The sequence below is a fragment of the Eleutherodactylus coqui genome, chromosome 1 (genome assembly GCF_035609145.1).
Source record: "Eleutherodactylus coqui strain aEleCoq1 chromosome 1, aEleCoq1.hap1, whole genome shotgun sequence".
In the NCBI taxonomy this organism is placed as follows: Eukaryota; Metazoa; Chordata; class Amphibia; order Anura; family Eleutherodactylidae; genus Eleutherodactylus; species Eleutherodactylus coqui.
In genome coordinates this window covers 197,039,234-197,111,322 of record NC_089837.1, presented here as the reverse complement: position 1 = coordinate 197,111,322, position 72,089 = coordinate 197,039,234, and positions in this window count along the sequence as shown.

The window sequence follows — 72,089 nt, the reverse complement described above, 5'->3', positions numbered from 1 at the left end:
CCTTTACCCCCCATATCCAATCTGTGGCCCAAACATGCCACATGCACCTCAGAAATATTGCTAAAATACGTCCGTTCCTAACCACGGACACGCTAAAGACACTTGTGGTCGCCTTCATCCACTCCCGGCTTGACTACTGCAACTCGCTACTCATCGGCCTCCCCGCACCAGACTCGCTCCACTCCAATCCATACTAAATGCAGCAGCTAGGAAATTTTTCTATCCAGTCGTTACTCAGATGCCTCTGCATTATGCCAGTTGCTGCATTGGCTGCCCATCCACTGCAGAACTAAATTTAAACTCCTCTACCTCACTCACAAAGCTCTGCATGGCTCTGCGCCAGCATACATCGCCTCCCCCCTGTCAGTATACCACCCAGCCCGCTCACTCCGATCGGCTAACACACTCAGACTAAACACCCCTGTAATACGAACCTCACATGCTCGCCTACAGGACTTCACCAGAGCAGCACCCATCCTCTGGAATGCTCTACCCCAAGGCATCCGGACAATTCCCGATGCACGCAATTTCAGACGTGCCTTAAAAATGCACCTCATCAGGGAAGAATACCAAATCTCCTGACCTAGTCCCCCGCACCTGCCTATGGCGCCCCACCCCGTTTGCCTTCTAACAATTGATCTCCACATGAAATCCCTTATTGCTTGTGTTCCCCGTGCCTTGCTCCTCCCCCCACCCCTTGCACCTCCTGTACCACCTCCAACCCATTTGTGTCAAACCAAATTGTACCTCATATTGTAATTGTTGTATTGTTTTGCCTTTATCCATGCCTGAAAGCGCTGCGGAATAAGTTGGCGCTATACAAATAAAGATTATTGTATTATTATTACATTTACTACAGCAGCGTGTTGTGTTAAAAAAGCGCAGCTGCTCCAGGAGGAGAGAGAGAAGAAGCCCCACAGGGCTATGAGATTTCCTCATAGCAGGGAGAGAGAGAGCAGAAATTCCTTCGGGAACCCCATGCTGGGGAGAGAGGTGGAGGGAGTCGCCTTCTGCACCTCGCTGGAGGAATGCCTGTTGCTTACAGTGGGACATTTAAAACTTGGTGCCCAGAAGCAGATTTTAAATGTTCCACTGTAAACTCCTGTTAGTCCCGACCATTGAACACAGCTACACTTTCATAGGAAAAGGATGTGAAAAGAACTGGTATGGAGGCGCAACTCTCTAAGCTACTAGAAGATGTAGATCAAAGTCCAATGTGTGATGGTGAAAGCACTTCTTTTTTATTATTTTTTCAGAAATTAAAAACCAGCTGGTTTTTAATTTCTGAAAAAATAATAAAAAAGAAGTGCTTTCACCATCACACATTGGACTTTGATCTACATCTTCTAGTAGCTTAGAGTGTTGCGCCTCCATACCAGTTCTTTTCACATCCTTTTCGCTACACTCACGCCCACACTGGTGGAGCGTCATATGGTTGGCAGCAACTCCACCATTCAAAATACTCAATCATTGAAAACTCTTTGTACTCCATAAATATTCCACCACCCTCACTGGGTTTTGCTCCACCCTCCTTTTTCATTTCTTTTACTCACACTTTCATAGGAGTCTATGGGAACTCCCGTGCAGCAGGCAGCAAATATAGGTCAGGTCCTATCTTTTTTAGCTGCATGAACCTTAGATGCAGGCATTGTAGTCACGCCTGTCCTATCTTTGGAAGATGTGAATTTTTTGCATGTCTAAAATTCCTTCATCTGAATGTTTCTATAGGAAACCATTGGTTCTATTACAAGCAATTTTTTCACGTGCCTATTATGCGCAAAAAACAAACTCATGTGAACGAGGCCAAAATGACACATATTAGTGTTTCTCTCCTTTAATCATAATTTAATATTTACTGTCTTTTAACTAATATATTAAGCGGTTCATTCCCACTATAATGCTCAAACTCTGCTTCACAAAATAAGTTTACTTATTTCAACCACTATCATCATAGTTGCTCCTATGCAGTCTAAGTGCTTAGCTACTTCCCAAATCTTCTGAATTATTAGATTCTCAACATAGTATCTATATGAATGAATCTGAGTTGCTTGAACAAATACATTGTAAACTGTTAAATATTTATTTGAAGATTATCTTGAAATAGATTTCCCAACAAATATTTTAAGTCAAAAAAATCTTCAAGGGAAGTACTTAAAAATGCTGTCCAATCAAAAAGTTAAACAGCCTTTGAAAAACATTGCCTTTAATTTAATACAACTTCAGGGCACATCTTAGGAATGAATATTATTCAAGCAGCAGGTTAGTAGATGGCCTTACGGGAATTTATTTATCTACCTGTTTGCATAATATATATGTTTTTTCACAGGTGACTCCTCCCTGCCATATTTTTTAGGCTGCATATGATCAATTGAGCACAAAATTAACACCACTGTTTTTGTGTATTTGCTAAATATATCTACTATTTACCAAAGACTATGTCAAAGGTTTCTAAGGTTTTATATAAAAAAAAGTAGTATTTATTTAAAAAACACAAGTTTACATGAAAAATACAATTTATATATAACTGAAATATAAAAAAATATATATAATTAAATCATATTTCCTGTTGTTTGGTTAAACTTTCTAAAAATCTAGAAATATATTTTTACAATTGTTAAGCTTAAGGTTCTTTACATGTGGAGATAAATTTGTAAAAATGTGCTCAGATCGATGTAGTTTTAATGTGCAAAAAACATGCATTTGTATGTAACAATAATCTTGTTTTTTTCATAATCTCAATCACATTTGAGATTATTTCTCTTTCTTCCTTTCCTCCTGTTTCCTCCACTAATGATTAGCAGATGCCTGTTTATACATAGGAATATAGTGCCAATAAAAAATAGTTTTAGGTCATCATAAAAGATTTGAACAATGATAAAGCAGAAAATTGTTGCTGGTTGTTCAGTTGCTGCACATATTTATGCTGTAGAACAATTGGAACATTTGCTCCATATAGCATTTTTTTAAACATAATAATCGCTCTTTAGTTTCTGAACTCTTGAGGGCATACATAGCACCTGAATTTGACTAGAGGTGGACCACTATATTCACAACCCATGCATCTGCACAGGGGCTATACAGTCAAAAAAAGCCCACTGTTACCTTTAAAAATTATTCTGTTCTCTACTTTTTGTAATACAAGAGGCATTCATTAAAGATTTTCCCTGACCCACTTCTATTTATCGCTAATATGTGCTATGATATAAGTCTCCATAGGCTACGTGCCAATTTGCAGCTCTACACTGATATCGGTCTTTCTTTTACAGGTGCTGAAGTGGTACGAGGTCTGAATGGACCCAGTGGAATATAGAGCAGTCATCAAGTTCCTTTACTTGAGAGGCCGCATACCAAGGGAGATGTACGATGAGATGAAAGAGGTTTATGGGGAGGATTTCCCATCATATGACGTAGTCAGGAACTGGCATCATCAATTCAAACTTGGTCAGACTTCAGTGGAAACAGCTCCAATTCCAGGGCAACCCCACTACACTGATGAGCAAATCATCCAGCAAGAGGATGTTGCCATTTTGGAAAATTGCTGCGTAACCATTCACGACCTAACCCAAAATGTCAAGATTAGTGTGGGGTCCATGGAAAAAATCATTCAAGAACATCTTCATATGTATAAGGTATCCGCTTGCTGGGTTCCCCGGCTGCTCATACTTTTCCAGAAGCAGGAATGAGTTGAATGCCCCCAGGCTCTTTTGATGATGTCCCATGGAAACTAGAGGGACTTTTTCAACAGACTGTGCACACAGGATGAAAGCTGGGTTCATCACTATAATACACAGACTAAAGTCCAGTCGATGAAATGGAAGCATCTGGACTCACTGCCTCCAAAGAAGGCACGTGCCCAACCCTTGGCGGGCAAGGTCATGCTCACTGTCTTTTAGAACCAGCACGGAATAGTCTTGATGGATTTCCTAGCAAAGGGAACCATGATTATTGGGGCATACTATGCTTCACAGCTGTGGAAATTGCGGGAGGCCATCAAAACCAGGAGACATGATATGATTTGATATGAAATTCTACCACATCCCCCTTATTCACCCGACCTCGCACCATCGGACTTCCACCTTTTTCCAACAATTAAGTAATTTTTGAAGAGCAAGCATTTTCCTGAAGATGAAACTCTGATTTCCAAAGTCACAACGTGGCTTTTGGAGCAACCTGTTAACTTCTACAAGCGAGGTGTTTACAGTTGCATAAAGAGATGGAAGGAGTGTGTGTCCCTAGGTGGCACCTATGTAGATAAGGAGTAATAACTGTGCCAAGTTTCGTTGCTTTCAGTCCACAGGAAGTAGCTCATGGGAAATCTTTAATAAATGCCCCTCGTGACTCACACACATATTTATATCAATGTCTCACAATTACTGGTGGATTGGTACAATGGTGAGGAATTTTCTGGAGAGCCATGATAGAGATGGTCTGTGGCTAGCTCACATTTATCATCAAGTTAACGGTTGAAAATCAAAGAGTCGATATGGTACACTGTTCTTGCACATGTGTGCTCTGGTGTTGGTGTTCTCCTGGCTGTGACTATTGCCATAGCACATACAAGATTGATAGATACTGAGAAAATGGAGGTACAGAAGGGGTGAATGAGCAGAGAAAAGCCAGTGCTTAGCAATGTGAGCAGGTGGCCTGAGACAGCTCGTTATGGATTCTAAAATGTGCTGAGAACACATAAAATTAGATAGCTAGATATCTAAATATAGATATAGACACAGTTTCTGAAGGAACTCAGCAGAAAGTTTGTTCCAAACATCTTGGAGAATGAGCCACAGATTTTCTGTGGATGTAGGCTTACTTAGATCTCTCTGTCTCTTCCTGTAATCTTGAGACAGACTCACTAATGTTGAGATCAGGGCTCTGTGGGACTCATGATATTACTTGCAGGACCCCTTGATCTTCTTTATGCTGAAGATGGTTCTTAATGACATCATCTGTATGTTTCTGGTTGTTGCCCAGCTGCAGATAAAATTTGGAGACAACCAGATGCCTTCCTGATGATATTGCATGATGGAAAAGTGCCTGCAGACACTCATTATTGTACCGCTCTCCAGCCTACAACAAACAAACTGCCTTCTGTTACAGCCACATTTTAACAATTTTGACTCACTAGTCGAGACTTGAGAGCACCTGCTGACATCTTTCGGCACTCCACTTCTATGTTTTCATGAATAGTTAAGTTCTTTGTCCTTTTGTCTAAGTCAAATGTATGGCTTTCTGGCCATAATTCCTCCACGAAGACCACTTCTGGACAGACTACTCTTACCATGACCTGTGACATGAAACTATCTTCCACAACCTCACCATTGTAGCAAAGTTTGGTTATACCTAGACCCAGTCGTATGCCTCCTACACAGCTGTAACTGTTTCAGTTAATGACTGTGTTTCAACCTACACATGAATCAGATTATCATTATCACCTAAATGGTTTAATTGGCCAATCATATACTTTACTTTGTCCAAGTATACTAAAAGAATTAATGTTGTTTTGAAGGCAATGCTTGGTAACTAGAGATGAGCGAGCACCAAAATGCTCGGGTGCTCGTTATTCGGGACAAAATTATCGCGATGCTCGAGGGTTCGTTTCGAGTAACGAACCCCATTGAAATCAATGGGCGACCCGAGCATTTTTGTATATCGCCGATGCTCGCTAAGGTTTTCATTTGTGAAAATCTGGGCAATTCAAGAAAGTGATGGGAACGACACAGCAACGGATAGGGCAGGCGAGGGGCTACATGTTGGGCTGCATCTCAAGTTCCCAGGTCGCACTATTAAGCCACAATAGCGGCAAGAGTGGGCCCCCCCCCTCCTAACAACTTTTACTTCTGAAAAGCCCTCATTAGCAATGCATACCTTAGCTAAGCACCACACTAACTCCAACAAAGCACAATCACTGCCTGCATGACACTCCTGGGTTTGGGTTACATGCTGCCCAACCCCCCCCCCCCGCACGACGCACTGTCCACAGCGCACACCAAAGTGTCCCTGCGCAGCCTTCAGCTGCACTCATGCCACACCACCCTCATGTCTATTTATAAGTGCGTCTGCCATGAGGAGGAACCGCAGGCACACACTGCAGAGGGTTGGCACTGCTAGGCAGCGACCCTCTTTAAAAGGGGCGGGGCGATAGCCCACAATGCTGTACAGAAGCAATGAGAAATCCAATCCTGTGCCTCCTCCATCTGGAGCTGCACACGTGGGCATAGCAATGGGGAACCTATGTGCCACACACTATTCATTCTGTCAAGGTGTCTGCATGCCCCAGTCAGACCGCGTTTTTTTATAAATAGTCACAGGCAGGTACAACTCCACAATGGGAATTCTGTGTGCACCCACAGCATGGGTGGCTCCCTGGAACCCACCGGCTGTAAATAAATGTATCCCATTGCAGTGCCCATCACAGCTGAGGTATCGTCCGATTAAATGCAGGTGGGCTTCAGCCCACACTGCATGCCCCAGTCAGACTGGGGTTCTTTAGAAGTAGACACATGCAGTTACAACTCCCTGTGGACCGACAGCATGGGTGGGTGCCAGGAAGCCACCGGCGGTACATAAATATATCCCATTGCATTGCCCAGCACAGCTGAGGTAATGTCATGTTTAATGCAGGTGGGCTTCGGCCCACACTGCATGCCCCAGTCAGACTGGGGTTCTTTAGAAGTAGACACATGCAGTTACAACTCCCTGTGGACCCACAGCATGGGTGGCTCCCTGGAACCCACCGGTGATACATAAATATATCCCATTGCAGTGCCCAACACAGCTGATGTAACGTCAGCTTTAATGCAGGTGGGCAAAAAATTAATTGGATTACACTGTAGGCGAGGGCCTCAAAAAATTGGTGTACCAACAGTACTAATGTACGTCAGAAAAATTGCCCATGCCCAACCAAGAGGGCAGGTGAAACCCATTGATCGCTTTGGTTAATGTGGCTTAATTTGTAACTAGGCCTGGAGGCAGCCCAGTTAAAATAAAAATTGGTTCAGGTGAAAGTTTCAACGCTTTAATGAGCATTGAAACGTATAAAAATTGTTTACAAAAATTATATGACTGAGCCTTGTGGGCCTAAGAAAAATTGCCCTTTCGGCGTGATTACGTCAGGTTTCAGGAGGAGGAGCAGGAGGAGGAGGATGAATATTATACACAGATTGATGAAGCTAAAAGGTCCACGTTTTTGATGGTGATAGAGAACAATGCTTCCATCCGCGGGTGCAGCCTATGTATTGTTTTGGAATTGCTGCTGTCCGCTGGTGGAGAAGAGAAGTCTGGGGAAATCCAGGCTTTGTTCATCTTGATGAGTGTAAGCCTGTCAGCACTGTCGGTTGACAGGCGGGTACGCTTATCCGTGATGATTCCCCCAGCCGCACTAAACACCCTCTCTGACAAGACGCTAGCCGCAGGACAAGCAAGCACCTCCAGGGCATACAGCGCGAGTTCAGGCCACGTGTCCAGCTTCGACACCCAGTAGTTGTAGGGGGCAGAGGCGTCACGGAGGACGGTCGTGTGATCGGCTACGTACTCCCTCACCATCCTTTTACAGTGCTCCCGCCGACTCAGCCTTGACTGAGGAGCAGTGACACAGTCTTGCTGGGGAGCCAGAAAGCTGTCAAAGGCCTTAGAGAATGTTCCCCTGCCTGTGCTGTACATGCTGCCTGATCTCTGCGCCTCCCCTGCTACCTGGCCCTCGGAACTGCGCCTTCGGCCACTAGCGCTGTCGGATGGGAATTTTACCATCAGTTTGTCCACCAGGGTCCTGTGGTATAGCATCACTCTCGAACCCCTTTCCTCTTCGGGTATGAGAGTGGAAAGGTTCTCCTTATACCGTGGGTCGAGCAGTGTGTACACCCAGTAATCCGTAGTGGCCAGAATGCGTGTAACGCGAGGGTCACGAGAAAGGCATCCTAACATGAAGTCAGCCATGTGTGCCAGGGTACCTGTACGCAACACATGGCTGTCCTCACTAGGAAGATCACTTTCAGGATCCTCCTCCTCCTCAGGCCATACACGCTGAAAGGATGACAGGCAAGCAGCATGGGTACCACCTCAGCAGTGGGCCAAGCTGTCTCTTCCCCCTCCTCCTCATCCTCCTCATGCTCCTCCTCCTCAACGCGCTGAGATATAGACAGGAGGGTGCTCTGACTATCCAGCGACATACTGTCTTCCCCCGCCTCTGTTTCTGAACGCAAAGCGTCTGCCTTTATGCTTTGCAGGGAACTTCTCAAGAGGCATAGCAGAGGAATGGTGACGCTAATGATTGCAGCATCGCCGCTCACCATCTGGGTAGACTCCTCAAAGTTTCCCAGGACCTGGCAGGTGTCTGCCAACCAGGCCCACTCTTCTGTAAACAATTGAGGAGGCTGACTCCCACTGCGCCGCCCATGTTGGAGTTGGTATTCCACTATAGCTCTACGCTGCTCATAGAGCCTGGCCAACATGTGGAGCGTAGAGTTCCACCGTGTGGGCACGTCGCACAGCAGTCGGTGCAGTGGCAGATGAAACCGATGTTGCAGGGTGCGCAGGGCGGCAGCGTCCGTGTGGGACTTGCGGAAATGTGTGCAGAGCCGGTGCACCTTTCCGAGCAGGTCTGACAAATGTGGGTAGCCTTTCAGAAAGCGCTGCACCACCAAATTAAAGACGTGGGCCAGGCATGGCACGTGCGTAAGGCTGCCGAGCTGCAGAGCCGCCACCAGGTTACGGTCGTTGTCACACACAACCATGCCCGGTTGGAGGCTCAGCGGCGCAAGCCAGCGGTCGGTCTGCTCTGTCAGACCCTCCAGCAGTTCGTGGGCCATGTGCCTCTTCTCTCCTAAGCTGAGTAGTTTCAGCACGGCCTGCTGACGCTTGCCCACCGCTGTGCTGCCACGCCGCGCGACACCGACTGCTGGCGACGTGCTGCTGACACATCTTGATTGCGAGACAGAGGTTGCGTAGGAGGAGGAGGGTGGTTTAGTGGAGGAAGCATACACCGCCGCAGATACCACCACCGAGCTGGGGCCCGCAATTCTGGGGGTGGGTAGGACGTGAGCGGTCCCAGGCTCTGACTCTGTCCCAGCCTCCACTAAATTCACCCAATGTGCCGTCAGGGAGATATAGTGGCCCTGCCCGCCTGTGCTTGTCCACGTGTCCGTTGTTAAGTGGACCTTGGCAGTAACCGCGTTGGTGAGGGCGTGTACAATGTTGCGGGAGACGTGGTCGTGCAGGGCTGGGACGGCACATCGGGAAAAGTAGTGGCGACTGGGAACTGAGTAGCGCGGGGCCGCCGCCGCCATCATACCTTTGAAAGCCTCCATTTTCACAACCCTATACGGCAGCATCTCCAGGCTGATAAATTTGGCTATGTGCACGTTTAACGCTTGAGCGTGCGGGTGCGTGGCGGCGTACTTGCGCTTGCGCTCCAACACTTGCGCTAGCAACGGCTGGACAGTGCGCTGAGAGACATTGGTGGATGGGGCCGAGGACAGCGGAGGTGAGGGTGTGGGTGCAGTGCCTGTGTCCAGAGAGGGGGGTTGGATCTCAGTGGCAGGTTGGGGCACAGGGGAAGAGGCAGCGGTCCAAACCGGAGGTGGTGAACGGCCTTCGTCCCACCTTGTGGGGTGCTTGGCCATCATATGTCTGCGCATGCTGGTGGTGGTGAGGCTGGTGGTGGTGGCTCCCCGGCTGATCTTGACGCGACAAAGGTTGCACACCACTGTTCGTCGGTCGTCTGCACTCTCAGTGAAAAACTGCCAGACCTTTAAGCACCTCGGCCTCTGCAGGGTGGCATGGCGCGAGGGGGCGCTTTGGGAAACAATTGGTGGATTATTCGGTCTGGCCCTGCCTCTACCCCTGGCCACCGCACTGCCTCTTCCAACCTGCCCTGCTGCTGCACTTGCCTCCCCCTCTGAACACCTGTCCTCAGTAGGCGTAGCAAACCAGGTGGGGTCAGTCACCTCATCGTCCTGCTGCTCTTCCTCCGAATCCTCTGTGCGCTCCTCCCTCGGACTTACTCCAATTACTACTACCTGAGTGATAGACAACTGTGTCTCATCGTCATCGTCCTCCTCACCCACTGAAAGCTCTTGAGACAGTTGCCGGAAGTCCCCAGCCTCATCCCCCGGACCCCGGGAACTTTCCAAAGGTTGGGCATCGGTCACGACAAACTCCTCCAGTGGGAGAGGAACCATTGCTGGCCATTCTGGGCAGGGGCCCGGGAACAGTTCCTGGGAGTCTGCCTGCTCCTCAGAATGTGTCATTGTAATGGAGTGAGGAGGCTGGGAGGAAGTAGGAGCAGCAGCCAGAGGATTCAGAGTTGCAGCAGTGGACGGCGCAGAACTCTGGGTGGTCGATAGATTGCTGGATGCACTTTCTGCCATCCACGACAGGACCTGCTCACACTGCTCATTTTCTAATAAAGGTCTACCGCGTGGACCCATTAATTGTGAGATGAATGTGGGGACGCCAGAAACGTGCCTCTCTCCTAATCCCGCAGCAGTCGGCTGCGATACACCTGGATCAGGAGCTCGACCTGTGCCCACACCCTGACATGGGCCTCCGCGTCCTCGGCCATTCCACGTCCTCTAGGCCTACCCCTACCCCTCAGCATGGTGTATTACCAGTAGTGCAGAAACAGAACGTTGTAATTAAATGTGCCGCTTATTGGCCTGTGGTTGGAGGCTGACTTCGCTTACGGAACGCACAGCAGAGGCAGGAAAGAATTTTGCGCAAGCCTGCTGTAACACTTAGCTGGCTGTGTATGAATTAGGACAACTACCCCCAGCAGAGACCCAGTACACTTGTGGACAGGAATACAGTGGTGATGTAAGAGGCAACACAGAGGCAGGAAAGAATTTTGCGCAAGCCTGCTGTAACACTTAGCTGGCTGCGTATGAATTAGGACAACTACCCCCAGCAGAGACCCAGTACACTTGTGGACAGGAATACAGCGGTGATGTAAGAGGCAACACAGAGGCAGGAAAGAATTTTGCGCAAGCCTGCTGTAACACTTAGCTGGCTGCGTATGAATTAGGACAACTACCCCCAGCAGAGACCCAGTACACTGAGGACGGTAACAGGCAGCCCAAATAGATTTTTTTTCCCAAATGTTTTTGGAAAGGCCCACTGCCCATATACACTAAATATGTCTTCTGTCCCTGCCTCACCTCTACTGGCCCTGGACAATGTAAAATTACTGCAGGACGCAATGCTCTGCACGGCCGATATAGAAAAAAAAAAAAAAGTGCAACACTGCAAAAAGCAGCCTCCACACTACTGCACACGGTTAGATGTGGCCCTAAGAAGGACCGTTGGGGTTCTTGAAGCCTAAAATAACTCCTAACGCTCTCCCTATAGCAGCTCCGGCACCAGCAGCACTGTCCCTGATCTCTGTCAGAATGCATCTGTGGCGAGCTGCGGGAGGGGCCGATTTATATACTCGGGTGACACCTGATCTCGCCAGCCACTCACTGCAGGGGGGTGGTATAGGGCTTGAACGTCGCAGGGGGAAGTTTTAATGCCTTCCCTGTCTTTCTATTGGCCAGAAAAGCGCGCTAACGTCTCAGAGATGAAAGTGAAAGTAACTTGAACATCGCGTAGTACCGGTCACGAGTAACGAGCATCTCGAACACGCTAATACTCGAACGAGTATCAAGCTCGGACGAGTACGTTCGCTCATCTCTATTGGTAACACCAAATATGGCTTTGATTTACATTTCTCTTTTGTTTATTCTCTGAGAATTGTGTAAATTACAAAAACAAACTATTAATACTTCTATTTTTGAAATGCATTCTTACTTTGCAACATTTGATCCGCTATAGGATGGAACATATGTCAACCCAAGGAAAGTTGGGTGTGATAGAAAAGCTGAGGGAACCCTAGGTATCTGGTAAATAATTCTAATCTTGGATTTTTAACCCTCCAGTCAATGTCTATTTTGGACCTCAGTGACTGAGCTAGTTTTTCTGTGCTTTCATCATCACATTCCAGTAGCCGTAGCTTGTTTCTTTTTATACTAAAAAAACCTTATGCAGGCTTGCTTTTTGCTGGAGAGGTTGTGCTTTTAATTGCATCTTTTAATATACATATAATGCACTGTATATCCTTTATTAACTTTGTTTTAGGGGGACAGGTAGGGAAACAAACAGCAAGTATGCCATTGCTTTTTCTTCTATTTTATAGTCTTCACTATGAATACAGCAATACCAACTGTACCTAGTTTTTTATGCTTTACTAATTTTAAGCTGCCCGTCTACGGCTATGACGGAATATCGCTAGTAATATTCCACCGAGGGGGAGGAGCGAAGAGCACTGACAAGTCTCTGCGATCTAAAAGGCTCACAGCGGAGAATCGCGGCAAATCGCAGCATGTCGCAATTTCAATCCCGTGAGCGGAGAATTGCTATGATTCTCCACTCATGGACATCGGGCTGCACTTTCCATAGTTAGCCTATTATAGCCATGGATAATGCAGTGATATATTGCTCATGGCAGGCAGCCTTATACAGTGAAAACACATTAAGAAACAAACAAAAAGAATTTTGTTTTCCAATTTCAGACATAATAATATTTTTATTTTTCATTGACAAAGCTGTATGAGGGCTTTTTTTGTAGGGCAAATCATACTTTTCATTTATAAAATCAGTTTTACTTAATTTTTTTAAAAGTCAAGATGATATTATGATGATTCTTTAATAGTGATGAGCGAGCATACTCGCTAAGGGCAATTGCTCGAGTGAGTACCAAAATGCTCGGGTGCTCATTATTCGAGTTGAGCTTTTCGTAATATTCGAGAGATCTATTCGAGTAACGAACCCCATTGAAGTCAATGGGGGACTCGAGCATTTTTGTATTTGACCTTTTTTTCTTTCTCTCTCTCTCTCTCTCATGTTCGCTCAACTCTACTATGTACATATTAAAAAGGGTATCCTGATTAGAACAAAAGGGAGGATGAGGGGATCAAAGCCCAATTCAGGTGTGAGCAGAAAGACAGTGAATATTAACAAACCTGGAGGGGATGGGTTCAAAGCCCCATTTAGGTATGAGCAGGAAGCTAATGCATATTATTGAACTTTGCTTGGATAGAAGGTGTTAATTTAATAATGGCATATTTCTAGAAGAGACAAGATGTGTCTGTATCCTACTCCTTAACATTCATGATGGGTATTTTTGAATATCAGGGCTTTTCACTAGACTAATCAAAAGGCCAAGTTTGCTTTAGTCAATCTTATCTAGGCTTAGTTTTTATGCTTTAGCTTACAAAAAAATGACTAAACGTTTTATTTTTCCTTAGGAGTTTTCCAGTAAATTGCAAAATTCATTGTCTTTTCATTAATCACAAGTTTTCAAGGTCCCGATGCTGCAAAGAATATCTCTCATAATGTAATTATTGTGTTATAATCTGATGTTACTGTGTAATAGTGTAGGTATCATTATTACAGTGCATACATATGTTAACGGGGTTGTCTAGGGTTAGAATAACATGGTTGTTTTTTTTCAAACACAGCGTCACCCTATCTATAGGCTTGTTTGCGGTATTGCAGCTTAGCGCCATTGAAATGAATGGAAGGTAAGCTGCAGTACCAGACAAACTGCATAGACAAGGGTGGTGCAAGAAGACATGTCTTTCTATCCCTGGACAACCCCTTTAACTTTAGACTCATTTGCCTGTAGACGTTTATCTGAAATGGCTTGAGCAGCATCTTGAGATCATTGTTTATCTTTATATGTGCATGAGGTTCAAATGAGGTGAGCATTAAATTTACACAATACGCTCGCTCCTGCACAATTGTTTTGCGCAGTGAATGAGTGTATTTTTGCGCTCATGCCTTTGCAAATACTGAGTGTATTTGCACAGACACCAGTTGTTCACACAGGCTGGGGAATCAGTCCGTCCTGATATAAATGGCTAATTAGCTGAACGTGGTGCCGATGATCGTGGGTATGCGCTGCGTTTAGCACATTACTGCATGGGCGGATGTGCGTGTGTGTATTTTTTTTTGTGCTTGCAAAAACAAGGCCTGCAAAAAAAAGAAGTGAGAATGAACCTATTGAAATCAATGGGTTCTATTCTCCGCATCAGATGTGCAGGATTTTCCCGCTCGCAAATCACAGCGTAACACGTTCATCTGTTTAAAACCTTTTAGTACTGATTTTCACCTTACTACTCTCCTATAAACTGAATATCTTAGCTATTCATGAATGAATAGCTAAGGGCTATCTGTCATTGGCTGAGCGCTCAGCCAATAGCTAAGCACTAGCTGCTATTGGCTGAGCCCTCAGCCAATCAGCACAGCCCTTTCAGGAGGCGGGATTTTTAAATCCCCGCCTGCTGAAAGAGCTTAACAGCAGTGCAGGGGAGCCAGCCGGAGGACGCGTCTGAGCGCCGGAGAGGTGAGTAATTTAAAAAAAATTTTTTTTATCACTTATTGATGATTATCGGGGAAGGGCTTATATTTTAAGCCCTTCCCCGATAATCATAATGCGGGCTTGGCAGAAAGCAGTGCTTTCAATGGGATCGGCAGCAGTGCCGATCCCATTGAAAGCAATGGGATAGCATGCTGCGGACTTCTGCCACAGCTGTGACAGCTGTGGCAGAAGTCCGCGGCATTCTCCATCTCTTCAATGGGGCTAGCGCTGCTGCCGCTGGCCCCATTGAAAAGCCTGGCGATATCCCGGCATGATGCCGTTTTTTTCCTCGCACTGCGCTGCGAGACTTTACCTTTACTCTCGCAGCGCAGTGGAGAAAAAAACGCCAGTGGGTGTTCATCCTTAATGTAGCAAATACTCTAGAATAGGGGACTGTTTACTAATGGTACAGATATTTACTCTGTGGCCCAGTTATCCAGTGAAATGCAATTTTTTAACATCAAACTTCTAGTACTAGTACAACATCTTGTTAGTAAAGCTTCCATGAACAGTGGGAAGAAATATATCTAGTTTTTAAGATATTGTTTATATTGTTTATGTTTACAAATATGTTCTGCCACTTCATTCTTCTTTGTAAAGGGATCCAGGATTAGAAGTAAGAGTCTGCTTTCAAGCAACAGTGCCATTTTTGGCCATGGGCTGTGTGAAGTATTGCAACTCATGTCTATTCAAGTGAATGGACTGAGCTACAATATGAAACACATTCTGTAGACAAGAGAATATTAGGGTTAAGTGTGGGTATATTGAGTTAACTCTGGGTATATGCACTTATCACAGTTATTCAGTGGGATATTTTGGAAACTCATTCCTCTGTTTTGAGAGCTATATTCACAGAGAATTGTGCAGCTGCACTGGGAAGAAGAAAAAAATGCTGGGTAATAGAGCTTAGAGAGGAAAAACAATACAAATCAAAGGAGATTGTATTTAATGACAAAAATGAACTTGACTAATCACTGTTTTTATTTGCTGCCAAAGGAATAGAGGAGACAAAATCAGCACTGTCTCAACAACATAATTAATACAATACAACTCATGTACTAAAGAGCTAGACTCCTCCCAAGTCTGGCAGCCTGTAAACCTCAACCAAAAGTTCACTTTTTGAGAAATAAATACGGCAAAAACAAAAAACATCTGCAGAACTTGTTTGGTAAACATTGTCAGTATCACTTGTGGCTCCATGTATTTCAAAGAAAAAAGTCTAAAAATTCTAATTTATATATGCTTGTTTTTTCATATTGCACAATTGTAATTTCTTGAATCAGAAGTTTATCTTATTTAATTAGTATTAAGCATCCATAAGTTTGCTAATAGTCTAACATTTGGGAAAACAGTTGCTGCTAGGGAAATATACATTTTACTCTACATATTTCCTGTTTCTGGATCATATGTTTCCTGTACTTGGAAAGACACCATTTCCCTCTGTGGGAAACGAACTTGCTGCATTTGAAATACGCTATTTCCTGCGTGTGTAAGCTCCCTTTTATACGGGACGACTGTTGTCTAAACAACTGCATGAATGCTAACATCACCACTAAGGTCGTCAGCACTCGTGCAGAGCATTTCCACTGACAGACTTCACTGCCGGATCGTGGGCTTTTGGCTCAGTGCTTCACCTTTTAGGTGTAGTGCTGAGCGGGGAGCGTTTATACCTAACGATAAGCAGGCGATCCAGCGATGTTTATATGCTGTCCGAAAGTCAGTTATAGGGACAAGTGAACGAATGATAATTGATTTTTTTGCTTTTACACTGAACGATTATCACTCAATTGTGTTTGTTTGAACGAATTTTGAACGATAATCGTCTTGTGTAAATGGTTCATTACTAGAGATGAGCGAGCACACTCATCCGAGCTTGATGCTCGTCCAAGTATTAGGGTACTCGAGATGCTCGTTACTCGAGACGAACACCACGTGGTACTCGAGTCAATTGCATTTCCTGGCCTGGCTTGAGGAAGGTGCCTTTGTGCACAGAAACATGTCGCCAACCACAATATCTGCTATTGTTTGGAATAAAGACCATTTGGAATCTATTAAGAAGACTGAAATGTGATTGCCATTTAAGAGATACAAGGAGTCGACACTTCAAGGAGTAGGCTTTTTGCTTACCATTCCCCCTCCTCCTAAGTAAGTGTCGTTCTTCTTTAAAGAAACCAACTACATCTTGGGTTTATGCCCTACAATTCTAAGAGCAATGACTTTTTTTCTATTTTATTACTTACTAGCGTACCCGTCGCGCGTTGCTGCGAAGACAGACATACATACATACATTCGTTTTTATATATCTAGATGACGGCAGCAGCGACCACTGAGGTTTTGTAGGCCGCTGCTTCCCCCTTGCAGGCTGAATAAAATAGCCGTTGTGTGAAACATCCAATTTATCCGGCTTCTGTGGCTTCTTGGGAAGATAGTCTAGTACATGTTTGCCCACTTCCAACTCCAATGGAGACTGACTGTAAATGGCTGGCGTGCTCTAGTATTTATGGTTCCAAGCTGTACGTGTCATTGCATACAGTCTATCTATCTATCTATCTATCTATCTATCTATCTATCTGGGTTATTGCATACAGTCTATCTATCTATCTATCAGGGTTATTGCATACAGTCTATCTATCTATCTATCTATCTATCTATCTATCAGGGTTATTGCATACAGTCTATCTATCTATCTATCTATCTATCTGGGTTATTGCATACAGTCTATCTATCTATCTATCTATCTATCTATCTATCTATCTATCTATCTATCTATCTATCTATCTATCTGGGTTATTGCGTACAGTCTATCTATCTATCTATCTATCTATCTATCTATTTATCTATCTATCTATGACATCAGGAAATGAGAGAATTAGATTCCGTACGTAAAATTTGAACGCTAATTCTTTGGCGCTTTGAATTGAATAATCGAGTTGGGACCCATTAACTTTTCCTATTTATGACATAATCAATGCTCGTGCAAATTTCAAGTTTCTATGACATTGGGAAGTGAGAGAATTAAATTCCGTACGTAAAATTTGGACGCTAATTCTTTTGCGCTTAGAATTGAATAATCGAGTTGGGATGAGACATAAGGCCTTGCCCATAAGCATTCCCCAACCTCCAAGAACTGAACCTACCTACCTGAATGAGATTTTGTAGGCCGCTGCTTCCCCCTTGCGGGCTAAATAAAATAGCCGTTGGGTGGAACATACAATTTATCCGGCTGCTGTGGCTTCTTAGGAAGATATCCTAGTACTTGTTTACCCACTTCCAACTCCAATGGTAATTGGCTGGCGTGCTCTAGTGGTTCCAAGCTGTACGTGTCATAATAGAGCCTTAATGACATCACAATGCAGCTTTATAGAACATGTTGGGGCATGTTCAAGGGCGTCCGATGTTGATGACATCAGTGATGACATCACAATAGCAGGTGGCTTACTTATTCGATCTACGTGGGGGAGGGGCGTAACTTTCGACGACGCTCGCGAGCCATTTATCGTAGGATATTTGTACTACGCCTATAATCTTCCCAGGAGTGTACTTAACAACTTCCCAAAGTTTCATGGCGATCGGATGAATGGTGTAGTAGCGCATAAAGGACAAACAGACACGCACGCAGACACGCACGCACGCAGACAGACATACATTCAATTTTATATATATAGATAGTTTGTTATATCTTTTATTGGGGGATATTCTCTTTTGAGGAAACCCCTCAACTGTCTTTGCAGCTCTCCCTGGTTTCAGAGGATGTGAATTGTACAGCTAACTGCCCCATCAACAATCCCTAAGGCGCTTTCTGAATTTTGTTCCATATTCTGAACAGACAGACTCCCAGGAACTGTTCTCGGGTCCCTGCCATGAGTGGGAAAAAATGGTTCTTCTCTCACCTGAGGAGTTTGTTGTGACCGATGCCCAACCTTTGGAAAGTTCCCGGAGTCCGGGTGGTGAGGCTGGGGACTTCCGGCAATTGTCTCAAGAGCTTTTTGTGGATGAGGATGAGGAGACACAGTTGTCTGTCAGTGAGGAAGTAGTAAGGGCAGTAAGTCCGAGGGAGGAACACACAGAGGATTCGGAGGAAGAGCAGCTGGATGATGAGCCAAAACCTGGCTCACAGATCCAATCCCCCTCCCAGGACACAGGCACAAGCGCCTCCCAGCTTGCACCCACACCCTCACCTCTACCATCCTCTACTCCATCCAGCAATGTATCTCAGCGCAGCGTTCAGCTGTCGCTAACACAAGCGTTGGAGTGAAAGTGGAAATACGCTGCCACCCACCTGCAGGCACAAGCTTTAAACGTGCACATTGCCAAATTAATCAGCCTGGAGATGCTGCCGTATAGGCTTGTGGAAACTGAAGCTTTCAAAAACATGATGGCGGTGGCAGTCCCGTGCTACTCGGTCCCCAGTCGCCACTATTTCTCCCGGTGTGCCATCCCCACCCTACACTACCATGTTTCCCGTAAAATAAATCGTGCCTTCACCAACGTGGTTATTGGGAAGGTCCACTTAACCACGGACACGTGGACAAGTACTGGCGGGCAGAGCCACTGTATCTCCCTGACGGCACATTGGGTGAACTTGGTAGAGGCTGGGACCGAGTCAGAGCCTGGGACCTCTCACGTCCTACCCACACCCAGAATAGCCGGTTCTACCTTGGGGGTGGTATCTGCGGCATTTTTTTCCACCTCCTCCAAACCCTCCTCCTCTGCCACCTCTACCTCTCAATTAAGAAGTGTGAGTACGTTGGTAGCGCGCGGCAGCAAGCCGTGCTGAAACTAATCAGCTTAGGTGACAAGAGGCACACTGCCCCCGAGCTGATGCACGGTCTGACAGAGCAGACTGAACTTTGGCTTTCGCCGCTGAGCCGCTAACCGGGTATGGTCGTGTGTGACAACGGCCGTAACCTGGTGGCGGCTCTGCAGCTCAGCAGCCTCACACATGTGCCATGCCTGGCCCACATCTTCAATCTGGTGGTTCAGCAGTTTCTGAAAAACTACCCCCAAGTGTCTAACCTGCTTGGCAAGGTACGCCGCGTCTGCGCACATTTCCGCAGGTCCACCACGGACGCTGCCACCCTGAGGACCCTGCAATGTCCGTTTCAGCTGCCAGAGCACCGACTGCTGTGCGACGTGCCCACACACTGGAATTCTATGCTGCACATGTTGGCCAGGCTGTACGAACAGCGTAGAGCAACAGTAAAATACCAGCTGCAACATGGGCGGCGGAGTGGTAGTCAGCCTCCGCAATTCTTTACTAAGAAGTGGTCATGGATGGCAGATATCTGCCAGGTCCTCGGAAAGTTTGAGGAGTCTACCCTGATGGTGAGCAAAGATGCGGCAATCATTAGTGTTACCATCCCGCTGCTTTGCCTGCTGAGACGTTCGCTGCTAAGCATAAAGGCAGATGCTTTGCAGTTGGAACAGGAGACGGGGAATAACAGTATGTCGCTTAATAGCCAGACCACCCTCATGTCTATATCTCAGCGTGTTTTGTAGGAGGAGGGGGAGGGGGAGGGGGAAGAGACAGCTGGGCACACCGCAGAGGGTACCCTTGCTGTTTGCCTCTCATCTAGTCAGCATGTATGGGCTGAAGAGGAGGAGGTTCCTGAAAGTCATCTTCCTAATGAGGACAGCGATGTGTTGCGTACTGGCACTCTGACACTCATAGCTGACTGCATGTTAGGCTGCCTTTCCCGTGACCCTCGCGTTAGACGCATTCTGGTCAACACAGATTACTGGGTGTACACCCTTCTCGACCCGCGGTATTTGGAGAACCTTTCTACTCTCATTCCCGAAGAGTAAAGGGGTATGAGAGTGATGCAATACCACAGGTCCCTGGTGGGAAAAGTGATGCTAGAGTTCCCATCTGACAGCGCTAGTGACAGAAGATTCAGTTCAGAGGGGAACACTCTCCAAGGCCTTTGCCAGCTTTGCCAGCTTTATGGCTCCCCAGCAAGGCTGTGTCACCACTCCCCAGTCAAGGCTGAGTCGGAGGGAGCACTGTAAAAAGATGGTGCGGGAATACGTAGCCGATCATACCACCGTCCTCCGTGATGCCTCTGCTCCATACAACTATTAGGTGTCAAAGCTGGACACGTGGCACGAACTTGCGCTGTACACCATGGAGGTGCTGGCCTGCACTGCCGCTAGCGTCTTGTCAGAGAGGGTGTTTAGTGCAGCTGGGGGAATCATCACGGATAAGCGTACCCACCTGTCAACTGACAGCGCCGACATGCTTACCCTCATAAAGATGAAGAAAGGCTGAATTTCTCCAGACTTCTCTTCTCCACCGGTGGAAAGCAGCGGATCCTAAAGAATCTTTTCGCTGCAACAGGAGATTGCATCCTCTATCACCCCCAAAAAGGGGAGAATTAGCTTTGTGTATCCCTCTCGGATATTATTTCTCCTCCTCCTCCTCCTCCTCCTAAAACAGCATGTCATCACGCTGAACTGCCAATTTCTATGCGGCCCAAAATGCTCTGTTTAAACCTTTTATCAGTTTTTAAAATTTTAGAAGTTAATCTTGAACCAATTTTTGCTGAGGGCTGCCTCCAGGCTCTGTTACAAATTAACCAATAACGAGCTGTATCTTCAAAAAATGTTTGTGGGTTTCACCTGCCCTCACGGTTGAGCAATTTTTCAGGGGTATACTTGTACTCTTGGTACACCAATTTTTCAGGCCATTGCCAATACTGTTAGCGAACTAATTTTTCCAGGCTTCGCCTATACTCTTGTTAAGCATATTTTTACAGGTGTTCGCCTATACTCTTGGTACACCAATGCTACTGAAATGTTACTGGGGTGTGTCTATACCTTTTCTACTGAATGGTTTGAGGGATTCACCCATAGTCTTGCTACAGAAATGTTACAGGGGTTCGCCTATACTTTTGCTACAGAAATGTTACTGGGGTCCACCTATACTTTGGCTACAGAAATGTTACTGAGGTCTGCCTATACCTTTTCTACTGAAAGGTTTGAGGGGTTCACCTATACTTTTGCTACAGAAATGTTACTGGGGTTCGCCTATACTTTTGCTACAAAAATGTTACTGGGTCCGCCTATACTCTTGCTAACAGAAATGTTACTGGGGTCTGCCTATACCTTTTCTACTGAATGGTTTGAGGGGTTCGCCTATACTTTTGCTACAGAAATGTTACTGGGGTCTGCCTATACCTTTTCTACTGAATGGTTTGAGGGGTTCGCCTATACTTTTGCTACAGGAATGTTACTGGGGTCTGCCTATACTTTTGCTACAGAAATGTTACTGGGGTCCACCTATACTTTGGCTACAGAAATGTTACCGGGGTCTGCCTATAACATTTCTACTGAATGGTTTGAGGGGTTCACCTATACTTTTGCTACAGAAATGTTACTGGGGTACGCCTATACTTCTGCTACAGAAATGTTACTGGGGTCTGCCTATACCTTTTCTACTGAATGGTTTGAGGGGTTCGCCTATACTTTTGCTACAGAAATGTTACTGGGGTTCGCCTATACTTTTGCTACAGAAATGTTACTGGGGTCTGCCTATACTTTTGCTACAGAAATGTTACTGGGTCCGCCTATACTCTTGCTACAGAAATGTTACTGGGGTCTGCCTATATCTTTTCTACTGAATGGTTTGAGGGGTTCGCCTATACTTTTGCTACAGAAATGTTACTGGGGTCTGCCTATACCTTTTCTACTGAATGGTTTGAGGGGTTCGCCTATACTTTTGCTACAGAAATGTTACTGGGGTCCGCCTATATTTCTGCTACAGAAATGTTACTGAGATCCGCCTATACTTTTGCTGCAGAAATGTTACTGGGGTCCGCCTATACTTCTGCTAAAGAAATGTTACTGGGGTCAACCTATACTTTGGCTACTGAAATGTTACTGGGGTCTGCCTGTACCTTTTCTACTTAATGGTTTGAGGGGTTCGCCTATACTCTTGCTACAGAAATGTTGCTAAGGTCAGCCTATACTTCTGCTACAGAAATGTTACTTGTTTTCCGCCTATACTCTTGCTACAGAAATGTTACTGGGGTCTGCCTATACTTTTACTATAGAAATGTTTTTGGGGTCTGCGTATACTCTTGCTACAGAAATGTTACAGGGGTCTGCCTATACAGTTTTATAATGAATGGTTTGAGGGGTTCGCCTATACTTTTGCTTTTGCTACAGAAATGTTACTGGGGTCCGCCTATACACTTGCTACAGAAATGTTACTGGGGTCGGCCTATATCTTTTCTATTGAATGGTTTGAGGGGTTCACCTATACTTTTGCTACAGAAATGTTACTGGGGTCTGCCTATACTTTTGCTACAGAAATGTTACTGGGGTCCACCTATACTTTGGCTACAGAAATGTTACTGGGGTCTGCCTATAACATTTCTACTGAATGATTTGAGGGGTTCACCTATACTTTTGCTACAGAAATGTTACTGGGGTACGCCTATACTTCTGCTACAGAAATGTTACTGGGGTCTGCCTATACTCTTGCTATAGAAATGTTACTGGGGTCTACCTATGCTTCCCATGACGGTGTTTTACCTATCTGGCACAAATACACTGACTGAGGGTGCGAGCCGAGGTTGAGGTCCTTGGCAGGGTGAAACTGCCTTGTTTGGGCACTCTAATTTCTTTATGTGCAATACTTTCCTTGGGTTCCAGGGGCTCGCCTATGCTGTGGGTGCACAGAGACTTCCCATTGCGTTGTTTTACCTGTCTGGCACAAATATACTGACTGACTAGGGCAGAAATGTGGGCTGAGGCCAAGACCCTTAACAGGGTGAAACTCTGCCATGTTTGGGCACTCTGATCTCCTCATGTGTAATACCATCTTTGAGTTTCTTGGGCTTGTCTATGCTGTGGGTGCACAAAGACTTCCAATCGCAGTGTTTTACCTGTCTGGCAAAAATACACTGGCTGACTAGGGCAAAAATGTGGGCCGAGGCTGAGGTCCTTGGCGGGGTGAAACTCAGCCATGTTTAGGCACTCTGATTTCTTCCTGTGTAATACCATCTTTGTGCACCGACAGCATAGGCGAGCCCAAGGAACTCAAAGACTTCCCATTGCGGTGTTGAGCTATCTGACAACTACACAGAATGAGCTGTGTGGGGACACATGGATTTCCCATTGCTATGTTACTCACGGCACCTTGGGTCACACAAGGTGGAGGCTGGGACCGAGCCTGACCCTGGGCCCACTCACGTGCTTCCCACACAGAGTATTGCTGTATTGTGGAGATGTGTAGAAGTGCTGGCACCTGAGTCCCCTTTATGCCCACGTTTGTGATGGAGGTGGCACGGGATTGGAATGATGATCGTACATCAATTTATCATCAATTCTCAACAGCATTGTGGGCTATTGCCCACACTTTCAAAGCAGATCGCTGCCTTGCCCTGCCAACCCACTGCAGTGTGTGCCTCTGGTTCCTCCTCATCCAGTATGCACCTATAAATTGACATGAGGGTGGTGTGGCTATGAAGCAAGCGTGTGGCATGAGGGCAGCTGAATGCTGTGCAGGGAAAATTTTGGGTGTGCTGTGGACGCAGGGTCATGCCGGGGCATTGGACAGCAATGCCAGCATGTAACCTAGGAGAAGAGGCAGCGGTGCCACCTGCAGGCAGTGATTGTCCTTGGTTGCAGGTAGTGTGGTGCTTAGCTAAGATGTGCCAGTGCATGTGCCTTGCTAATGAGGGTTTGTCCGAAGTAAATTGTTAGGGGGGTGATGCCAGACTCTTGTCCCCATTTTGGCTTAATAGCGGGACCTGCAAGCCTCAGATGCAGCCATGCATGCTGCCCCTGCCCTTCCATATCCGTTTCTGTGGTGTTTCCATGACTTTCTGAAGTTTTCTGGTGTTTGACAAGTCATCAGCTATGCGGAGCATCGGTCCCATACAAAAATTATCGAGTCGCCCATTGACTTCAATAGGGTTCATTACTCGAAACGAGCTCTCGAGCAGTTCGACTCGAGCAACAAGTACTCGAGCATTTTGGTGCTCGCTCATCTCTATTCATTACACAATCTTCCCTCACTAGATTATAATACCTGTCTGTGAAAACAAAAATATTTAAAATGCATAGTACTTCTTCAGATCTGTGCGAGGTTGCTTCCAGTTCCTGGTACATCCTGCCAGCTAAACTAGAATGTGACTGACTACCTCTCAAAACACATTACAAGCACTTTTCATTTTTCTTATAAATTTATAAATTCAGCAAATATACCTATAAACTATAGTAGAGCATCAATGACCCACCATAAGGAATATCACCTTCAGGTGTCCTTAGCAGAGGACTGATCAGAGGACCCACCCTATATTAGTAGTAGCCTCGCCAACAAAACATCTCATTCTAAATTTTGTGAGCACAAAAACATAACCATATCAGTTAAGCAGAAGAAGTGACATTTCAAACAATGTACATGTACAGAAATATAGGCACTTAGGCATTTGACCTTTGACAAACTCTATGTTGATTATTAGTTATTTTCATAATCAAAATGAACATAAACGTTTGATACTACTGGTGCAGTAAGTAAACGTCAATTATCTGCAGTTAAAGGCAATTGTCAGATAAATTAATCATATAAATCCAGTTCTCTTTTTTTCTCAAAACACACTGCCAATCACTATTGCTGAGTGAAAGTTAAGGTAGACTTGCTGTTCTACATTGATTGGCAGCTTTTTGGATTGCACAATATTAATATACTGTACAGTCTCACACCTGGACACTCTATGAAATCCCAATTAACGAAAAAGTACCAAACACTGCAAAACTGAGGATCAGAAAAAACAGGCCGTCCAGCACTTTCAGAAATAAAATATAACTTTTATTGTATCTTCTAAAAGCCAATACAGTGGAGAACAGAGGATAAAGATAAGAACGCTTACATGTTTCAAGCCATATAATCTTGCCTTAGGCTACCTACACACAGAGAGCATGATATCAGGTTGGGAAACTCTGCCTGATATTGTGCTCGCCAACATGCATTTCCACGGCGATGACATGAAACATGCCTTCCATTACTTCTGTGAAGTAGTCAATCTATGGCGTGGTTTTCCTGCGTTAGAGGATCGGAAAGTGTTTCTAATTTTTTTGCAATGGGAAACCTCGCATCACACTTGCGTGCACATCACACGCGGTGCAATGTGTTTTTCTGTTCTATTGAAAACAATGGGCGACTTCTTCCATGTAAGGCGAAAAGATAGGACTTGCATCATGTATATGACTCCGTTAAAAAGAATTTGGTTCATATTTGTGCGAGATTTGTGCATCTCGCAGCGCAGAAATCTCACGTAAGTTTCTCAGCAGTGTGAAACCGGCCTTAATCATTGCGAATTTCCAAAATGCTGCATCCATACTCAAAACATGGGTTTGAGATGCCAGTCCTCCTTTAGTCATTTGATTAGTATCAGGTGAAGATGGAAAGACAAACTCCTGGCATGGTATGGTATTTTTGTAGCTGAGATTCTTCCAAAGTAGGAAAATATACCATATTTGTTTAATTGTACTGTATTTATTCTCTTGCGTATTGCTTACGCAGTGCCCACACGCAAGTGTGAATGGAAGAATGAAGGCACATTGACTTTCTTTGCCTTCATTCATATACTCTGCTTTTTGTTACACATACATTTAGTCTTTTAGAGATATGTACCTTCGTTTTCAGTTTTCATCTTGGCAGTTGATCTGGCATGTCAAAATGGGAATACTGGTACTTTAATAAAATGTCACTGTTAGTATTCAAATATGAATGATTACTAGAGATGAGCGAACGTACTCGTCCGAGCTTGATACTCGTTCGAGTATTAGCGTGTTCGAGATGCTCGTTACTAGAGGCGAGCACCACGCGATGTTCGAGTTACTTTCACTTTCATCTCTGAGACGTTAGCGCGCTTTTCTGGCCAATAGAAAGACAGGGAAGGCATTACAACTTCCCCCTGCGACGTTCAAGCCCTATACCACCCCCCTGCAGTGAGTGGCTGGTGAGATCAGGTGTCACCCGAGTATATAAATCGGCCCCTCCCGCGGCTCGCCACAGATGCATTCTGACAGAGATCAGGGAAAGTGCTGGTGATGCCGGAGCTGCTATAGGGAGAGCGTTAGGAGTGATTTTAGGCTTCAAGAACCCCAACGGTCCTTCTTAGGGCCACATCTGACAGTGTGCAGTACTGTTGAGGCTGCTTTTTGCAGTGTTGCACATTTTTTTTTTTTGTATATCGGCCGTGCAGAGCATTGCGTCCTGCAGTAATTTTACATAGTCCATGGCCAGTAGTGGTGGTGAGGCAGGGACAGTGAAAGACATATCCAGTCTATATACGCAGTGGGCTTTTCCAAAAAAATTTGGGAGAAAAAATCTATTTGGGCTGCCCGTGACAGTCCTGACTGTACTGCGTCTCTGCTGGGGTAGTTGTCCTAATTCATACGCAGCCAGCTAAGTGTTACAGCAGGCTTGCGCAAAATTTTTTCCTGCCTCTGCGTTGCCTCTTACATCACCGCTGTCATCCTGTCCAGAGTGAAACAGTCTGCAGTAATTTTACATAGTCCACGGCCAGTAGTGGTGGTGAGGCAGGGACAGTGAAAGACATATCCAGTCTATATACACAGTGGGCTTTTCCAAAAAAATTTGGGGAAAAAAAATCTATTTGGGCTGCCTGTGACCGTCCTGACTGTACTGCGCCTCTGCTGGGGGTAGTTGTCCTAATTCATACGCAGCCAGCTAAGTGTTACAGCAGGCTTGCGCAAAATTCTTTCCTGCCTCTGCTGTGCGTTCCATAAGCGAAGTCAGCCTCCAACCACAGGCCAATAAGCGGCACATTTAATTACAGCGTTCTGTTTCTGCACTACTGGTAATACAGCATGCTGAGAGGTAGGGGCAGGCCTAGAGGACGTGGACGCGGGCGAGGACGCGGAGGCCCAAGTCCGGGTGTGGGCACAGGCCGAGCTCCTGATCCAGGTGTATCGCAGCCGACTGCTGCGGGATTAGGAGAGAGGCACGTTTCTGGCGTCCCCACATTCATCTCACAATTAATGGGTCCATGCGGTAGACCTTTATTAGAAAATGAGCAGTGTGAGCAGGTCCTGTCGTGGATGGCAGAAAGAGCATCCAGCAATCTATCGACCACCCAGAATTCTGCGCCGTCCACTGCTGCAACTCTGAATCCTCTGGCTGCTGCTCCTCCTTCCTCCCAGCCTCCTCACTCCATTACAATGACACATTCTGAGGAGCAGGCAGACTCCCAGGAACTGTTCCCGGGCCCCTGCCCAGAATGGCCAGCAGTGGTTCCTCTCCCACCGGAGGAGTTTGTCATGACCGATGCCCAACCTTTGGAAAGTTCCCGGGGTCCGGGGGATGAGGCTGGGGACTTCCGGCAACTGTCTCAAGAGCTTTCAGTGGGTGAGGAGGATGATGACGATGAGACACAGTTGTCTATCACTCAGGTAGTAGTAATTGGAGTAAGTCCGAGGGAGGAGCGCACAGAGGATTCGGAGGAAGAGCAGCAGGACGATGAGGTGACTGACCCCACCTGGTTTCCTACGCCTACTGAGGACAGGTCTTCAGAGGGGGAGGCAAGTGCAGCAGCAGGACAGGTTGGAAGAGGCAGTGCGGTGGCCAGGGGTAGAGGCAGGGCCAGACCGAATAATCCACCAACTGTTTCCCAAAGCGCCCCCTCGCGCCATGCCACCCTGCAGAGGCCGAGGTGCTCAAAGGTCTGGCACGAACAGTGGTGTGCAACCTTTGTCGCGCCAAGATCAGCCGGGGAGCCACCACCACCAGCCTCACCACCACCAGCATGCGCAGACATATGATGGCCAAGCACCCCACAAGGTGGGACGAAGGCCGTTCACCGCCTCCGGTTTGCACCGCTGCCTCTCCCCCTGTGCCCCAACCTGCCACTGAGATCCAACCCCCCTCTCAGGACACAGGCACTACCGTCTCCTGGCCTGCACCCACACCTTCACCTCCGCTGTCCTCGGCCCCATCCAGCAATGTCTCTCAGCGCACCGTCCAGCCGTCGCTAGCGCAAGTGTTGGAGCGCAAGCGCAAGTACGCCGCCACGCACCCGCACGCTCAAGCGTTAAACGTGCACATAGCCAAATTTATCAGCCTGGAGATGCTGCCGTATAGGGTTGTGGAAACGGAGGCTTTCAAAGGTATGATGGCGGCCGCGGCCCCGCGCTACTCAGTTCCCAGTCGCCACTACTTTTCCCGACGTGCCGTCCCAGCCCTGCACGACCACGTCTCCCGCAACATTGTACGCACCCTCACCAACGCGGTTACTGCCAAGGTCCACTTAACAACGGACACGTGGACAAGCACAGGCGGGCAGGGCCACTATATCTCCCTGACGGCACATTGGGTGAATTTAGTGGAGGCTGGGACAGAGTCAGAGCCTGGGACCGCTCACGTCCTACCCACCCCCAGAATTGCGGGCCCCAGCTCGGTGGTGGTATCTGCGGCGGTGTATGCTTCCTCCACTAAACCACCCTCCTCCTCCTCCTCCTACGCAACCTCTGTCTCGCAATCAAGATGTGTCAGCAGCAGCACGTCGCCAGCAGTCGGTGTCGCGCGGCACGGAAGCACAGCGGTGGCCAAGCGTCAGCAGGCCGTGCTGAAACTACTCAGCTTAGGAGAGAAGAGGCACACGGCCCACGAACTGCTGCAGGGTCTGACAGAGCAGACCGACTGCTGGCTTGCGCCGCTGAGCCTCCAACCGGGCATGGTCGTGTGTGACAACGGCCGTAACCTGGTGGCGGCTCTGCAGCTCGGCAGCCTCACGCACGTGCCATGCCTGGCCCACGTCTTTAATTTGGTGGTTCAGCGCTTTCTGAAAAGCTACCCACGCTTGTCAGACCTGCTCGGAAAGGTGCGCCGACTCTGCGCACATTTCTGCAAGTCCCACACGGACGCTGCCACCCTGCGCACCCTGCAACATCGGTTTCATCTGCCAGTGCACCGACTGCTGTGCGACGTGCCCACACGGTGGAACTCTACGCTCCACATGTTGGCCAGGCTCTATGAGCAGCGTAGAGCTATAGTGGAATACCAACTCCAACATGGGCGGCGCAGTGGGAGTCAGCCTCCTCAATTCTTTACAGAAGAGTGGGCCTGGTTGGCAGACATCTGCCAGGTCCTTGGAAACTTTGAGGAGTCTACCCAGATGGTGAGCGGCGATGCTGCAATCATTAGCGTCACCATTCCTTTGCTATGCCTCTTGAGAAGTTCCCTGCAAAGCATAAAGGCAGACGCTTTGAGCTCGGAAACAGAGGCGGGGGAAGACAGTATGTCGCTGGATAGTCAGAGCACCCTCCTGTCTATATCTCAGCGCGTTGAGGAGGAGGAGGAGGAGGAGGAGGGGGAGGAGGATGAGGAGGAGGGGGAAGAGACAGCTTGGCCCACTGCTGAGGGTACCCATGCTGCTTGCCTGTCATCCTTTCCGCATGTATGGCTGGAGGAGGAGGAGGAGGATCCTGAAAGTGATCTTCCTAGTGAGGACAGCCATGTGTTGCGTACAGGTACCCTGGCACACATGGCTGACTTCATGTTAGGATGCCTTTCTCGTGACCCTCGCGTTACACGCATTCTGGCCACTACGGATTAGTGGGTGTACACAGTGCTTGACCCACGGTATAAGGAGAACCTTTCCACTCTCATACCCGAAGAGGAAAGGGGTTCGAGAGTGATGCTATACCAGAGGACCCTGGCGGACAAACTGATGGTAAAATTCCCATCCGACAGCGCTAGTGGCCGAAGGCGCAGTTCCGAGGGCCAGGTAGCAGGGGAGGCGTGGAGATCAGGCAGCATGTACAGCACAGGCAGGGCAACACTCTCTAAGGCCTTTGACAGCTTTCTGGCTCCCCAGCAAGACTGTGTCACCGCTCCCCAGTCAAGGCTGAGTCGGCGAGAGCACTGTAAAAGGATGGTGAGGGAGTACGTAGCCGATCGCAGGACCGTCCTCCGTGACGCCTCTGCCCCCTACAACTACTGGGTGTCGAAGCTGGACACGTGGCCTGAACTCGCGCTGTATGCCCTGGAGGTGCTTGCTTGTCCTGCGGCTAGCGTCTTGTCAGAGAGGGTGTTTAGTGCGGCTGGGGGAATCATCACAGATAAGCGTACCCGCCTGTCAACCGACAGTGCCGACAGGCTTACACTCATCAAGATGAACAAAGCCTGGATTTCCCCAGACTTCTCTTCTCCACCAGCGGACAGCAGCGATACCTAAACAATACGTAGGCTGCACCCGCGGATGGAAACATTGTTCTCTATCACCATCAAAAACGTGGACCTTTTAGCTTCATCAATCTGTGTATAATATTCATCCTCCTCCTCCTGAAACCTGACGTAATCACGCCGAACGGGCAATTTTTCTTAGGCCCACAAGGCTCAGTCATATAATTTTTGTAAACAATTTTTATACGTTTCAATGCTCATTAAAGCATTGAAACTTGCACCTGAACCAATTTTTATTTTAACTGGGCTGCCTCCAGGCCTAGTTACAAATTAAGCCACATTAACCAAAGCGATTAATGGGTTTCACCTGCCCTCTTGGTTGGGCATGGGCAATTTTTCTGACGTACATTAGTACTGTTGGTACACCAATTTTTTGGGGCCCTCGCCTACAGTGTAATCCAATTAATTTTTAGCCCACCTGCATTAAAGCTGACGTTACCTCAGCTGTGTTGGGCACTGCAATGGGATATATTTATGTACCGTCGGTGGGTTCCTGGCACCCACCCATGCTGTCGGTCCACACGGAGTTGTAACTGCATGTGTCCACTTCTAAAGAACCCAAGTCTGACTGGGGCATGCAGTGTGGGCCGAAGCCCACCTGCCCTAAACATGACATTACCTCAGCTGTGATGGGCACTGCAATGGGATATATTTATGTACCGTCGGTGGGTTCCAGGGAGCCACCCATGCTGTCGGTCCACACGGAGTTGTAACTGCATGTGTCCACTTCTAAAGAACCCCAGTCTGACTGGGGCATGCAGTGTGGGCCGAAGCCCACCTGCATTAAACATGACATTACCTCAGCTGTGATGGGCAATGCAATGGGATATATTTATGTAACGCCGGTGGCTTCCTGGCACCCACCCATGCTGTCGGTCCACACGGAGTTGTAACTGCATGTGTCCACTTCTAAAGAACCCCAGTCTGACTGGGGCATGCAGTGTGGGCCGAAGCCCACCTGCATTAAACATGACATTACCTCAGCTGTGCTGGGCACTGCAATGGGATATATTTATGTACCGTCGGTGGGTTCCAGGGAGCCACCCATGCTGTTGGTCCACACGGAGTTGTAACTGCATGTGTCTACTTCTAAAGAACCGCAGTCTGACTGGGGCATGCTGTGTGGGCCGAAGCCCACCTGCATTAAACATGACATTACCTCATCTTTGATGGGCAATGCAATGGGATATATTTATGTACCGCCGGTGGGTTCCTGGCACCCACCCATGCTGTGGGTCCACACAGAGTTGTAACTGCATGTGTCCACTTCTAAAAAACCCCAGTCTGACTGGGGCATGCAGTGTGGGCCGAAGCCCACCTGCATTAAACATGACATTACCTCAGCTGTGATGGGCAATGCAATGGGATATATTTATGTACCGCCGGTGGCTTCCTGGCACCCGCCCATGCTGTCGGTCCACACAGAGTTGTAACTGCATGTGTCCACTTCTAAAAAACCCCAGTCTGACTGGGGCATGCAGTGTGGGCTGAAGCCCACCTGCATTAAACATGACATTACCTCAGCTGTGATGGGCACTGCAATGGGATATATTTATGTACCGCCGGTGGGTTCCAGGGAGCCACCCATGCTGTGGGTCCACAGGGACTTCACAATAGGGAGTTGTACCTGCCTGTGTCTATGAATTAAAAACCCCGGTCAGGTTGGGGCATGCAGTGTGGGCCGAAGCCCACCTGCATTTAATCTGACGTTAGCTCTGCTGTCCAGGACACTGCAATGGGATACATTTATGTACAGCCGGTGGGTTCCAGGGAGCCACCCATGCTGTGGGTGCACACGGAATTCCCATTGCGGAGTTGTACCTGCCTGTGACTATTTATAAAAACCGCGGTCTGACTGGGGCGTGCAGACACCTTGACAGAATGAATAGTGTGTGGCACATAGGTTCCCCATTGCTATGCCCACGTGTGCAGCTCCTGATGGCGGTGGCACAGGATTATATTTCTCATTGCTTCTGTACAGCATTGTGGGCTATCGCCCCGCCCCTTTTAAAGAGGGTCGCTGCCTAGCCGTTCCAACCCTCTGCAGTGTGTGCCTGCGGTTCCTCCTCATGGCAGACGCACTTATAAATAGACATGAGGGTGGTGTGGCATGAGGGCAGCTGAAGGCTGCGCAGGGACACTTTGGTGTGTGCTGTGGACACTGGGTCGTGGGGGGGGGGGGGGTTAGGCAGCATGTAACCCAGGAGAAGTGGCAGTGGAGTGTCATGCAGGCAGTGATTGTGCTTTGTTGGAGGTAGTGTGGTGCTTAGCTAAGGTATGCATTGCTAATGAGGGCTTTTCAGAAGTAAAAATTGTTGGGGGGGGGCACTCTTGCCGCTATTGTGGCTTAATAGTGGGATCTGGGAACTTGAGATGCAGCCCAACATGTAGCCCCTCCCCTGCCCTATCCGTTGCGGTGTCGTTCCCATCACTTTCTTGAATTGCCCAGATTTTCACACATGAAAACCTTAGCGAGCATCGGCGAAATACAAAAATGCTCGGGTCGCCCATTGACTTCAATGGGGTTCGTTACTCGAAACGAACCCTCGAGCATCGCGAAAATTTCGTCCCGAGTAACGAGCACCCGAGTATTTTGGTGCTTGCTCATCTCTAATGATTACACAATGTTGCATGCACATTAGACAATTCCACAATCACACTCTTCTAGATGTAAAATTGCTTGGCAAATCACTTCCAGAACTCACAGCCAACCAGGGAAAACTTTGCTAGGAAGAAAATGCTTTGAAAATCATCTAAAAACTGATTATTATTCAAAGTTATATATGCAAATGACATTCATATTTCTGCATTTTAGATTCTTAGGATCATGATCTTAGTTGTGCATGTGTAAATTACAATCTATTCAGCATTTCAGAATGTGGATTAAGACATATGTCAGTGCCATTGGTTTCGAATTTCTGTTTCTACACAGATTTGTTTATTAATTAATAAAAGGAGTGAATCTGGTCTTGTGTCAGTTTATTAAGTTATATTTTCTTTGCATTAATATGTTTCAATTATAATGTTCTGTAGAATGTAATTTATGCTACTTATACGTACAGTATTAGCTGTTTATATTGTACCTATTTGGGTTAAATGATTTGCCTTTGGGCTTAGTCACACAGGCACATCGGCGCCGGTGTTACTGCAGGGAGAGGATGGCCGCACTTCAGGACGGACATCTCTCTGCAGCGCCGGGAGAAAGAGCATGTGACCGGCTTCATTGCCGGTCATGTGTTCTTTCTTCAGTGCTGTGGGGAGTTGTCCGTCTTGAAGTACGTCCGTCTTCTTCCTGCAGTAAGGGCTCAGTCACACGAGCGCACCAGGGCGCCGATGCAAGTGCGACTCTCCGCAGCGCCAGAAGAAAGAACACATAACCAGCAATGGAGCCGGTCATGTGTTCTTTCTGGCGGCGGTGCAGAAAATCGTCCGTACCTGCAGTTCGGCCGTCTTATCCTGCAGGAAGACGGGTGCATCGGCGCCCGGATATGCCCATGTGACTGAGCCCCTAGGCCATGCTCACACAAGTGTATTTAAATTGCATATTACACGCATGGTGCATGTGTGTATAATACACGGTTCATCGCGGCAAATCAAATTAATTGATTTTCACTGTTAGGGCACGTTCACAGAGGCATGTGCGTACAGGGCTGCGAGTCTCCTGCAGCTTTGTACACATTACAGCCCACATGCTCTACTGGCAGAAACCACGTATGGGCTGCGATTGGCAGTGCACATGCCCAGGAATCTGAAGTCATGGACATGTGCAGTGTTATTTTTTTTCCCTTCAAATTCCTCGCTCTGTTCAGAGCAGGGATGTGTATTGAAACACTGCCCATACTCAATGCATGCGTAGGGACAGCATTTCATACCCAGCCCATTTAAGTGCTGCATATGATACGCGGAGAAATAGAACATGCTGGGATTTATTTTTCTTGCGTATCGATATGCAGTCCCCACAGGCAAGTGTGAATGGAAGAATGAAAGTCCATTGACTTTCATTGCCTCCATTCATCGTGTGTTACGCAGGGGAAATTTACATGTGCATAATACTCGTTGACAATACGCCCATGTGAACCAGCCGTGAAACTCAAATGTGCGTTTTTTCATTGCGTAAAATACGGAAGTAAAATAGAATGCAGCCTGTTCTATAGTACCGCGTATTACGTGCAATAGAGTACTATTGTTCTCTACGGCTGAATAAAAAAACGCTGTAGATACGCAGCTACGTATGTGTAGCATTTATATGCAAAGTCGATAAGCGACAGAGCAGGAAAAAAAAATGAAACCATGAAGCATGTACATGACAGCGTGCGTGAGACACGCTGTCATGTGCAGGCGAAAATCACTGTCACTTGAGGCAATATGCGGGTCCACACCGCGGTAAAATGTTTTACCACATACTCGTGTGAGCCTGTCCTTAGTTTTTAGTTGTAGTGGAAAATTTACATAACATTCAAATCAAAAAGTACATGCTGTCACAATAAGAATTAGACTAGAATAGGATAGATTTTGATGCTCTGGCCTCCTTGCACACGAGCGTAAGCAAAAGTTTGGCCACTCCTGTGCAAAGTACTTCTGCATCGAATGAGTTTTTTTTCCGTGCATAACACCGTATATTTATCTTCTCTTTTAGGGCGCCTACCCACTTGCGATTTTTTTTCCTTTGCGTTTTGCGTTTTTTCTGAAGAGCAATTAGGTTCCTGTCCACTTGCATTTTTTTTTCGGTCCGTTGCAATTTTTAACATAGGAACTGTCAGTTGCATATGTGTCCTTATTTTTCTCTTAATGCACCCATGAATGTCAATGGAAATTAACGGAAAAGGCACGAAAAAGCTGCGAAAAACGCGCCAAAAGCGCGCGGAAAACGCTGCGTTTTTCACGCACGAAAATCGCAAACGCCAGTGGGTAGGCGCCCTTAATTCACAATAGCTGTGCTTTTGTGCTCCTATAAAACCTGCTAGCTATGCATCATGCTGTCATCATTGACCCAGGCTCTGTAATCACCCATAAATATTCAACATGTGTGGTGAGAGGCTATCCTGCAGTGTTTATGGTACTCTTTGGCTTTGGAAGAGAGTAGCTGATGTTGGAGAGATGTCTTCTGGTGACGAAGACGGTCTTTTGCCTTGGTAGCTGTCGTGCAGATGTTGGCACGTGAGATAGCAGAGTTTTTTCCAAAAAGGAGAAGGTGGTTCTGGCTCATTCTATGGGGTCCCAGAGTGCCGGCCTCTGATCTATGCAATTTATGAGCAATTCTATCTCCACTCAATGGAGGAGGCTTCCAAAAGGAGACTCTTCTAAGCACTCTTCAAAATGGCTGACATGCCTTGCCTGCAATTACCTGCAATTTTTTTAGCGTGCATTTCCTGCACATGTTTGTTCACAGTTTGTGCGCATTTCCGCACCTCCTATGGGACCTTTGGTGTGCAATTTTGCACAAAAATAGAGCATGTCGCGTATTTTGTTGCCCAAGGAAAATGTGCACAGAAAAACGATCAATGTGAGGGAACCCATTGAAATCAATGGATACTATTGTATGATTTTTCTGCGTTCGCATTTCTGCATGCAAAAACGAGCGCAAAATCGCCCATATGCAGAAGCCCTAAAGTATTTTTTTCAAAAGTGTATTTATTGTTTTGGGTCACTTAACATCGAATATACTGTGACATAAATTTATTAGGAGGCTTTTGCTTCTTACTCAAATGGGTTTTTGATTAAGACCGGAGTGTGAAATGCTGGTTTTAATAAATTTTTCACTGTGTGTTTTATTTCTGATCATTCTCAAAATCTCTGTTTGCTACCAGATAACAGAAGCCTTCAGAGGCTGGAGATTGCTACAATTGTATACAGTCTAAATACATAGAGCTAAATAGTCTGGGCTCCAGGCTGGTACAATTTAACTTTACTGATTCATATATTCGATTATAAGTGTTATTTAAAGTGATCAATGGCTAAGGTAAACCAGAGCTGTCTGGAGGCACACAGAGCAGCACTCCGTGCGCCACCATGTTGCACTTTGGGTTTCCACCTTTGTCACCAAAAAATACTAGCCAAGGTAAAAAAGGGGGTGTGGTTTTGTGGATGTGATTTGACAGCTATGTCGTTTATATCAGCACATAGTCCCCCTGTACAGCTACCTTATATCTTATATCTGAGCAGATAAACTGTACAGTATCTTCTCTATATACACTGCAAGCACTGGCATAACTATCGGGGATGCAGTTTCACCCGGGTCCAGGAGCCTTAGGGAGCCCATAAGGCTTCTCTTCTCCATATAGGGAGCCCAGTACTATGAATAAAGCATTATAGTTGGGGGCCCTGTTACAGATTTTGTATTGGGGCCCAGGAGCTTCAAGTTACGCCCCTGACTGCAAGGCTCCTTTAAATACACGTGTCCTAAATACTATCCGATCGCCCTCACAGATGCATATGTGTCATATACAATATATTAGCAGGATAAAGACTGCAGTAATAGGGTTACCACCTTTTCCACCCAAAAATGGCATAAACACATAGCTGTATGTGCAACTATGGTTGCTGCTATGGAGCATAGTTTTTTTCCTTCTCTGGATATCCAGACTCTGCACCATAGCGCAGGAGTTTGAAAAAAGAAAACTGGGAAGATAGGCACTGCCCTATCTTTCCCGCACGTAATATTAACAGTATTAATAGTAATTTTAAAAAATGCTGCAAAAATAATTTTGGTAGCTGCAGAAAAAAAATAAAGCAGTAAAATCGCCACATGGGTAAAATCCCCCCAAAGTGTCTGGTCCTTTAGGTACATAACCTGGTTCTTAAGGGGTTAAGCCCAGGACATGCTGCCTCTCAAAAGTGCTGTGCATAGCACATCTTAGGCTGGTTAGACTGCTCTCAAAAGCTAATCCATTATGGGTAATTTGGTAGCATATACCCCGGCACATTCAGGGCACATGGTCATCTGCTGAGGGTGCTTAGAATCACAATGTTTAGGATGAAGCTCTGACAGTTGGTACCTGGGCTGGAGGCCAACTGAAGCCTCGGATGGGATTCGTTCCCTGTGCTGAAACTTTAGGTATGCCTCTGATATGGTGATATGGTGTCCGATGAACAATTTCTTCCCCTACTATTTAAGTTCCATGTTACTATGTGGAAAATAAAATGAATGGCTTTCTAAATCACAAATAGAGTCAGAGTGAAAAACAAAATACAAAGTAGTTATAATTCGCTATAACTATTGTAGCATTCAGTTTATAAATTAAAGGTATAGACTTACTGGTTCCGTTTTTCTGTTCCACTGAAGAGTGAAATTACTACCGTGGAATACATATCTCCTCTGCTGTAGTTTATTACAAGTGTGCTGCATTTATATATTGCAGCTTTTTCATTTCTTCTTTCTCAGTGCTACCGCTTATACTGTAAATTGAACCTTTCAGATCATACATAATATTTCTACAGCTTCGTAAAATGTTAAAATATTAACTCTAACAAAATGAACTCCTACAACAGTTTGTTGAGAGACATATACTGTATAGGGAACTATCCATGACTACGATAGTCAGGATCAGCTCCAAGTTTATGCAGGCCCTTGGGTGATGTAGTCCCAGTGGTCTCCTTTGCAGTGTAGAATGCAAATGTGGCAGTAAATCTGATGCAACACATACAGTGGCCATAAGTCAGTATATACCAGCTCTACACATATGTTTTGCAAAACACCCATGTGACTAAAGTACCATTATATCTAGTGATCACAGGTGATGTCCCCTCTGACTGGAGTTGCTTAGTTCCACTTTTCTTCTTTATCCAACCCAGACCGCCATGATGACTTCTCCAGGCCACGACTTGTCTCTGTGGAATTTAACACACCGACATCTGGCTCAATGGTCCCTGGCATCTGTCCAGGTTTTCCGGGTGCCGACACCACCCCTGAGATAGTCCTAGCTAAATCAATCTTTAAGATCACGCTTTCAGAACAAGATATGCATAAACATTAATTAAGTATCTTTCACTTTAAAGACAATCCCTTTTTTGTTTGAATGATCTTCACAAATCTCTTTTTATTCCATCAAGGAGTAATGATACTCCTGTCAATCACTGTCAATGTAATTGTGGTATGGCAATGACAGTCAGTGTAAGAAAAAGAATTCCCAACTCAAATAAATGCACAATATATTTATTAGTGTTATTTAGTATATTCCTTTACTAGAGCATGCTGCTACTTACATGAAGTATTATACTTTACTAAATAACATTAAACATACATTGATCCTCAGGAAAACCAAACTGAATATGTAAGAAAATATATACACTTTATATAGATAATATATTATATTAAAAAGCCAAAAAGGGTAGGGATATAGATTTAAACAACCATCGTTATAAAAAGCTATCATGATATGTCATTACTGCTAGGTTGGTAGCGCTTGTACTGAGCACTTAGGCTTCTTTCAGATGGGCGGCAAAAAAGCGCGATTTTCTCGGGATGAGATAGTGTTACAAATCGAATGTATGTGAAGCCCATGCTTTCCAATGGGTTCCTTCACATTAGCAATGTTTTGTAGGCTGCTACACTGCAAGAAAAAAAATTGTGGCATGCCCTATTGAGCAGCAATTTGCGATGTTTTGTAACCCATGTTTTCCTATGGAGCTTTCCTTTGTGTTACATCGCATCGCATGAAATTGTGGTTTTGCGATGCAATCTTTGCAGTAGGAAGTCCTACTGTTTGTCTCTAAAATAAGCCCTATCTGCATACCCCCCCAAACAATACATTACCTAACAGGCGCTCTCCGCTCCGCCACACTTATCCTCTGGCAGTTCCGCAGCACTTATTTGTAGTCTTCAGCCACCGCTTCCTGGTCAGGGGGTTCAAAAATCCTGCCTCCAGGAAGCGCTGGCTCTGATTGGTTTTTCATCAAGCGCTGCCCTGATTGGCTAAGCTGCGGTGTTTAAGAACGAATCAGAGGCAGCACTTCCCAGAGGTAGGATTTTTGAACCCCCTGACCAGGAAGCGGTGGCGGAAGACCACAAACAAGTCCTGCGGAACTACCAGAGGATAAGTGGGGCGGAGCAGCCAGCGCCTGTTAGGTAATGTATTGTTGTTTTTTTTAAATATAGCTAGGGCTTATTTTTGGGGTAGGCCTTATATTTAAAGCCCTCCCAAAAATCCCGGCAATAGAGTGCTACAAAGTCGAGCAACTTTGAAGCATCATAAAATCACAATATTGCCACGAGAAAATGCAGCAATATCGCAAAGATTTTTTTTTTGCCACGATATTGCTCTCGCCCGTGTGAAAGAAGCCTTAGACAGGCAGATCACTGCTGGCTTTTGCTCGGTGCTTTGCATTTTCTATGAAGTGCTGAGCGGGGAGCGTTAGCACTCAGCGTTACGTCTGCGATCCAGCGATGATTTTCATGCTGGTTGTAAGTGAGCAACCAGTGATCTGCAAATGAATAGTACGTGATGGCTGTGCATTTAGACGCCACAATTATAGCACAAGTTTGCTCGTTTAAATGAATTTTGCATGATAATCGTCCCATGTAAATGGCTCTGTATTCACTGATCTCCCAAAATTGTTATCATCCACCAGATTCCTTTTATCAGTTATTTAATGTCTATATCCAGTACTACGATATTGCAGGATATAGACAATAAAAAAAACAGCGGGGTTGTTGATCCGGATTTTAGAGTCAGGTAGGAACTTTCAAATGTTGATCAAGGGATTATTCTGACTGCCATTATGGAGTCGGGAAGGAATTTTTTCCACCAAATGGGGTAGATTGGCATCTGCCTCATTTGTTTTTTTTCTGCCTTAGGCCTCAGTCACATGGGCGTTTTTTCCCGCGATTTGCGGATCGCATAACGAATGCGCATCTGCAAATCGCGTGACTGGGGCCGACGATTCACTGAAAAAAGCTGCACCTAGCAGCGTTTTCAGTGAAACCGCCCCACACTGCCCGCTATCCTCTGCCACAGCTGTGGCACAGCTGTGGCAGAGGAGAACGATGTTCGCCCATTGAATTCAATGGAGCCGGCAATACAGCCGGCTCCATTGAAAGCAATGGGATGCCGGCGAGCGCGGGATGAATTTTCGGGAAGGGCTTAAAAGTATAAGCCCTTCCCTAAAAATCATCCTAAAATGTGCAAAAAAAAAAAAAAGTATATTCATTGAATTCAATGGGCGAACATCGTTCTCCTCTGCCACAGCTGTTACAGCTGTGGCAGAGGAGAACGATCTTTAGTATATGTTCTCAATGGGGTCGGCACTGCTGCCGCCGGCCCCATTGAGCGCATATATAGAACACAGCGATCCGCAGAACGCAGATAGGCGCGTTCTGCGAATCGTTGTGTCCTATAATTCATCGCACATCCGCATAAAAAGCGGACATGTGACCGATCCCATTGGGATGCATTTGGTCTATAGATCTGCAGATCGCAAGCGCGTCTGCAGATCGGACCAGAAAACGGTCGTGTGACTGAGGCCTTACTCTGGATCAATAATCAAGTTGGTGGAAACCGGCTGAACTAGATGGACATTGTCTTCTTTCAGCCATACTATGTTACTATGCATTGTCATCCAACATGTTTCTTTTCATCCATAATAAACTTGAAACATGGGTCGATCGATCAAGTAGACATGTGGGTACTCCCCCTGTAGACAGTCATAGAATGTCCCTAAAGGGCAAATTAGTACCAAGTACATATACAGGTCCATTCAAAAGTACTTCTACGCATTTCAACCTCACGGATAATAGGGCTCATCAGGCGATATTCAATATAACACGAATCACCAACCACTAACACATCCCAAAATGGGGCTACTAAACCATGGGGATATAAAAGGTCTTATCAAACAAACACAGATGATTAAACTTACAGACTTATCATGGTCAATAAGCGTGAAAAAAATATCTTAGAACTTCAAAATGAATCAAAAATCACTTTAGAACATGGTTTGATTAAATAAATGAAACAAAAGAGAGAATCGAATTGAGGCCAGATGGAAACATCGATTTAATATGGTGAATCTACCCAGCCTCCTTCTAAGGTTTTTTTTTTATCCCAATTACCTTTTCTTTGAGATATGGAAACAACCTCCATGACCATAAAGGGCAGTACCCTTAGGACCCTGTCATGCCATTCCCAAATATGTCTTGCTAGAGGAGTGTCATGTCTATGACATATGGAAGAAATTAAGTTTTGGCAGCATGTATTAGCAGCCACATTTCGACCGTTAGGTCTTTCTATGACATATATCACCCACTCGCCTACTAAACTGAGGTTTTCCTTCCCTAGATAATCCATTGGACAGCTGCAACTCCAAGCATGAATCATTCCCTCCATGTTGCAGCTGGCAAAATCTCTAATAGTATAACTCTGTCCTGTAGAATGACTTACAAAAGATTTCCGACATTTTACAAATGGGCAGGCAACACAGTCACCTCACTTAAACATTTTCACAGGTCACCTATTTAGTAAGGTGCCTTGAAAGGGTTTCCTCTGATAATGACTGTGAACAAGTTGATCTTTTAAAGATATGCCCCTCTTAAAGTTAACCATAGAATGCTCAGGAATGATCCCTATAAACTCTAAATCAGATGTAAGAATTCCCCAATGTCTCTTCAGAATTTCAAAGACCCTATCCGCTCTATCTCTCTTCTCCATATAGAGAGCACAGTACTATGAATAAAGAAATATAGTTGAGGGCCCTGTTACAGATTTTGCATAGGGGCCCGAAAGCTTCAAGTTACACCTCAGGAATATTGAAAGGGTCTTGAAAGATTAGGAGCACAACCTCCAAAACATATGTTTTGCCTCCCTCCTTCCGGAAAAAAATATATACACTCATTGTCAAAAAAAAATCAAGCACCTAGAAGACGTTGTTGGAACAGGATTAAACTTTATATGTGTGATTGTAACATTGATATAAGTGACTACAATATCAGAGCAACTGAACCCTTGAAGGGAGGCTCTAGTATCCTGTTGGGTCACCTCTAGCTTGGATACAAGATATGATACAGGTGGGAATGAAGGCTCTAGTATCCTGTTGTACCGCCTCCTGCTTGGATACAAGATGTGATACAGGCAGGCATGGAGACTCTAGTATCCTGTTGTACCGCCTCTAGCTTGGATACAAGATGTGATACAGGTAGGCATGGAGGCTCTAGTATCCTGTTGTACCGCTTCTAGCTTGGATACAAGATGTGATACGGGTGGGCATAGAGGCATTCAGGTTCTGTATGATATCTAGTGGTATATCACTCCACACTTGCTGTAACTGAGCCTCTAAATCAGAGGTTCCCAAAGTGCTCTATATGGACCAGCAGGGGTCGATTTTGACTTGCTGGGGGGCCATGTCAGTAAGAAAAAAAATTGGGGGTGCACAAGATATAAATGGGGGTCCATGTGAGTGGACCCCATATAGGTGTTCTGTAAATGACATAATACACCTTACACAGATTGTGTACATAATAGACATAGAAATTACTTACCTATTTGATATCTCTTAAAATTGTTTATGTAGAGTTCACACAAAACTTCTTGGTCTCTGGTGATAGACAGAACTGCACAGTAGCTGATTTACCTATAAAGTCTCTACTGCACATCATTTTCACATGACACCCAAGAAGTTATGTATGAACTATACCCTACTGCTTTGTGGTGTGCTATGTTCATTATACAAGTTTTTACAAGTTTTCATACCAGCAGACTCATACCTGTTGCTTATCCTGCATTATGGACTATCACAAGAAAGTTTTTGATAGCTTTTCCATCTTTATACCTCGTTGAAAGGGGTTTTAGCGCAGTTGACAATCTTCTTACGAAAAAAAGAAATCAATTGCAAATCACTGGACATTGAGATTTGCTATCATAATGTGAAGCCAAATATTGAACAGTCGCTATCAGAGCATCCGGCTCATCCGTCCCACTAACAGTATTATTTGTGTATTCATTTTATGTAAGAATTTTACTGGGTTCTGATTTGTTTCATCCCAAATCCAAATATTTACTTGCATTTTGTGTCTTTTCAATAAAGATCTGAATTAAAATTGTACATGTTTTTCTTTTTCACAATTGTCCACTCTACTAAAACCCCTATCTAAGTGAGCAGCACTGTGTCAGCTGGGGAAAAAACAATCTGACTTTAATAAATTATGGAAAATTCAATACTAGGCAGGCAGGGGGTCTATGGAAAACAAAAAAAATCGGGAAGTGGTCTACGGGGCAAAAAGTTTGAGAACCTTGGCTCTTGCTGCAAGCTCGTAGGCTGTCAAAGTTGACATCTCAGATGGTCCCATACATGTTCTATTGGTAATAAATCTGGCGACTAGGCAGGCCATGGAATGTGACAATGTTGTGAAGATATTCCTGTGACCCCCTTTTTGTGTGTGGCCAACCACTATTCTGCTTTATGCCTCTTGGAAGCCACCATGAGAGACAACACATGTTTCTGCAGGATGTCCTGAAGATATCGCTAAGCTGTCATTGTCCACAATACCAATACTAGGGGTGACCGACTGTCATATGCGATGGCCCCCAGACCATCACACCAGCAGTGGGGGCAGTGTGCACTCCACGCCAAAGGCAAGATTGAACCTGGATTCATTGCTGAAGATAACCCAGTTCCACTTCATAGCAGTTCAGTTTTGTCCTTTTTATGACACCACTGCACATGGAGGCGATGGTGGATGGGTGTCAATAGCAGTACATATAATGAGCACTATGAAACCACATGCTATGAATCCACAAGACCTTATCCGATTTATCACCATCCTCATATATTGCAATAAGCCTTCTAACATCCTCATGAGGTTCCCTCTGCCTAAATGTCGGTAACTTTATCCTATCTTTTTTCAAAGCTGTACTGCTAAGTAAAGAGTTCGGGTAGCCTCTATCCGAAAAAAGAACACCTCAAATCTCTTGCTTGATAATGCGAATCCACATGTTAACTACAGTTGCACCTAATTCACAAATTATTCCCCAAATGCAAATGCAACAAAAAAGCATAGTCAGCATTTTTTTGATCCTACCTTTTAGCAGATTCGTTAAAGGGGTTGTCCCGCGCCGAAACGTTTTTTTTTTTTTTTCAACAGCTCCCCCGTTCGGCGCGAGACAACCCCGATGCAGGGGTTAAACAAGAAAACCGGACAGCGCTTACCTGAATCCCCGCGCTCCGGTGACTTCTTACTTACCTGCTGAAGATGGCCGCCGGGATCTTCTCCCTCGGTGGACCGCAGGGCTTCTGTGCGGTCCATTGCCGATTCCAGCCTCCTGATTGGCTGGAATCGGCACGTGACGGGGCGGAGCTACACGGAGCCGCTCTCCGGCACGAGCGGCCCCATTGAGAAAAGCAGAAGACCCGGACTGCGCAAGCGCGTCTAATCTGGCGATTAGACGCTGAAAATTAGATGGCACCATGGAGACGGGGACGCTAGCAACGGAACAGGTAAGTGAATAACTTCTGATAACTTCTGTATGGCTCATAATTAATGCACAATGTACATTACAAACTGCATTAATATGGCCATACAGAAGTGTATACCCCCACTTGCTTTCGCGGGACAACCCCTTTTAAGGGAGTGCATTTAACCTATTTGTGAAGTGCTGACTTTATTTTTTTTTTTGTTGCATTTGCATTTATGGAATAATGGCTGCCTCCACTTATGTCGTTCACTCCATTTAACCCCTTGAGTGGCAGGTTTCCTACCACCCTGTCGTGCCCACCAGGGCAGGTTTTTTAAAATGGTCTAATCCTTGAATTTCAACTAATTTTGCAGTTGCGTCTCAAGAGCCATAACTTTTTCATTTTTCCATTGACACAGCCATGTGAGGGCTTGTTTTTTGCGGGACAAGTTGTGATTTTTTAAACAGGGGGGAGGAAAAAAAGAAATGGGGAAAAAAGAAAAAAAGGGGCCATGTCATTAAGGAGTTAAATAATGTATTAACTTCCTTCTCTGGGTCATTACGACGCATGGATACCACATGTGTGATTGTATTTTTTATTTTTTACAAAGTAAAGGGAGACAAGTGTTTTTTTAATTTTTTTAATAACTTTTTTACTTTTTTTTTTTTTTTTTTTTAAATTTTTTTTTTTTTTTTTTGTCCCTTTAGGGGACTTCCACAGGGACCCATCAGGACCCCTGATCACATTCCAGGGGTCCGATGGTGACAGCCCTTTACATGCTGCAGTGACAGCCCTTTTACATGCTGCAGTCACATAGACTGCAGCATGTAAAGGGTTAACACAGCAGAGATCGGAGGTTTTCTCTGATCTCTGCTGTAAGAGCTGGTACCTAGCTGTCCTCTGACAGCTAACAACCAGCTCTCCCTGTCACAGAGACCATCGGCTTGCTTCTGACAAGCCGATGGTCTCTATGGCAACCTGTAAACAAAGCAGGAGGTTGCCGACATGTCGGCAATATCTTCTGCTGGTTTTTCAAAACCCTTGCACTGCTCTGTGTGGGTCTGTGCAGGCAGAGCACAATGTCACAGCTTGTGGCATTGTGCTCTGCAGCTCCCATAGTGATACATAGCCCGGAAATCTTCCGGGCTATGTTGCTATGAGCTGTGGAGCTCGTCCCCGGAAATTTTCCGGGCGTGCCACTCAAGGGGTTAACCCATTTTCCCTATGTCCTTTTAATTAAACAATATAATTTGGTATCTTACTTTCCATGGTTTTATTTGTAGGCTTAGGCCCAGAGAAAGGTGTCTGCTAAAAGTAGAAAAACTATCTTCCCCAGTTTATTTTAATTAGACCATATAGCCTGGTATCTATTGGTGTTCAGACCCATGTGTAGGCATGATCACCTGGACATTGCTGGATCGGCCACTATTCTTTGATTAAAATATATGCTAAGTGTAGTATAAAGAGATGAATAAAGTGTTCCTCCAGTTGTCCAGTATCAATCAGCTGGCATTCAGGGCATTAGGAAAGTGGAGTGACATCCTTCCCCCTTGAATTTACCCTTACTAGATAAGATGATAGACAGGTAGATATTAGACAGGTAGATAGATACCAGAGAGATAGATAAAGATATGAGATTGATAGATATGTATTGTGATGTGGAGGTTGTAGTATGTCAGTCATTTTGTATAGTTTGTAGAGAGAAGAGTTAGATGCCTTTCCACGTATAGGAAAGCTGAGTGCTCTAGGAAGCTTTGAGCAGCAGCCTTCAAAAAGTCTGTCACATTCCCCCAGGGAGTCTCTGATGTCCTACAGCCCCTCTGAAGCCAGGGCCAGCAAATGTTTATATTAGTAGATAAGGACAGGAATTGGCCCTTCACGATCCAATAGTTCTCTGCCTATTTCCTGAAGGCCATAACCAACTGACCTGATAACTTTTGGAGGCAAAGTTAACAAAAGGATGTGCCGTCAAGACAAAGAAAAAATGTAATTTAGAAACCATGAAAGATCTGTACGTCGCAACCCGCTGACAAGGATATTTTGTGAAATGTCGCATCACCACGAATAAGATGCACGGACTTCCATATTTGCATGATGCTCAGGACCAAGAATTGCGTATCTCGGACCAGATACATCCAAAACTACTCATGTGTGGGCTTAAAAAACGCACATAAAAGCATCTGAGGAAACGTTGTCGTCATATTTTCATGGTGGGTCACATCCACACGGAGTTATGAAGAAAATGTATATTCCAGGAATTATGTGTTCCAAGGTAAGACAGACCCCCACGGAGGGGTGGAAGGAACTAAATGGGAGTTACCCCAGTGAGAGTTTAAAAATCGCACTCGGACGTGTGGTCGGGGTCAGCCCCTTTGGGGTCACTATACGTGAGATCTGGTCCGATGTTCGGACGAGACTCCACACCAAAGAATGGTAACACTTTTCTTTTAATCCTTGTTATTCTATTGTCTGTGATATCATATGTAAGTCTCTTGCCAATTATCTTGTAACACCTTTTTGTATTTTTCTGTAAATAAGCACTGCTATTTTCTCTGAGAATTAAACTTTTAATGAATTAGTGAACCTCGTCCGTGTTAATAGGAAACCATATTCTCCGAAGATTAATCATTCATAAATCAGGTTCCAATTTAGGTTGCCTGCAGACGGCTGGGTCGGATCCGGCTGCAAGAATTTTCGCAGCGGGACCCGTCCTGCGCCCCTGCAGGGACCAGCGCGAACTCACCTGCTTCCCCGGCTCCAGCAGTTTGATGTGGCAGCTGCCGGGCAGCCGGCGCATGCGCAGACGGGAGCTGGCGGCCGGGGAGTGAAATTTCTGTGCGGGGCTCGCAGAGCATGCCGCGATTTGTTTGCCACGTGAGATTTCGCGTGGACAAATCGCGCCGTCTGCCTAGGATTGCGTTTGCTAACACAATCCTATGGCAGCTTCCACGGGAGGAAATTCTGCGGGAAATCCCGCAGCGGAATTTCCGCCTGTGTGCAGGAGGCCTTACCATTACGAAATTGGTGGTGGCAGCTGTATGCATATTGTAGAGCTTTGGAGTGCGTTAGAACGGATCAGGTGGGTGATTTGAGCTTTTGCTTCTCTTGCATGCAGAAGCCTTGAAAAGCTGAGTACAAATCAGCCTGTATTCTAATGACTGCCAGCTTGCAATACTGCAGAGTGTTTGAGGACAGAGGCGGGATCGATAGGTATCATCGCTTCCCCTCTCTCCTCTTGTTCAGTAGGGGACAAGTTGATTTACAGTGCGGGGCCAGGCAGATTGCTGTAGAATTGTGGCTGTGGCTCATGGTCGCTTGTCTGGTGTCTCGGAAAGTTGGGTACCAGTCACTCCACAACCTAAGAGCCTTCCTTCCTTTCCCTCTCCTTGCTACGTGACACTAAGAACCTTGCATTTTTTTATGTGGTTAGTATATAAGAGTTATCTATTTTTAATATATTAAATGTGTTTGAGTGATGTGCATTCTTGTACTGTACAGGCTGAGGCGCAGTACCTGATGGTGTAAGCTTATCCAGAGATGTAGCAATGGACGAGGCTGGCAGCACTGTAGCAACAACAAGTTTCAAGCAGAAGGTCATGGCAGGCTGTGGGCAATAATGAAGTACAGCAAACAGAGCTAAGGTCAGAGGGTACAAAAATCAGTAAAACCGCAAGTCAGAGCAGGAGTCAGAAGCAGAATGCTCGCAAACAGTAGCTTTGTCATAATGACTGGTATAGACCAATTGCTTAGGTATCCTCCTTAGGGGAAGGATGCCTAATATAGCCAGGGGAGAAAAGGGATTGGAGCGGGCCCTATAAGAGATAAAGCGAGAGCTACACAGACAGAGAGCAGGGAGCGAGCTGGGGAGCAGCCAGGATCCAACGTGGAGGATCAAAAGAATGGTGGTGACCAACCTTGGCTCCAGGAATATGTAAGCCACAGTGGTAGTGCAATGTGACAGATTTGATCTTTGTTGATTTTGTTCAGAAGTTTGTTTCCACCAGAGAGAAAATAATAAGTATTGAAAATCAATTGGCTTCTACACCAGAGAACTTGATGTGTTTGAAATGCTCTGAAATTTATTAGAGATACTGAGGACTACTGTTATTAATGAGTTTATAAAAGGCAAGACTCTAACTACTATCCTCAGTGAGTATTTATGGCTGGGCCCTTCTTCAGTCTGGCTTACCTCCCTGAACTGGAGATACCACTACAGTGGTTTTTCTTTTGCTACGTGTTGCTCTTAGAAACCACAAGTAAACATTCCATGCTGCCTCTTTTGTTACATGATGACTTTTCCATTGTACTACATGTTGTGTTTGAAACATTCTCCCCCTAGATTTTCTCTCCAGACCCAGAGGGTTGCTTTAACCTAGTCCATATATGTGGATGGCAACAGCATCAATAGATTGTCCACCTCAATAGTATACAGTCCTCTAACACAACATCTTCCAGAGCCAGTGGGAGAACAGGAGAGACGTATAATCTCAGTACTTGAAATGAAGACGTGTGGGTGCAGTTTCTCTTACCTGTCTCTAGATGTCCTCAGTGCACTGCTCAGGAATTAACCCTTTCCAATCCAATTTCCCTGCACCTGCACACTCCCCAGTTCTTACTTATTTTGGATGGGAAAGCATATTATTGATTCCTTAGAATTGCTCCAGAAACACACATAAAAATGAACTGTCATGATGATTTTATTAGTCATTTTTTGAAAATTAACAATTTCCAATCCAGTGTCGGTCCTCATCCAACACTGAGATTTCCCTGCATGGCTCTGATGTTGGAGCCTATTCTGTGTATGTATGCTACAGTATACAGAACAGAGCTCCAATGTTGGAGGCTATTTTGCATATGTATGTTATGACTGTGTACTGTAACATACATATGCAGAACAGCCTTTGACATCCGAGTGCTGTCCTGTAGACTTAACATATATATGCAGAATAGCCTCCGACATCGGAGCGCTCCCTTGTACACTGTATCATACATATACAGGACAGCCTCAGACATCGGAGCTCTGTCCTGCATACTGTTTGAAACATGTGTCTGATCTCGTCCGACATTGAAGCTATGCAGGGAAACCTTAATGTCGAATGATGGCCAACACGGAATTGGAAATAATTAAAGGGGTTGTCCCGCGCCGAAACAGGTTTTTTTTTTTTTCAACCCCCCCCCCCCGTTCGGCGCGAGACAACCCCGATGCAGGGACGTACAGAAAGCTTACCGGAGCGCTTACCTTAATCCCCGCGCTCCGGTGACTTCTATACTTACCTGTGAAGATGGCCGCCGGAATCCTCTTCTTCCGTGGACCGCAGCTCTTCTGTGCGGTCCATTGCCGATTCCAGCCTCCTGATTGGCTGGAATCGGCACGTGACGGGGCGGAGCTACACGGAGCCGGCATCCTGCACGAAAGGCTCCATAGAAGAAAGCAGAAGACCCGGACTGCGCAAGCGCGGCTAATTTGGCCATCGGAGGGCGAAAATTAGTCGGCACCATGGAGACGAGGACGCCAGCAACGGAGCAGGTAAGTAAAAAACTTTTTATAACTTCTGTATGGCTCATAATTAATGCACAATGTATATTACAAAGTGCATTAATATGGCCATACAGAAGTGTATAGACCCACTTGCTGCCGCGGGACAACCCCTTTAAAGCATAGTTCTTTTAACTTGGGAGCTGTCCAGCAGCAAAGGAGGCATGTCCTGTAACACCCTTCACAGCAGAACTCTTTGGGCCTTCTCTTTTCTCCAGCCTCACACACATCTTGTAGAGCTCTTCTTTTTCCACTTTCCTTTTTTTTATGGATTTTTCAAGTGCAAAGTGCAATTTTCTTACACAGTGCAATTATAGTTCCAATAATCCAATCGTGTGAAAATTAACGATAATTGTTTAATGCAAACATGGCCAATGATTGAATGATGAATACTAATTTGTTTGCTTATCATTCGTCATTCACTTTATGCAACTATTGTTCGTCATTTGCCAGTCATTCCATGTAGAAAAAAAGCAGTTGTTCAGTCATTTACAAAGCATTACCAGGCATTTTTAGACCAACTATGTCAGACCAACGATGGACTGAACAACCTATGAGGAAAAATGTAAATAATTATCTGTGCATGTAAGCAGACATTGATTGAAAGCAATCGCTTGTTCTGGCGATTAATTGCTCTATGTAAAAAGGTGCTAAGACTTGATTCTCATCAAATCCAAGGCATACAGTTTCTTATGGTCTACCTGAAAAAACATATATGTCATTCTTTCTGTAAACAAAATGTAACTATTAGAGATGAGTAAGCATGCTCAGGTAAAGCAGTTTGCTTGAGCAAGCATCGCTCTTCTCGAGTAACTGCTTACTGGTCCGTGCAGGCTAGGGGGAGCGGCGGGGGGAAGGCGGGGGGCAGCGGGTGTTAGTGCGGGGTAGAGAGAGAGATATCTCTCTCACTCTCCCCCCTGCTCCCCCTCCACCGCCCCCCCGAGCCTTCTCGGACCAGTAGGCAGTTACTCGAGAAGAGCGATGCTCGCTCGAGCAAACTCCTTTACCTGAGCGTGCTTGCTCATCTCTAGTAACTATAAAGTAAAGCATAATGTAGCAATATTAAATACATTTTCTGCAATGCTTATCAAGATCCAGTCAAATGTATGCCAAAAGGGACACTCTTTGGACAAGTTTGCCAATAGAAACCTATCTTGTAAGTTTGTTAGAATATGTTTGGATTTTTTTTTTAATTTAAAACTTTTAATCGCCCATGCAAGCAGCAATAACCTAATAAATTTTGCGCCTGAAAAGCAATTGATGTCAAGCCATGACAGTCTGTGTAAGTACAAAAATTAATTGGAATTAAACATAAGGGTAACCTGGAATGACCTGTGGATCAGGATGTAATGACCCAGTGTGTTATCATGAACATGAGATTCTAGGAGTCTTACTGTGCTGTACTGTACATGGACATTGCAGTGATAATTAGTTGCAGCTGTTAATAAAACAGCACGTACATATTGTATTAGCTTATAGGCTCATTACCAAATAAAGAAATTACCAAAAAAAATTACTAATATTTCTGAGCTTGTTTTGTTTTTGTAGGAAGCAATCTCATATTTTGTATTGCCCTTTTACTTCTTGGTGTAATTAAAGCTCAAAGCAAAGCATACCCTCCTTCTTATTAAGCCACAAAGTTCAAAGGCATCTTTGAAGGTTCTTGGTTACTAGTGAAAGTAAATTTGCTTTGAGGCAGATGCAAAATTATTTAGTTTCCAGTTCTGAACTTCTAAAATTTCATAAAATACATTGTATTATTTTATGATTAAAAGCTAGGCATTTAGCAGAATTATGTAACGTAGAGGGCCGCAAAGCACTAACTGCATTGCTTATTTTATTGTCATTGTTAGTAGTAAGGATTTTTATGTGTCCATATGAAATTGCAGAGGCCTTAGGCAAAGCAACAAATTTGTGTGGGTGGATTTAATTGTTTGTGGCTGGCAGACTAAAGAATCACTCTTGTCTGGAAGACATTGCTGCTGCTACATCCTCATTTATTCCCTCTGATATCAGGAGGCACATTGCACACAAGTGGTGCAACATGTATTGCCCGTCTGACATGGTTGTGTATTCACTTCATCAGCAAGCTGCCCTCAATAATTACTCAAAGCAAATACATGGCCAGGTACAAATTAAACACTGCATACAGAACAGAAGCAATTATGAGCCTGTCGGGCAGTTCAGCAACATCAGTCAGCCATAACATAAAAACAAGTGAAGTGAATAACATTGAATATCTTGTAACAATGCTACCTATTAAAGGGGTGGGATATGTTAGGCAGGAAATGGCCAGTAGATCCTTATAGATAGAAAGGTTTCAGAACACGCAGTGCATCTCAGTTTAATGCAAAGCCACTGATAGAACCCAAGTTGATATACCTGTCCACTGCTAAAACAGGCACATAGGCATCAGAACTGGACCATGGAGTTCTTTTACATCATGTACATTTGTCGCTTACCTGGCACCATAAAAGATGGCAGCATAATGCATTATGGGAAGTATGCAAGAAGGCAGCAGTGTGATGCTCTAGGTAATGTTCTGTTGGGAAACTTTAGTGTTAGGCTAGTGGGGGAAGGATATATACATGATCAGACCCTGTTCACACGAAACATAAACGGAATGTTCAAGTAGCAAAGAGTAAACAGGGACATAAGGCCTGCACTATCACCAGAATGCTAAATACTTACCAAATGTACTAACACAAGAAGCAGATTGTAATATTAACCCCTTAGTGACCGAGCTTGTTTGCCCCTTAATGACTAGGTCAAATTTTGGAAATGTGTCACTTTAATATAGAATAACTCTGTAAAGGTTTTGCATATCCAAGTGATTCTGACATAGTTTTTTCGCCACATATTATACTTCATTTAGATGGTAAAAATAGCCCGATAGAATTTGTGTATATTTATTAAAAGCGCCAAAATTGGGAAGATTTTGAAAACATTTCATATTTTCACCTGTTATATGTCAAATATATGCAAACATACTATACAAAATTTTGATGAGATATATATTTCCATCTGTTTACTGTATTCTGGAAGCACATTGGAAAAACTTTAGTTTTCTTTAATCATTTAGGAGACATACAAATTTAACATTAATTATTAACATTTTGGGGAACATTTTGTTTTCCTACACCAAGCCAAGATTACAAAGGCTCATAGGTGTCATAGGTGTCAGATACCCCACAAATGACCCCATAAAAAAAAAAAATACACCCCTTAATGTATTCACTGAGGGGGGTCATTAGTATTTTGCCCCCACACTTTCTTTTCAGGAGTTAATGCAATTTAGAGGAGAAAAAATTTAATTTCATATTTTTGCAAATATGTCATTTTAAAGACAGTTTTTTTTCTATAGTGCACATGAAAATGAGAATCTGCACACCAAAATGGATACCCCAATTTTTCTGTGTTCAGAAACATACCCATAGTGGCCTTAAATCTTATGTCCGTATGCACAACCGGGCCCAAAACTAAAGGAGCAGCCGGTGGCTTTCAGAACAGACATTTTGCTTTGAAGGTGATTGCCTACCTGTAGAGCCCTTGAGGGGCCAAAATGACAGAGAACCCCCACAAATGATCCCATTTTGAAAACTAGACCCCCTAACGAATTCATCTTAGGGTGTACTGTGTATTTTTATCCCACAGTTTTTCAAGGCCTCTAAGCAAAGCAGAAGGAAAAAAATGATGATTTTCATTTTTTTGGCAATTGTGTCATTTTAAAAATAGTCTTTTTTGTACAGCACACATATGAATAAAGACTTTCACCCTAAAATGGATCCCCTGTTTGTCCTTTGTTCTGAAACACACCTATTGTGGCTCTAATCTTATGTCTGTATGCACAACGGGGCCCAAACCAAAAGGAGCAGCCGGTGGCTTTCAGAACAGAAATTTTGCTTGAAGGTGTTTCAGGCTCCACTACACACTGGTGGAGCCCTTGAGCAGCCGAAATGAGGGAGAACACCCACAAATGACCCTATTTTGAAAACTAAAACCCTTAACGAATTCATCTTAGGGTGTACTGTGCATTTTGACCCCACAGTTTTTAAATAAATCCAAGCAAAGCAGAAGGACAAAAATTATGATTTTCATATTTTTGACAATTGTGTCATTTTAAAAACACTATCTTTTCTCCCTAGGGAGAGCACCTAGCTGCCTTCCAATAGATGGTACTGTGGAGGTATTATTGCATCTCCCTTATTTGCATTTTAAAAACAGTTCTCTTGTACAGCACACATATGAATGAAGACTTTCCTGTGATGGAGGGAACACCCTTTGGCTTTCAGGGCACAACTGAATAAATTTCAGGCCCCATTGCTCACTTGTGCAGAAAAAAAAATAATCACCCCCCCCCCCCGTCCCCCATTTTTGGCATCCCCTAAATCTTAGATAAAAGTAATAATGTAAAACTGTGGGGTATGTCTGAAAACAGGGGTAATTAGTGCTCCGGTTGGGATGGGCACATGGGGCAATAAAACTGGGTATCCCTCCTCCTCCCATGCTTGCTGCAAACACTTTATTGGGGGTATTTCTTGACCTTACCTTTTTTGTTTATATTTCCTGCACCGTCACTTAGCGATGACGCAGGTACCCGCAGCCCGTACATAATGTAATTGCATATGAGCTGTGGGTATCTTCGCGACCATACAGCACAATGGGCTCTATGTTGCGAATATCCACTGTAAAATAGAACATGCTGCATTCTGTTTTCTGTGAGGATCAAACGCATGTGGAATCCACAATTTCTATTGTGTGAGACTGGCCTAAGGTAGATCACTACTTTTTTATCATGTGACCGGGCACCGCTCATCGAGGCCTCCGGTCACTGCTCCAGGCTCTCGGCTACCTTTGGTAGCTGGGAGCAAGGAGATTTTAAATTTCCCGAGCCCTCTTCGGCTCCTGTGCATGTGTCCATCTTTTTGCCGGTGGGCACATGCACAGAAGCCGGGGAAGGTCCATGGAGGAGGATCACGTCAGGGTTCAAATGTGGATCGCATCGGTGAGGGGAGATTAAACTTCAACTTTTTAAAAACTTTTACGCGATCGCCATTATCAATTGGAAAACGGCGATCAAGCGACCAGGGACTGCCCACCGTGGCCCTAGGTCACTGCTGTAGGCTCTAAGCTACCTGCAATACAACAGGACTAAAACATCTCATTTTTTCCAGTTAATTTTGACATTAACATAATTAGAACAGCTCAAACACAGAAGTGAAGTAAAATGACTAATCCTCATAATTGTGTTAACATGTCATTAAAATGACAGTTTCCTCCGTAACTCTTGAATTGAGCCACAATTTATATTTATAGAAAGCAGTTGATTCATGGATGATGTACTGGCCCAGTACATACTTTCCTGGCCTCCTCCATAATGTCATACATGTAATGCCTTGTCTTGATGCACTGTGCAAAATGTCTTGTCATTCTGTTATGTGTATTGCACAATTGCAGTGTGTTAATGTCTGCAACGTGTGCACTGTCTGTCTGTAATGTATCAATTTTTATCCTGTCACATGGTATGAGTAATGTTATAAATGTGAGTGATTGAGAGTGGGAAAGGAGTTCTATGTCTTCAGGAGTGGTAGTCAAAAGGTCCAGCTACATGGGTGCACCTTCAGCTCCTAGGTACTGAAGCCTGCAAGAGGAGGAGAGGTTTCCCGTTGTGGATGTATTTGAGAGGAGAAGAGGGGTGGGTCCGATCTGAGAGGAGTGAGACCAAGAGCAGTTGTGAGTAAGTGCGCAACAAGTGCACAGGTACTCAATTGTCTGTTCCACACACGTCCTGAATAGAGATGAGCGAACGTACTCGTCCGAGCTTGATACTCGTTCGAGTATTAGCGTGTTCGAGATGCTCGTTACTCGTAACGAGTACCACGCGATGTTCGGGTTACTTTCACTTTCATCTCTGAGACGTTAGCGCGCTTTTCTGGCCAATAGAAAGACAGGGAAGGCATTACAACTTCCCCCTGCGACGTTCAAGCCCTATACCACCCCCCTGCAGTGAGTGGCTGGCGAGATCAGGTGTCACCCGAGTATATAAATCGGCCCCTCCCGCGGCTCGCCACAGATGCATTCTGACATAGTTCAGGGAAAGTGCTGCTGGTGCCGGAGCTGCTATAGGGAGAGTGTTAGGAGTTATTTTAGGCTTCAAGAACCCCAACGGTCCTTCTTAGGGCCACATCTAACCGTGTGCAGTAGTGTGGAGGCTGCTTTTTGCAGTGTTGCACATTTTTTTTTTTTTTTGTATATCGGCCGTGTAGAGCATTGCGTCCTGCAGTAATTTTACATTGTCCAGGGCCAGTAGTGGTGAGGCAGGGACAGAAGACATATTTAGTGTATATAGGCAGTGGGCCTTTCCAAAACATTTGGGAAAAAAAATCTATTTGGGCTGCCTGTGACCGTCCTCAGTGTACTGGGTCTGTGCTGGGGGTAGTTGTCCTAATTCATACGCAGCCAGCTAAGTGTTACAGCAGGCTTGCACAAAATTATTTCCTGGCTCTGTGTTGGCTGTTACATCACCGCTGTATTCCAGTCCACAGTGCAACAGTCTGCAGTTATTTTACATACTCCAGGGCCAGTAGTGGTGACGCAGAGAGAGAAGACATATACAGTGTATATAGGCAGTGGGCCTTTCCAAAAACATTTGGGAAAAAAATTCTATTTGGGCTGCCTGTGACCGTCCTCAGTGTACTGGGTCTGTGCTGGGGGTAGTTGTCCTAATTCATACGCAGCCAGCTAAGTGTTACAGCAGGCTTGTACAAAATTCTTTCCTGGCTCTGCTGTGCGTTCCGTAAGCGAAGTCAGCCTCCAACCACAGGCCAATAAGCTGCACATTTAATTACAGCGTTCTGTTTCTGCACTACTGGTAATACACCATGCTGAGGGGTAGGGGTAGGCCTAGAGGACGTGGACGTGGACGCGGGCGAGGACGCGGAGGCCCAAGTCAGGGTGTGGGCACAGGCCAAGCTCCTGATCCAGGTGTATCGCAGCCGACTGCTGCGGGATTAGGAGAGAGGCACGTTTCTGGCGTCCCCACATTCATCTCACAATTAATGAGTCCACGCGGTAGACCTTTATTAGAAAATGAGCAGTGTGAGCAGGTCCTGTCGTGGATGGCAGAAAGTGCATCCAGCAATCTATCGAACACCCAGAGTTCTGCGCCGTCCACTGCTGCAACTCTGAATCCTCTGGCTGCTGCTCCTCCTTCCTCCCAGCCTCCTCACTCCATTACAATGACACATTCTGAGGAGCAGGCAGACTCCCAGGAACAGTTCTCGGGCCCCTGCCCAGAATGGGCAGCAAGGGTTCCGAATCCTCTCCCACTGGAGGAGTTTGTCGTGACCGATGCCCAACCTTTTGAAAGTTCCCGGGGTCCGGGGGATGAGGCTGGGGACTTCCGGCAACTGTCTCAAGACCTTTCAGTGGGTGAGGAGGACGATGACGATGAGACACAGTTGTCTATCAGTGAGGTAGTAGTAAGGGCAGTAAGTCCGAGGGAGGAGCGCACAGAGGATTCGGAGGAAGAGCAGCAGGATGATGAGGTGACTGACCCCGCCTGGTTTGCTATGCCTACTGAGGACAGGTCTTCAGAGGGGGAGGCAAGGGCAGCAGCAGGGCAGGTTGCAAGAGGCAGTGCGGTGCCCAGGGGTAGAGCCAGGGCCAGACCGAATAATCCACCAATTGTTTCCCAAAGCGCCCCCTCGCGCCATGCCACCCTGCAGAGGCCGAGGTGCTCAAAGGTCTGGCAGTTTTTCACTGAGAGTGCAGACGACCGACGAACAGTGGTGTGCAACCTGTGTCGCGCCAAGATCAGCCGGGGAGCCACCACCACCAGCCTCACCACCACCAGCATGCGCAGACATATAATGGCCAAGCACCCCACAAGGTGGGACGAAGGCCGTTCACCGCCTCCGGTTTGCACCGCTGCCTCTCCCCCTGTGCCCCAACCTGCCACTGAGATCCAACCCCCCTCTCAGGACGCAGGCACTACCGTCTCCTGGCCTGCACCCACACCCTCACCTCCGCTGTCCTCGGCCCCATCCACCAATGTGTGTCAGCGCACCGTCCAGCCGTCGCTAGCGCAAGTGTTGGAGCGCAAGCGCAAGTACGCCGCCACGCACCCGCACGGTCAAGCGTTAAACGTGCACATAGCCAAATTTATCAGCCTGGAGATGCTGCCGTATAGGCTTGTGGAAACGGAGGCTTTCAAAAGTATGATGGCGGCGGCGGCCCCGCGCTACTCAGTTCCCAGTCGCCACTACTTTTCCCGATGTGCGCACTAAACCACCCTCCTCCTCCTACTCCTCCTCCTCCGCAACCTCTGTCTCGCAATCAAGATGTGTCAGCAGCACATCGGCAGCAGTCGGTGTCGCGCGGCGTGGCAGCACAGCGGTGGGCAAGCATCAGCAGGCCATGCTGAAACTACTCAGCTTAGGAGATAAGAGGCACACGGCCCACGAACTGCTGCAGGGTCTGACAGAGCAGACCGACTGCTGGCTTGCGCCGCTGAGCCTCCAACCGGGCATGGTCGTGTGTGACAACGGCCGTAACTTGGTGGCGGCTCTGCAGCTCGGCAGCCTCATGCACGTGCCATGCCTGGCCCACGTCTTTAATTTGGTGGTTCAGCGCTTTCTGAAAAGCTACCCACGCTTGTCAGACCTGCTCGGAAAGGTGCGCTGGCTCTGCGCACATTTTCCCAAGTCTCACACGGATGCTGCCACCCTGCGCACCCTGCAACATCGGTTTCATCTGCCAGTGCACCGACTGCTGTGCGACGTGCCCACACGGTGGAACTCTACGCTCCACATGTTGGCCAGGCTCTATGAGCAGCGTAGAGCTATAGTGGGATACCAACTCCAACATGGGCGGCGCAGTGGGAGTCAGCCTCCTCAATTCTTTACAGAAGAGTGGGCCTGGTTGGCAGACATCTGCCAGGTCCTTGGAAACTTTGAGGAGTCTACCCAGATGGTGAGCGGTGATGCTGCAATCATTAGCGTCACCATTCCTCTGCTATGCCTCTTGAGAAGTTCCCTGCAAAGCATAAAGGCAGACGCTTTGCGCTTGGAAACAGAGCCGGGGGAAGACAGTATGTCGCTGGATAGTCAGAGCACCCTCCTGTCTATATCTCAGCGCGTTGAGGAGGAGGAGCATGAGGAGGATGAGGAGGAGGGGGAAGAGACAGCTTGGCCCACTGCTGAGGGTACCTATGCTGCTTGCCTGTCATCCTTTCAGCGTGTATGGCCTGAGGAGGAGGAGAAGGAGGAGGATCCTGAAAGTGATCTTCCTAGTGAGGACAGCCATGTGTTGCGTACAGGTACTCTGGCACACATGGCGGACTTCATGTTAGGATGCCTTTCTCGTGACCCTCGCGTTACACGCATTCTGGCCACTACGGATTACTGGGTGTACACATTGCTCGACCCACGGTATAAGGAGAACTTTTCCACTCTGATACCCGAAGAGGAAAGGGGTTCGAGAGTGATGCTATACCACAGGACCCTGGCGGACAAGTTGATGGTAAAATTCCCATCCGACAGTGCTAGTGGCAGAAGGTGCAGTTCCGAGGGCCAGGTAGCAGGGGAGGCGCGGAGATCAGGCAGCATGTACAGCACAGGCAGGGGAACACTCTCTAAGGCCTTTGACAGCTTTCTGGCTCCCCAGCAAGACTGTGTCACCGCTCCCCAGTCAAGGCTGAGTCGGCGGGAGCACTGTAAAAGGATGGTGAGGGAGTACGTAGCTGATCGCACGACCATCCTCCGTGACGCCTCTGCCCCCTACAACTACTGGGTGTCGAAGCTGGACACGTGGCCTGAACTCGCGCTGTATGCCCTGGAGGTGCTTGCTTGTCCTGCGGCTAGCGTCTTGTCAGAGAGGGTGTTTAGTGCGGCTGGGGGAATCATCACAGATAAGCGTACACGCCTGTCAACCGACAGTGCCGACAGGCTTACACTCATCAAGATGAACAAAGCCTGGATTTCCCCAGACTTCTCTTCTCCACCAGCGGACAGCAGCGATACCTAAGCAATACGTAGGCTGCACCCGCGAATGGAAGCATCGTTCTCTATCACCATCAAAAACGGGGACATTTTTGCTTCATCAATCTGTGTATAATATTCCTCCTCCTGCTCCTCCTCCTGAAACCTGACGTAATCACGCCGAACGGGCAATTTTTCTTAGGCCCACAAGGCTCAGTCATATAATTTTTCTAAACAATTTTTATACGTTTCCATGCTCATTAAAGCATGGAAACTTGCACCTGAACGAATTTTTATTTTAACTGGGCTGCCTCCAGGCCTAGTTACCAATTAAGCCACATTAACCAAAGCGATTAATGGGTTTCACCTGCCCTCTTTGTTGGGCATGGGCAATTTTTCTGAGGTACATTAGTACTGTTGGTACACCAATTTTTTGGGGCCCTCGCCTACAGTGTAATCCAATTAATTTTTTGCCCACCTGCATTACAGCTGACGTTACATCAGCTGTGCTGGGCACTGCAATGGGATATATTTATGTACCGCCGGTGGGTTCCAGGGAGCCACCCATGCTGTCGGTCCACACGGAGTTGTAACTACATGTGTCCACTTCTAAAGAACCCCAGTCTGACTGGGGCATGCAGTGTGGGCCGAAGCCCACCTGCATTAAACATGACATTACCTCAGCTGTGATGGGCACTGCAATGGGATTTATTTATGTACCGCCGGTGGCTTCCTGGCACCCACCCATACTGTCGGTCCACACGGAGTTGTAACTACATGTGTCCACTTCTAAAGAACTCCAGTCTGACTGGGGCATGCAGTGTGGGCCGAAGCCCACCTGCATTAAACATGACATTACCTCAGCTGTGATGGGCAATGCAATGGGATATATTTATGTACCGCCGGTGGGTTCCAGGGAGCCACCCATGCTGTCGGTCCACACGGAGTTGTAACTACATGTGTCCACTACTAAAGAACCCCAGTCTGACTGGGGCATGCACTATGGGCCGAAGCCCACCTGCATTAAACATGACATTACCTCAGCTGTGATGGGCAATGCTATGGGATATATTTATGTGCCGCCAGTGGCTTCCTGGCACCAACCCATGCTGTCGTTCCACAGGGACTTCACAATAGGGAGTTGTACATGCCTGTGTCTATGAATTAAAAAGCCCGGTCTGGTTGGGGCATGCAGTGTGGGCCGAAGCCCACCTGCATTTAATCTGACGTTAGCTCTGCTGTCCAGGGCACTGCAATGGGATACATTTATGTACAGCCGGTGGGTTCCAGGGAGCCACCCATGCTGTGGGTGCACACGGAATTCCCATTGCGGAGTTGGGGATTCCCAGTTGTACCTGCCTGTGACTATTTATAAAAAACCGCGGTCTGACTGGGGCATGCAGACACCTTGACAGAATGAATAGTGTGTGGCACATAGGTTCCCCATTGCTATGCCCACGTGTGCAGCTCCTGATGGCGGTGGCACAGGATTATATTTCTCATTGCTTCTGTACAGCATTGTGGGCTGTCGTCCCGCCCCTTTTAAAGAGGGTCGCTGCCTAGACGTGCCAACCCTCTGCAGTGTGTGCCTGCGGTTCCTCCTCATGGCAGACGCACTTATAAATAGACATGAGGGTGGTGTGGCATGAGGCCAGCGTGTGGCATGAGGGCAGCTGAAGGCTGTGCAGGGACAATTTGGTGTGCGCTGTGGACACTGGGTCGTGCGAGGGGAGGGGGGGTTGGGCAGCATGTAACCCAGGAGAAGTGGCAGCGGAGTGTCATGCAGGCAGTGATTGTGCTTTGTTGGAGGTAGTGTGGTGCTTAGCTAAGGTATTCATTGCTAATGAGGGCTTTTCAGAAGTAAAAATTGTTGGGAGGGGGGGGGGCCCACTCGCCGCTATTGTGGCTTAATAGTGGGACCTGGGAACTTGAGATGCAGCCCAACATGTAGCCCCTCGCCTGCCCTATCCGTTGCTGTGTCGTGCCCATCACTTTCTTGAATTGCCCAGATTTTCACAAATGGAAACCTTAGCGAGCATCGGCGATATACAAAAATGCTCGGGTCGCCCATTGACTTCAATGGGGTTCGTTATTCGAAACGAACCCTCGAGCATCGCGAAATTTTCGTCCCGAGTAACGAGCACCCGAGCATTTTGGTGCTCGCTCATCTCTAGTCCTGAAGTCTGGGACCGCCTGGTGGAGGTACTCTACAGTCTTGGTTCGCACTCAAACATCCGGAAGTCTGAGGTACTACTGTCAAGTTTGTTTATTGCCTGCACTGTCATCATTTCAAAGCGTGGCTTGTATTGCTGAAATTTCCAGTAAAGTTATTTACAGGCCCTGACCATTCCTGGGGACCTGAGGTACTTAAACTGTGGCTCATTTATTTTCCCTGCTGAGGGGATACCGGAATGGTGGTTTATTGGGCATATCCTGTTTATTGGGCATACCCATGCCAGGAGTGTCCAGAAGAGGCCCTGCGCTGCCCTAGGGGTGGCTGCATGCATCCCTCCAGGAGGAAGCATGATAAGTGCTGCTGTGACAAGCCAGCATCTTGCCCTCCCAGCTTGTCAGCGTATGCCATGTGTCCGGGGTTACTATACGGGACGCTGCAGTGACACTCAGGAGCGTAGCTAAAGACTGGTCAGTCCTGGTGTAACAGTTCACCTTGGGTCTCCCCCTGCAACTACAGTAGTCTTCATGGCTACCAACCATGCTCAGCCTGGAACTTTCTACTACATTGCTGGGTCTCTTGTATGGCACACTGATGCAGCACTGGGAGCCAAGAATATTGAAAGATTAGGAGCACAAGCTCCAAGACATATGTTTTGCCACCCTCCCTCCGGGAAAAAATATATACACTCATTATCAAACAAAATCAAGCACCTAGAAGCAAGCTGCTTTAGAATTCTCCCCACTGTCATCTCCCTACTTGGCTTTTAAATCCTCCGCCATCAGCATTGTGTAAGTAAGCACTGTGATTGGATCAAGTGCCAGCCAATCACAGCTGGGCCGCGATCAATCACAGCCAATCAGTGAATGTCATTCATTGATTGGCTGTGAATGATTGTGCGCTGGCTTTGATTGGCTGGCGCTCGATCCAATCACAGCGTTGTCTGCAGGGGATGACAGAGCAGAGCAGAGAGGGCGCTGGGGAATGACAGCGGGAAGAATTCAAGCAGCTTGCCACATCGTCGCCGGGAACACAGGAATTCAAGGAGCGTGCTGCACCACCACCGGGAACACAAACGCCGGCTGGGAGGTAAGTATAAAGTTTTTTAATTATTTTTTTTTTAACCCTTCCCTAACTCGAGTATAAGCCGAGGGAGGCTTTTTCAGCACAAAAAAATGTGCTGAAAAACTAGGCTTATACTTGAGTATATATGGTACTTTTAATCTTTAAAAATGTTAAATTCCAGTACAAACATCATATTTTTTCTTTCCTCTCTTGCCTTTTTCCTTGGACCTCAGCAGTTATGTACTATACGAGTTTATTTTTCTTCTAACCTTACATTCCTCTAACAGAGATTCTAGGGAGAAATGTTAAGCTATTTTCTATTAAATGACAAAATTCCCTTTCAAGGCCATTATTATATGTTTTGCTTTATTCATCGAAATGTTAACCTTGAAACTGTGTCAAAGCAGAAAAAAAGCAGAAATAGCAATGCAACATTTCTGTAAAATGTAGGCAAATAATACTTAGCTTGAAAAGATTAAACTGCATCCATTATAGGATGCTATTCAATCAAACTATTTGTTTTCTCATCCTACTGCAAGCAACTAGGCCTATTATTATATTTATTATCATGAAGGCACAAAGGGACTCTTGCAAAGAAAGTGTCTAATTCCCTACAAATTAGATGGATTATTACACAGAAATAGATGTTTAAGCATTAGCACATGGCGAAAAATAATCTGAACTTTTAATCATTTCAATGCTAATTGTTACATCTATTCTTGAACTGCTTGGAAAATAAGAATTAGTCTTTAAAATCTGCTGTTTAAACAAAAAGTTTTATAAACTTTTGCTACATGTCAAAGTATTCATCAAAGTAAAAAATGCTGTATTTTTATTTTTAGGGAGTTGAGATCTGCTAGTATCTTAGATAAAAATTAGAGATGAGCGAACGCGTTCGTCCGAGCTTGATATTCGTGCGAATATTAGGGTGTTCGGGATGTTCGTTATTCGTAACGAACACCATGCGGTGTTCTGGTTACTTTCACTTCCTTCCCTGAGACGTTAGCGCGCTTTTCTGGCCAATTGAAAGACAGGGAAGGCATTACAACTTCCCCCTGCAACGTTTAAGCCCTATACCACCCCCCTGCTGTGAGTGGCTGGCGAGATCAGGTGTTCGCCTAATATAAAAGTCGGCCCCTCCCGCGGCTCGCCTCAGATGCGGTGTGAGTTAGATGAGGGACAGTGCTGTTTATACCGGAGCTGCTGTAGGGAAAGAATTGGTAGTTAGTGTAGGCTTCAAGACCCCCCAAAGGTCCTTATTAGGGCCACTGATAGCTGTGTGTTGGCTGCTGTTAGCAGTGGCATTTTTTTTTCTCTCAAAATCGCCTCTGCAGACCGTTGCACCTGGCATTAGGGACAGAAGTGCTGCATAGGCAGGGAGAGTGTTAGGAGTGAGTGTAGCCTTCAAGAACCTCAACGGTCCTTTCTAGGGCCATATTTATCCGTGTGCAGTACTGTCCAGGCTGCTGTTAGCTGTGCTGCATTTTTTTTGGGCTTCTCAAAATCGCCTCTGCAGAGCATTCCACCCTCCATTGATACTGCAGGGAAAGAATTGTATAGGCAGGGCCACAACACAGTTATTATTCATAGAATATACGCAGTGCTGCCTTTTGGTGGGAAAAAACTGAAAACAAATCTATTTGTCCAGCCTCTGTCCGTCCTTACGGGCGGTGGAGACGTGTGAGCTGCGTGAAGAACAGTGCTAAATCATACGCACCCAGCTACGCTTAACTGCTGGCTTCGCCATTTGCTTTCCTTAATTGGGAAAAAAAATACCTGCTCTGCCAGAGTTATAATAACTCTGCTACCCTCACGTTCTGTGACACATAAGCAGGGACACAGCACAGTTATTAAACTTCTCATGTTCATAGAATATACGCAGTGCTGCCTTTTGGTGGGAAAAAACTGAAAACAAATCTATTTGTCCAGCCTCTGTCCGTCCTTACGGGCGGTGGAGACGTGTGAGCTGCGTGAAGAACAGTGCTAAATCATACGCACCCAGCTACGCTTTACTGCTGGCTTCGCCATTTGCTTTCCTTAATTGGGAAAAAAAATACCTGCTCTGCCAGAGTTATAATAACTCTGCTACCCTCACGTTCTGTGACACATAAGCAGGGACACAGCACAGTTATTAAACTTCTCATGTTCATAGAATATACGCAGTGCTGCCTTTTGGTGGGAAAAAACTGAAAACAAATCTATTTGTCCAGCCTCTGTCCGTCCTTACGGGCGGTGGAGACGTGTGAGCTGCGTGAAGAACAGTGCTAAATCATACGCACCCAGCTACGCTTTACTGCTGGCTTCGCCATTTGCTTTCCTTAATTGGGAAAAAAAATACCTGCTCTGCCAGAGTTATAATAACTCTGCTACCCTCACGTTCTGTGACACATAAGCAGGGACACAGCACAGTTATTAAACTTCTCATGTTCATAGAATATATGCAGTGCTGCCTTTTGGTGGAAAAACAAGTGAAAACAAATCTATTTGTCCAGCCTCTGTCCGTCCTTACGGGCGGTGGAGACGTGTGAGCTGCGTGAAGAACAGTGCTAAATCATACGCACCCAGCTACGCTTTACTGCTGGCTTCGCCATTTGCTTTCCTTAATTGGGAAAAAAAATACCTGCTCTGCCAGAGTTATAATAACTCTGCTACCCTCACGTTCTGTGACACATAAGCAGGGACACAGCACAGTTATTAAACTTCTCATGTTCATAGAATATACGCAGTGCTGCCTTTTGGTGGAAAAACAAGTGAAAACAAATCTATTTGTCCAGCCTCTGTCCGTCCTTACGGGCGGTGGAGACGTGTGAGCTGCGTGAAGAACAGTGCTAAATCATACGCACCCAGCTACGCTTTACTGCTGGCTTCGCCATTTGCTTTCCTTAATTGGGAAAAAAAATACCTGCTCTGCCAGAGTTATAATAACTCTGCTACCCTCACGTTCTGTGACACATAAGCAGGGACACAGCACAGTTATTAAACTTAGATAATTCATTCACTAGAGGCAGTGGGGCCTTTCGTTTTCCAAAAAGGGCAAAAATTATATTTGGCCTGCAGTCTTGCGCCAATTTATTTCCTGCCTGTGAAATCAAATCACTGGTAATACAGCATGCTGAGGGGTAGGGGTAGGCCTAGAGGACGTGGACGCGGACGAGGATGCGGAGGGCCAAGTCAGGGTGTGGGCACAGGCCAAGCTCCTGATCCAGGTGTGTCGCAGCCGACTGCTGCGCGATTAGGAGAGAGGCACGTTTCTGGCGTCCCCACATTCATCGCCCAATTAATGGGTCCACGCGGGAGACGGTTATTAGAAAATGAGCAGTGTGAGCAGGTCCTGTCCTGGATGGCAGAAAGTGCTTCGAGCAACCTATCGTCTACCCGCAGTTCTGCGCCGTCCACTGCTGCCAATCCGAATCCTCTGTCTGCTGCTCCTCCTTCCTCCCAGCCTCCTCACTCCACTACAATAACACCTGCTCAGGAGCGGGAGCACTCCCAGGAACTGTTCTCGGGCCCCTGCTTAGATTGGGCAGCAGCGGTTCCTCTCCCACCAGAGGAGTTTATCGTCACTGATGCCCAACCATTCGAAAGTTCCCGGGGTCCGGGGGAAGAGGCTGGGGACTTCCGCCAACTGTCTCAACAACTTTCTGTGGGTGAGGAGGACGATGACGATCAGACACAGTTGTCTTGCAGTGAGGTAGTAGTAAGGGCAGTAAGTCCCAGGGAGCAGCGCACAGAGGATTCGGAGGAAGAGCAGCAGGACGATGAGGTGACTGACCCCACCTGGTGTGCAACGCTTACTCAGGAGGACAGGTCTTCAGAGGGGGAGTCAAGGGCATCAGCAGGGCAGGTTGCAAGAGGCAGTGCAGTGGCCAGGGGTAGAGGCAGGGCCAGACCGAATAATCCACCAAGTGTTTCCCAAAGCGCCCCCTCGCGCCATGCCACCCTGCGGAGGCCGAGGTGCTCTAAGGTCTGGCAGTTTTTCACAGAGACGCCTGACGACCGACGAACAGTGGTGTGCAACCTTTGTCGCGCAAAGCTCAGCCGGGGAGCCAACACCAACAGCCTCACCACCACCACCATGCGCAGACATATGATGGCCAAGCACCCCGCAAGGTGGGACAAAGGCCGTTCACCGCCTCCGGTTTGCACCCCTGCCTCTCCCCCTGTGCCCCAACCTGCCACTGAGATGCAACCCCCCTCTCAGGACACAGGCACTACCGCCTCATGGCCTGCACCCACACCCTCATCTCCGCTGTCCTCGGCCCCATCCAGCAGTGTAGTTCAGCGCACCGTTCAGCCGTCGCTTGCGCAAGTGTTCGAGCGCAAGCGCAAGTACGCCGCCACGCACCCGCACGCTCAAACGTTAACCGTCCGCATAGCAAAATTCATCAGCCTTGAGATGCTGCCGTATAGGGTTGTGGAAACTGAGTCTTTCAAAAGTATCATGGAGGCGGCGGCCCCGCGCTACTCAGTTCCCAGTCGCCACTACTTTTCCCGATGTGCCGTCCCAGCCCTGCACGACCACGTCTCCCGCAACATTGTGCGCGCCCTCACCAACGCGGTTACTGCCACGGTCCACTTAACTACGGACACGTGGACAAGCACAGGCGGGCAGGGCCACTACATCTCCCTGACGGCACATTGGGTGAATTTAGTGGAGGCTGGGACAGAGTCAGAGCCTGGGACCGCTCACGTCCTACCCACCCCCAGAATTGCGGGCCCCAGCTCGGTGCTGGTATCTGCGGAGGTGTATGCTTCCTCCACTAAAGCACCCTCCTCCTCCTCCTCCTCCTCTGTCTCACAATCAAGATGTGTTAGCAGCAGCATGTCGCCAGCAGTCGGTGTCGCGCGGTGTGGCAGCACAGCGGTGGGCAAGCGTCAGCAGGCCGTGCTGAAACTACTCAGCTTAGGCGATAAGAGGCACACGGCCCACGAACTGCTGCAGGGTCTGACACAGCAGACCGACCGCTGGCTTGCGCCGCTGAGCCTCCAACCGGGCATGGTCGTGTGTGACAACGGCCGTAACCTGGTGGCGGCTCTGCAGCTCGGCAGCCTCACGCACGTGCCATGCCTGGCCCACGTCTTTAATTTGGTGGTTCAGCGCTTTCTGAAAAGCTACCCACGCTTGTCAGACCTGCTCGTAAAGGCGCGCCGGCTCTGTGCACATTTCCGCAAGTCCCACACGGACGCTGCCACCCTGCGCACCCTGCAACATCACTTTAAGCTGCCAGTGCACCGACTGCTGTGCGACGTGCCCACACGGTGGAACTCTACGCTCCACATGTTGGCCAGGCTCTATGAACAACGGAGAGCTATAGTCGAATACCAACTCCAACATGGGCGGCGCAGTGGGAGTCAGCCTCCTCAATTCCTTTCAGAAGAGTGGGCCTGGTTGGCAGACATCTGCCATGTCCTTGGTAATTTTGAGGAGTCTACCCAGGTGGTGAGCGGCGATGCTACAATCATTAGCGTCACCATTCCTCTGCTATGCATCTTGAGAAATTCCCTGCAAACCATAAAGGCAGCTGCTTTGCGCTCGGAAACGGGGGCGGGGGAAGACAGTATGCCGCTGGATAGTCAGGGCACCCTCCTGTCTATTTCTCAGCGCGTACAGGAGGAGGAGGAGGAGCATGAGGAGGATGAGGAGGAGGGGGAAGAGACAGCTTGGGCCGCTGCTGACGGTACACCGGCTGATTGCCTGTCATCCTTTCAGCGTGTATGGCCTGAGGAGGAGGAGGAGGAGGAGGAGGATCCTGAAAGTGATCTTCCTAGTGAGGACGGCCATGTGTTGCGTACTGGTACCCTGGCACACATGGCTGACTTCATGTTAGGATGCCTTTCTCGTGACCCTCGCGTTGCACGCATTCTGGCCACGACGGATTACTGGGTGTACACACTGCTCGATCCACGGTATAAGGAGAACCTGGCCACTCTGATTCCCGAAGAGGAAAGGGGTTCGAGAGTGTTGCTATACCACAGGACCCTTGCGGACAAGCTGATGGTAAAATTCCCAGCCGACAGCGCTAGTGGCAGAAGGCGCAGTACCGAGGGCAAGGTAGCAGGGGATGTGCGTAGATCGAGCAGCATGTACATCCCAGGCAGTGCAACAGTCTTTAAGGGCCTGGCCAGCTTTATGGCTCCCCACCAAGACTGTGTCACCGCTCCCCAGTCACGGCTGAGTCGGCGGGAGCACTGTAAAAGGATGGTGAGGGAGTACGTAGCGGATCGCACGACCATCCTTGGTGACGCCTCTGCCCCCTACAACTACTGGGTGTCGAAGCTGGACACGTGGCCTGAACTAGCCCTGTATGCCCTTGAGGTGCTTGCTTGTCCTGCGGCTAGCGTCTTGTCGGAAAGGGTGTTTAGTGCGGCTGGGGGAATCATCACAGATAAGCGTAGCCGCTTGTCAACCAACAGTGCCGACAGGCTAACACTCATCAAGATGAACAAAGGCTGGATTTCCCCAGACTTCTGTTCTCCACCAGCGGACAGCAGCGATACGTAAGCAATACGTAGGCTGCACCCACGGATGGAAGCTACGTTCTCTCTCACCATCCAAAACGGGGACATTTCTGCTTCATCAATCTGTGTCTAATATTCCTCCTCCTCCTCCTCCTGCTCCTCCTCCTGAAACATCACGTAATCACGCTGAACGGGCAATTTTTCTTAGGGCCACAAGGCTCACTCAAATAATTTTTCAGAACAATTTTTATAAGTTTCAATGCGCTTAAAAGCATTGGAACTTTAACTTGAACCAATTTTTCGTTACACTGGGCTGCCTCCAGGCCTAGTTACCACTTAAGCCACATTAACCAAAGCGATTAATGGGTTTCACCTGCCCTCTTGGCTGGCCATGGCCAATTTTTGGGATGTACATTAGTACTGTTGATACAGCAATTTTTGTGGGCCCTCGCCTACAGTGTAATCAAATTAATTTTTAGCCCACCTGCATTACAGCTGACGTTACCTCAGCTGTGTTGGGCAATGCAATGGGATATTTTTATGTACCGCCGGTGGGTTCCAGGGAGCCACCCATGCTGTAGGTGCACACTGAGTTTTTAATACATCTGTACACTTCTAAAGAACCCGTCTGACTGGGCCATGCAGTGTGGGCCGAAGCCCACCTGTATTACGCACGACATTACTACCTCAGCTGTGTTGGGCAATGCAATGGGATATTTCTATGTACCGCCGGTGGCTTCCTGGCACCCACCTAGGCAGTGGGTCCACAGGGAGTTTAACCTACATGTGTCCACTTGTAAAGAACCCCAGTCTGACTGGGGCATGCAGTGTGGGCCGAAACCCACCTGCATTAACCCTTTCCAGTCCACTGTGTGACCTGTGAAGACATTAGGGTTTAAGGCTGTACAGCTCCGTTGTTGGTAGACGTCCGTCGGGGTTCTCTTACTGTATATTGCCAGCCTCTCTGCTGTCGGAGCCTATCCTACGTGTCAGCTCATGCAGTACTGGCTTTAGCCAGCATATAACGCCGTTGTATAACGGCAGAAAAAGAGTAAGCCCCCTAGGAAAACCATATACAAATTGGATTGGAAAGGGTTAAGCACAACATTACTACCTCAGCTGTGTTGGGCAATGCAATGGGATATTTCTGTGTACCGCCGGTGGGTTCCAGGGAGCCACCCATGCTGTGGGTCGACAGGGACTTCACAATAGGGAGTTGTACCTGCCTGTGTCTATGAATTAAAAAGCCCGGTCTGACTGGGGCATGCAGACACCTTGACAGAATGAATAGTGTGTGGCACATAGGTTCCCCATTGCTATGCCCACGTGTGCAGCTCCTGATGGCGGTGGCACAGGATTCTATTTCTCATTGCTTCTGTACAGCATTGTGGGCTATCGCTCCGCCACTTTTAAAGAGGGTCGCTGCCTAGCCGTGCCAACCTCTGCAGTGTGTGCCTGCGGTCCCTTGTCATGGCAGACGCAATTCTAAATAGACATGAGCGTGGTGTGGCATGAGGGCAGCTGAAGGCTGCCCAGGGACACTTTGGTGTGCGCTGTGGGGGGGGAGGGGGGGCGGTTGGGCAGCATGTAACCCAGGAGAAGTGTCAGTGGAGTGTCATGCAGGCAGTGATTGTGCTTTGTTGGAGGTAGTGTGGTGCTTAGCAAAGGTATGCCATGCTAATGAGGGCTTTTCAGAAGTAAAAGTTGTTGGGAGGGGGGGGGGGGGGGCCCACTCTTGCCGGTATTGTGGCTTAATAGTGGGACCTGTGAACTTGAGATGCAGCCCAACATGTAGCCCCTCGCCTGCCCTATCCGTTTCTGTGTGATTCCCATCACTTTGTTGAATTGCCCAGATTTTCACACATGAAAACCTTAGCGAGCATCGG